Source organism: Talpa occidentalis, unplaced genomic scaffold (genome assembly GCF_014898055.3).
Source record: "Talpa occidentalis isolate TD23 unplaced genomic scaffold, MPIMG_talOcc4v2.1 talOcc4.10, whole genome shotgun sequence".
In the NCBI taxonomy this organism is placed as follows: Eukaryota; Metazoa; Chordata; class Mammalia; order Eulipotyphla; family Talpidae; genus Talpa; species Talpa occidentalis.
In genome coordinates, this window is record NW_023600993.1 from 35,197,401 (window position 1) to 35,265,347 (window position 67,947).

Here is a 67,947-nt window from a genome sequence, read left to right on the forward strand (position 1 = left end):
GAGCCCAGCACCCTGCCTCCCCATATCCCATATATGCATATTATGTAGGGAGCAAGTCCCATACTCTGCTGGGGTCCATCCTTGAACCAGCTTGATACCTGAACATCAAGAAATCCCAAATTGCTCTACCTCAGTGCAATTCCTGGGGTTCTCAGGAATCAGAGCACAGAAGCCTGCCTCCCCAGGGGGCATTTAAAAGAGAAGCTGAGGGCCTCCCCGGTGGCGCAGCGGTTGAGCGCTGGGTTGCGAAGCTGCCCGCGGCCTCTGCGGCGCCGGTTCGATCCCCGGCTGCTCCCCGGCCACAGGAGGAGGGTCCCACATGGCGCGCAGACCTCTCCTGCCGCCCACTGCTCCCCTTAGCAGTGTACCTCGGTCCTTCTGCCTGCTCTGCTCCCCGCTCTGGCTCTGGTGAATTCTCTCACCCTCCCGCGCTTCTGACTGTACCCAACGCATGTATAAACAAAAAACAAAAACAAACAAACGAATAAATAAATAAAACATGCCTCTATTAAAAAAAAATAATAAAAGAGAAGCTGAGAAATGCCAATGACTTTATAGCCTGTAGGACCCAGGAATCATGCTCCTATTCTGCCAGCCACCTGCCAGCCAAGGTATGGGCATCCCTTCTTTAGAACTGGGAGACCCCAGAGGTTCAGAGAGAGTAGGAGACCTATCTGAAATTCCACAGCTCATGATCTGCACAGCCCTGGGGTGGGGATTGGGGGGACATGCTTAGCTCAGGACACTGTGTGTTGTGTGTGGGGGGTGGGGATGGGATCACTTACTCAGATCGCCAGGGCAGAGCTCTTGCCAAGGACAGCGTGGGCAAGCCTGGTCAACAAGAAAGGGTGATCAAATAGACCTCCTGATAGAGGGGTGAAGAGCCCAGTCCCTCCCTGCATGGGGCTAAGGCTGGCGGACTCTGTAGGTTTGGGTGTTGGGGGTGGTTGCTAAGGAGTGGAGGATAGAAATTATCTTGTCAGATGCTTAGGCGGCTCAGTCACAGGCGCAGGGAGCAGATGAGAGCGGGAGTGTGGGGGGCACTGGGTGTTATTTGAGGCTGGTCCCTCCTGCTGGCTGAGCAAACAAGGGATTCTATGCTTAGGAAGCCCTCCCACCCACCTGATGCTCACAGCTCTCCTTGGAGCCCCTGCAAGAGGTCCCCAGGCCCCTCAGACTCAGCCCACCAGGTGTCTGGATGCTCTGACAGCCCATGTCCAGTCTCTCTGGGCTCTCTAGGTCCTAAGTGCACGGCACCCACGTCCTCCGTGCCAAGCCTGTCCTCAAGCGAAATTCTGAGCAGAAAATACATTTGGCTAATGTCCATACTTCTGTGCACCCCCACCTATCCCAGTGCCTGGAAAGAGGGGTGCTTGCAGTTCCATGTTCCAGGCACATGGCCTTAAACCCTGAAAAACTGCCTGTACCTTGTGGCCAATCATTCTAGCCATTGACTGAGCTGCTACTCAGCGCCGCCAGGGCATGGGGACCAAGTGTGACAAGATGTGGCCTCCGTCCTCCAGAGCTCATAGTCCCTTGGCAGGGAGAACAAAGCAGATCCAGAATGGTGGGGGCCGCAGGAGCTGTAAGATACCAAGGAGGAGGGACCAGAGGGCTTCTTTGAGCAGAGGTCCCTGAACTAAGCAGGCCATGCCCAGGGGGCTCTAATCTGCAGCCCAGAGAGAGAACTAAATCTCAAGCGCCCTGAGACTTTCACTGAGAGCAGGTCTTAGGAGACGAGGAAGAAAAGGGATACAGAGCCACTTTACCCACCTGGGTAACTGGGGGACATGGAGCTAGGACAAGGCAGGGCCTCTTGGTCATCAGTGATCAGAAGGACAGACCAGCCCTCATGTTGCTGAAGCTGGCTCCGCTGACCCCACTAGAGACAGAACCCAACCAGGAAATGACCAAGGAACATTCAGGTCAGGAACATGAGGGAGCAGGATACAGGGGGGAATTGTCACCTTGGCCTTATCTGGACTCAGCTGTATTCCTTCCCAGCAGGCCCAGCATAGCTGTTGATAGCAGGCACCCTATTCCCAGGGACTGGTTTATCTCCCCAGGGTCAGTCAGGGTGACCCTCCCAATTCATTAACTAGGCATACACCTGCCCCCTCTCCCAGGGACACAGGGATCGGCTCCCCACATCTGGACAGGTGAAGCACATTTTTCACTAGCTGTCAGGACAGAGTCAGCCTCCTGCCTGGGAAATCATCTGCCCGACTCGGGTTGCCTGAAATGGGCATACCATCTGAACAAATAGTCCTGGAGTCAGGTGGGGCCAGGGTCCTGCGTGGTGTTGGGGGAGGTGGTCCCCACAGCCCTGCTCAAGCTCACGTGGGTTCCCGTAACTGTCCATTGTCCCAGTCCAGCCAATGGGCATACATGGACTCCAACCCTCCCTCCTGGGCCTGGTCTCCGCCTGCCTGTGTTTGCCAGGCTAAGCTCCCTCAGGCTCTCTCCAGACAACCTGTCTTCTCTTCTTGGCAGATGAATGGCCTCTGCTTCTCGCCAGATGACTCCCCCCATGGCCCTCCATTCCCTACCACCACAATAATGGAATCGGGCTGTCCCTCGTGGACTGGCACGAGGCGGGTGCTCGTCGCTGGCGGTGGTCTTGACTGCCTGGGGTGGGTCTCCCAGGGAGGGTGCCTGACACATTTGGACCGGCTGTGCTGCTTGCTCCTCCAACCCGTGTGGGCCTGACCTGGACTCAGAGAGGAGCTGGATCACTGGGTGGGCGCTGCCCATGGGACCCACATTCACTCTAGTTGCAGGGACAGCTCCTGCCCACCTGAGGAAAGAGGGCTGGCCTTCCACTCTGCCTGCCTCCTGGGAATGAGGGGCAGGGGCTGTGTTGACCTTCAGTGCATCTGTGGGTGCTGTCTCTCCTGATGGAGCCGCCAGATAATGCAGAGGTGGGGACTGTGTCCTGTAGAACTGCTAGTGGCTCCCCCAAGGCCCCAAGGGCACACAGAGGGCCCAACCTGCCAGTCTGCACCCTTGCTCCTAGGCTGGGACCAGCGGAGGTGAGAGGTGTGCCACCCCTCCCTCTGGGCACTGCGGAAAGCCCTTTCCGTAAGTGCATGCCCCCATCCCAGGTTCATTTCCCATTTCCTGTAGGTCAGGTCTCAACCTGACAGGCATCCCCTCTCACCTCCCAATCGCCATCCTCCCGCCCCTTCCCCCCACCCTTGCCCCCTCTCCATGCTGCTCTCCCTTCCCCCTACCTAATCAGAATGGGCGCCCCCGCCCCCACAGAGCGGCTTCCTCTCCCGGCTTCTCGTTCCCACCGCGGGGAGGAGAGGCCATCACCAGGCCCCCCGCGTCTCTGCAGCGCGGTGCTCGCCCCTCTGCCCTTCGGGCGCCCCCTCCCCATTCTGAAGCACCCTACCCTCTGGATTCCCCCTCCTCAACCTGGGAGTCTGTATCCCGGGCCCCCACCCCCGGCAAACTTGGCTCGGTTCAGCTCCCCTCCCTCCCGGGCAGAGGCAGGGCGTTCAAGTCCATTTAATCTTGGCAGAATGCAATTTCCTGCTTCAGGGAGCTGGCGGGTTTAGGAGGCTTAATGAGGGGGGAGGGGGGAGACGGGGAAGAAGCGAGGCTGAGCGGGGCTGGGAGATGGAGACAGAGAGTCCCGGAGAGGGCTGGTCCAGGAAGCTCAGGGATGTGTGTGTCTGGGGGCTGCCTGGGGGGTCTCTGGGATCACACAGGGGTCAGCTCTTCAGCTTCGGGATCCCACTGGTAGGTCAGGGGCCTGTCTGCAAACCTTCCACCGGCTATGCTGGGTGGAAATGGGGGAGGGGAGGGTCCTCAAAACAAGCGGAGGGTCAGGGGCCAGAGTGTGTGTGTGTGTGTGTGTGCATTCTGAGGCAGATGTCCGTGTGGCCATGGGGTGTTGGGGGTGCAGGTCCGAGTGTGCCAGTGAGGGAGGTGGTCCAGGGGGAAATGTGCGGCTGGGGGCATCCTAGGTGGACTGCCCGCTCTGGATGGGTCCTGGGGAAAGTGTGCAGCTGGCAGGTCCCAGACCCCCCAGGTGGGGGAATGGGCATCCGGGTTGGTTGGAATTTCAGCCCAGAAAGGGATGCTTATCTGGATACTGCCACCAAAGAGGCAGAGAAGATAAGGGACAAAGGGGCCTCTGAGCAGCTGGAAGCCCCACACCTGGTGGAGGCAGGGCAGTGAGAGCCCTGCCCGCCACCCAGAACACAGACAACTCCTGGGGGAGACTGAGGCTGAGCGTCATCCTGCAGGCCCCTGCCCGACAACCCCACTCAGCCCCCTCACCCCACTGCACTCTGTCTCTCCCAGACCTGGTTCAGCAGATCTGCTTCCAGGAGAGGTACCCTGGAGGCGGCACAGCCTATCAGACAGAGAGGCCCTGGCAGGGTAGGAGAGGGGGCTGTGCAGGACTGGCACGGGACCACTCCTCAGCCCACAGGAAGCAGGCAAAGGGCTGGGGCAGACAGTCCTTACAAGATGCCTGGAGCCCTCTAGGAGCAGGGCCCTGGAGGACAATCCCTGCCAAGCCTGGGCCTCTGGGGAGTGGGGTGGGGTGGGGGGGCCAGCCGAAGAGAGTGGAGGGTGTGTGAGTGAGGGCTCGGGAAGACAGCACTCCGGAAGGTTACAAGCGCCTCAAAACCAGCTGGCAGACTAAGCCCCCTCTGTTGAGAATGCTCGTGGGGCCCGAGAGGAAAGCTGATGGAAACCACAGAGAGCCGAAGCCCTCAGTCCAGCCTTTTGGCACTTTGGACAAGATCCTCTTCCTCTGGGCCTGTTTTACCATCTGTGAACAAGGGGAGTAGGACAGGGTCTCTCAGGAGGCGTCTGAGCCTCACAGGAGGCTGATAGGCTTCATCCCAGCCCAGTAGTTGCCCAAAGCTTGAAGGGTGGCCAGGTGTGTCTAAGGGGACACTAGGAAGCTGGGGAGGGGGGGTGGTTTGAGAGGGGGACATATCCTTGCACCCTCCTGGAAGCCTCAAGGCCCCCAGGTCCCTGACCCCATGAAAGCAGCATGTTCTCCAGAGGGGCATTCTACCCTCAGGGAAGGACAGCTCACAGCCTCCCAACACACTGCTCAGACCTGAGCACGGGGTCTCTAGAAACCCCCACCCCAGTCCCTGGGACAGGTTGGCCTGGTTCCTTACACCCCTGCTCTGCCTTCAGACTAGCTCCCCAGCTGCCCCCTCACTTGGTCCTCTCCCCAAGGACTGTTCCAGCCTCATTTTTACCCTCACTCTGCCTCTAGGCTGAGCTCACCCTGACCTCTCCTGGCCCTTGTGAAGCTCAGCCAAAATGGAGCTCATGTTTGGAGGAGCTGTGGCCTGGGTTTTGGGTGTTAGGTCCAGACTGGGGCAAGCCTGTTAAGGAGGGAGGCAGGTGTGTGGCTGGGGAGTCCCAGGCGGCCCTCTGCTAGCAGTGTTCCCATGACAACCCTCAGGCTCTCCCTCTCCCTGGGAAGACAGTGAGGTCGCCTTTACCTGTGCAGGCTTCAGTGGGGGCGAATGTGTATGTGCCCCATGGGTCCTGGGTGCCTGACAAACAGAGGCAGTGGCAGGAGTTGGGGTCTAGTGTTCCCTATCCTGAGTGGGCTGTTCTGCTGGGGAAGGAGACAGAAGCCCATCTGCTCTCTCCGGGGGCGCCAGCTGAGGCAGAGACTGCAGGCATGCCTCAAATCTCTGCCATCATGGCCTGTGTCTCTGTTACCCGCTGGGGAGCTGGACAGAGTGCGCCCTACATGCCAGTTGCTGTTCCTGGCAAGCAGCTCTGTGACTTGTTTCATCTCCCTACACACTGAGAGGAAAGGACTTGTCCTCGTTTTATAGATGAGGAAACTAGGGCTCAGAGAATGGGCAGACGAGTGCTCACAGGGGGTGAGGGCCTCACCACTAGGTTTGGTACAGAATGGGCCTACACGGGGCTGGCAGGGAGGGCCCATGCCCTTGCGTGAACACCTACGCAGCTACAGTCTCGTGGGTAGGTAGTGAGGCACAGAGGCCCTGCCTGCTTCTGCCCATGTTCCCACTTCCATGGAGGCACCAGTGGCTCCTCAGAGAGCAAGGACATAGCAGCAGGGCTGCTGCCATCACCCAAAATGAACGGGGATCCCATACTTCTGTGGGACTCTGGCTTCTCTAGTTGCTAGGTCCTTCCTTGCCTGGGGTCCATTTCACAACTCTCTCCAAGGTAAGGAGTCTGGCCCTGTAATGACTTGAACCTCCCAGGCCTGTGTCATCAAGTTTCCCAAGTTAGCCCCTACCCCTCAGCCCTAGGCCTATCATCCTAGCCTTACATTCCTTGGAGATAATTTTGTTGACATTTCAGGCCAAAGTGGGGTGAAGAATGAGCGGGGTGAGGGGAACTGGTGCCCTCCTCAGTCAATAAGATCTCAGTGGCCTGTTTTACCATCCTCCCAGAACCAGTTCTGTACTCCTTGCCCAAGGGAGAGTCCACCAGACCGCCTGGAGTTCATGGTCCACAGCGAGGGTGAGATGTGTGGCGATGCAGCCTCTCTGGCCTACCACCTGAGCTGTGCACATATGGTGTCTGTAGCATCAGTGAATGAATGACTGGAATTGACCAAGACACAAGCCAGAATAAGGAGTTCTTCCCACGAAGCTCAAGGACAGAGATTTGATGGGCAATTGGTATAGTTTTTTTTTTAAAAAAAAGATTTTATTTATTTATGTATACAAAAGCTGGGGTGTAGGCCAGAGGTACGGGGGGTGAGAGGATTCACCAGAGACGGAGTGGGGAACAGAATAGGCAGATCGACTGAAATACACTGCTGAGGGGAGCAGCGAGTGAGACAGGAGGGTTCTGCTGCGCCATGTGAGTTGCTCCATGTGGGGCCAGGGATCGAACTCCTGCTGCAGAGGCTGTGGACAGCTTCATAGGTTGTGTCTTTTTTTTTTTTTTTAAAGAGAGAATAGGCTCGGTGGGCTGGACCTGGGCAAGTGCGCCTTTATTTATTTATTTATTTTTTAAAGATTTATTTATACAAGCACCGGGTACAGTCAGAAGCGCCAGAGGATGAGAGAATTCACCAGAGCCAGAGCGGGGAGCAGAGCAGGCAGAAGGACCGAAGTACACTGCTGAGGGGAGCAGCGGGCGGCAGGAGAGGTCTGCGCGCCATGCGGGACCCTCGCCCAGCGGCCAGGGATCGAACTGGTGCTGTAGAGACTGCGGGCAGCTTCGCAGCCCAGCGCTCAACTGCTGCGTCACCGGGGAGGCCCTTCATAGGTTGTGTCTTAACCCCTTATGCCACCAGGGAGGACCCCCCTCTCTTTTATTTTTTTTAACAAGGCTGAAGGGCTCTGGGGACCTACATTCCTGGAAGGAGAAAGCTGGGCAGACTGGAGAGCTACATGGGTGGTACCAGGGTGATGAGGCTGTGGCCCTGCAGGAACCCTGCAGTGAGCCCAGGAGGAAGTGGGGACCTGGCCTCCAGGTGCTGAGGTTCACTGGGGAGCCCCTGCAGAGACCCCTCTGACTGCTTGCCTGGGCCTCTAGTCAGCACACTGGGTTCTGCTGTTCTGGCTCAGACTTTCCAAAGAATGTTTTCTGGGGAGCAGAGGAACCCTCAGACTAACTTAGGGGAGGCTTTTTCCTTGCCACCCTGAAGAATGCACTTGTCAAATGGCATGTTGGCATGAGATCTGGCTGGGCAGAGGAAGAGCAGTTCCTGGCGGGGAGGTGTGGAGCCCTCGCTTGTGCCCACATCGGCAGAGCAGCAGAGTAGAGTGAGTTTCCAGAGCTCAGGCCACTGGCTGGCAGGCCCATCTGCTGGGGGTTGGAAGGGGGAGTGCCCTTGATCAAAGAGTGACAGAGGGAGCAGGGACTGGCACTGCCTAGAAAGCTGGGAGTCTCAAGGTATCCCTTCACAGCAAGCCCCAGCATGAGAGAAACCTGGATCCAAGGGAGCAGATCCATGGAGGGGATGGTGCTTGGGGGGTTCAACAGTCAGAATTTCTCCCAAACTGGGCCTCCCCTGTGGCGCAGCAGGTTGAGCACAGCGCATTGAGCACAGCGCTGTGGGGCTGTCCACAGCCTCTGCAGCGCGGGTTCAATTCCTGGCCAGCCAGAGAGATTCCCACATGGCTCGGCAGACCTCTCCTGTCGTGCCCACTGCTTGCCTCAGCAGTGTGTTTCGGTTATCTGTTCTGCTCCCTGCTCTGTCTCTGGTGAATCCTCTCACCCTCCTGCACATCTGGCCTGTACACCAGCTCTTGTATAAAAATAAACATACCTTTAAAAAAAAAAAAAAGAGGGGCCTCCCTGGTGGCACAGGCAGTTGCGCGCCTCACTGTGAGGCTGTCCACAGCCTCTACAGTGCGTTTTCGACTGGCCGGACACAATCCCACATGGCGAAGCAGACCGCTCCTGTCTTGCCCGCTGCTCCCCTCAGCAGTGTATTTCTTCTGTCTGCCTGTTCTGTTCCCCACTCTGTCTCTGGTGAATCCTCTCACCCTCCTGCGCATCTGACCTGTACCCCGGTTCTTGTATAAAAATAAATAAATCTTTAAAAAAAAAAAAAAAAAAAGAATTTCTCCCAAACTCTGGTTGGGGAGGGGTGCTCTCAAGTCCTGTGCTACACCCCCACTCAGCCCTTAACTCCTCCTCCAGGCCCCCTTCCCCAGCTGAAGTCCCTAGGACAATGGGAGCCCCCCAGAAAGCCTTGTAGCCCATAGCTATAGCCTGAGACCTGAGCAAGCCAATTGTCTGGGATTGGGTCTCCGTTTTTGTTTTGTTGTTTTTAAGATTTCTTTTTTTTTTATAGAGGCATGTTTTTATTTATTTATTTATTATATTTGTTTGTTTGTTTTGTTTATACAAGCACTGGGTACAGTCAGAAGCGCGGGAGGGTGAGAGAATTCACCAGAGCCAGAGCAGGGAGCAGAGCAGGCAGAAGGACTGAAGTACACTGCTGAGGGGAGCAGCGGGTGGCAGGAGAGGTCTGCGCGCCATGTGGGACCCTCCTCCGGTGGCCGGGGAGCAGCCGGGGATCGAACCGGTGCCGCAGAGGCCGCGGGCAGCTTCGCAACCCAGCGCTCAACCGCTGCGCCACCGGGGAGGCCCTAAGATTTCTTTATTGGGCCTCCTTGGTGGTGCAAGGGGTTAAGACACAACCTATGAAGCTGTCTGCAGCCTCTGCAGCATGAGTTCGATCCCCAGCCAGGGAGCTACACACATGACACAGCAGACCTCTCCTGACTCGCCCACTGCTCCCCTCAGCAGTGTACTTTGGTCAATCTGCCTGTTCTGTTCCCCACTCTGTCTCTGGTGAATCCTCTCACCCCCCACACCTCTGGCCTGTGCACCAGCTCTTGTATGCATAAATAAATAAATCTTAAAAAAAAAAAAAAGATTTATTTATTTACGCATACAAGAACTGGGGTGTAGGCCAGAGTTGCGGTGGGGGGGCTGAGATGTTTCACCAGAGACAGAGTGGGGAGCAGAACAGGGGGATTCACTGAAATACACTGCTGGGGGGAGCAGAGGGCGAGGCAGAAGAGGTATGCTGTGCCATGTGGGTAGCTCCCTGGCTGGGGATTGAACTCATGGTGTGCCGCAGTGGCTGGCCATAGCTTGATAGTGCTGAGCCTTCAACCTCTGCACTACAAGGGAGGCCCCTGGGTCCCCTTTTTGGGTGATTAAAACTGCATGAGCGAATGGGCCTCAGTGAGACCTCCTGGTCCTTCCCTGGGGAATGGGCCCTGATATCCTTCCCTGGTTAGGAAAGGTGGGCTTCTAAAGCCCTGAATTGACTAAGGGTGGGGATGCTGCATAAAATCCCACCTTTGGGCCACCCCAAAGGGTTAAGACCCTTTTTAGTCTCGGGTATGACTGTTCATAACTAGGAGGCACTGATTGCTTGGGGTACTAGATGAGGCACAGTTGCAGCTGGAGACTGGGAGGGAGGCTGGAAAGGGAGAGTGTGGTGAGTCCGTTAGGGGCAATAGATGCATGTGAGGTCTGGGCACTAGAGACCTGTCGTCCACACTGACTGGCTTTTTTTTTTTTTTTAAAGATTGATTGATTGATTGATTGATTGATTGATTGATTGATTTATACAAGCACTGGGTACAGTCAGAAGCGCGGGAGGGTGAGAGAATTCACCAGAGCCAGAGCAGGGAGCAGAGCAGGCAGAGGGACCGAGGTACACTGCTGAGGGGAGCAGCGGGCGGCAGGAGAGGCCTGCACGCCATGTGGGACCCTCACCCGGTGGCCGGGGATCGAACCGGCACTGCAGAGGCTGCGGGCAGCTTCGCAACCCAGTGCTCAACCGCTGCGCCACCAGGGAGGCCCCACACTGACCGGCTTCATTCCTAGAATGGGTGTGTTGAGGCGCCATCAGATAGGAATGGGTGCTCCCCTCTGGTTCCAACCAGAGCCCTCCACGTACCACCGGTCCTGCAGGCAGGAGTTGGGGAAATGGCAGCCTGTGCCGAGGGTGTATGAGAGGACCACAGCGAGTGCTAGAGTGGAAAGAAGTCAGGGGCAAGTCAAACTAGAGGACAGGACAGGACAAAGGGCATGGGCATGCCGCAGGCCTCAACACCCTTCAGGGATTGTGAGGAGCCCAGCAATTGGTGGTCAGGAAATGGCAGCTGCCTCTTTTGGGGAAGCAGTACTCTTCTGTGCCCCTGACCATGTTCTGGGGAGTCAGAACCTGTCCAGAGGGCTGCCTGAGTGTGTGGCTGGAGCCCCAGAGATTCTTCCCGTGAGCTGTATGACTGAGGGAGGTGGCACACAGTAGGTGCTCAGGCAGCCTGGGACGACGCATGGATGCATTTCTCTAGGTGTCAAGAACAAGGTCCTCCAAATGTCTGGAGGTGCTGGATTCAAGCAGGGCAGACGGTGGAGTGTGGAATTCTGATCTCTCCCTGTGCAGGCCCTGCCTTCCTCCTTCCTACACAGCCCTCCCCCTTATCCCTCCATCTAGGCCAGTCCCTGCTCCTTCCGGCAGCAAACATGAGCTTTGCAGAAACTTGTCCTCAGATTAAAGCTTAAACCACCATCTCAGGAGAGGGGGCGGGGAGGCCAGCCAGGCCACATGTGGAAGGTGTAGCAGGCCAGGGAGGAGGCCTCTCTCTCTCCACCCCAAAATCTCAGGTCAGATAGGGAAAGACAAGGGAACCCTGGGTGCTATATAGCAGCACCCGAAGTCACCCAGCCAGGTCTCCATCTTCTCTCCCCTGGATATCCATAGTTTCATTTCTGGCCATGCCAAGAGTCAGAGGAATCCTTTAAAACATTAAATCAGGGCCTCCCTGGTGGCACAAGGGTTTAAGATGCAACCTATGAAGCAATCTGCAGCCATTGCAGCACAAGTTCGATCCCCAGCCAGGGAGCAACTCACATGGCACAGCAGACCTCTCCTGACTCTCCCGCTGCTCCCCTCAGCAGTGTATTTCAGTAGATCTGCCTGTTCTGCTCCCTACTCTGTCTCTGGTGAATCCTCTCACCCCCACTCCTCTGGCCTATACCCCAGTTCTTGTATGCCTAAATAAATATTTTTTTAAAAAAAAGTTAAATCAGAACTATGCCATCTTCTTTGCCCTTAAGCCAGTTAGTCAGACTCTACACCCAAGACAAGGCTGCCCAGGTTGCTACTCCTCAAGGTCTCAGTATTTCCTTCTGTTAAGAGGGTACACATGGTATTCTAGCCAACGTAAGCCAGATTCTTCTTGGGTTCCATGATAGCATTGGTGGAACGCCCAAGTCTAATGCAGCGTCAGAGGACAGGTGTGGCCAAGGCATCTACTCTATCCAGTTATATATGGAAATCAAACCCTCCTAGAACAGGAAGGTGCCCTATCCCGGGGTAGGAGCATGAGCTAGCTTCACTGCTCTGACAATCACAGCCAGGGAGCAGAGGCTCGTCATTCGGCATGGAGATGCTTAGCAAACACCAGATTTGCCAGGGCAGGCCCAGCTCCACACTGCCTGGTATCAACTTTGCTGCCCAGCCCTCCCCCAAAGCAAAGGTCATGAGCTGTAAAGGGGAGATTCTCTGGAGGGGGCATTCCTCCTTGGCCAGTTCCAATGCTGCTGTGCCACAGAGGCCTTGCAGCCCAGCATAGGCGTCAATGCTGCCAAGTTCCTCCATGACCTGGTTCAGGAGGATGGAGACTCACTCAGACGGAGGGCTCTGTCCTGATGACTCTGATCTGAGGGCACAAACAGTAACCTCATAGCGCAGCCATTCCATGGGGATGACCTGGCTCTAGACTTGAGGAAGAAAGCCATGGTGGCAGAGTGCTTAAGGTCTGTCCACAAGTTCCTCCCCCTTCCGGGCCCTACTTTCATCTGGGCCCTACTTTCCTGCCAGGAGTGAGGGACCAGGGGAGGCCACGCCAAGGCTGTCACGAAAGGGACATTCCCCAGTCATTTGGAACTAAGTAAGTCCAGATCCCAGCTTGCAGGGCTGACTGTGGGACCCTCCTTGGCCTCCCTTCCCCCAGGACTGTGGCCACATTGACACATGGAGGGAGTGTGTGCAGCAGATGTGGGCGTGGGAGGCAGCCAGAAACCCCATAGGATCAGAGCCCGTCACCATCAGCTTTGTAGGAGAGCTGCCCAGCTCTGTAGCATTGATGTACAACTCTGCCTAAGGCACCATGTCTGGCCCTGGGGGCTCACGGCTGGAGCTTCACTACCTTTTAAGTCAAGGTAGAGTCTACCTTGCATCTTTGCTGCTGCAGCCTGAGCAACTTTCCAAACTCACTGCCAGTCCATCTCTCAAGTAGAGGAAGAAACAGAAAATGAGCATCCCAGGGCCTCCCTGGTGGTGCAAGGGGTTAAGTCTCAGCACTATGAAACTATCCACAGCCACTGCAGCGCTATTTTGATCCCTGGCCAGGGAGCTACCCACATGGCACAACAGACCTCTCCTGACTCACCTGCTGCTCCCCTCAGCAGTGTATTTCAGTGGATCTGCTTGTTCTGCTCCCCACTCTGTCTCTGGTGAATCCTCTCAATCCCCACACTTCTGGCCTACACCCCAGCTCTTGTATGCATAAATAAAATCAATCATTTTTAAAAAATGAGCACCCATCGGACTCCCCGGTGGCGCAGTGGTTGAGCGCTGGGTTGCGAAGCTGCCCGCAGCCTCTGCAGTGCAGGTTCGATCCCCGGCTGCTCCCCAGCCATCGAAGGAGGGTCCCACCTGGCACGCAGACCTCTCCTGCGGCCCGCTGCTCCCCTCAGCAGTGTACTTCAGTCCTTCTGCCTGCTCTGCTCCCCGCTCTGGCTCTGGTGAATCCTCTCACCCTCCCACGCTTCTGACTGTACCCAGTGCTTGTATAAATAAATAAATAAATAAATCTTTAAAAAAAAAAAATGAGCACCCACCCCTGCCCCATCCTTAGTGCCAAGAAAATGTGACCAGGGGCCCCAAGATAAGGGTGGAAAGCAGTTCCCAGATCCCAATACAGAGGGGCCCTGGGCTGAGCTCCCCTCCCATTTAGTCAGTCAGGAATCACCTAGGTGTACCAGTCTCCATTCTTGGTGCTGGGGAAGCAGCGGTAGACAAAACAAACAGTTCCTGTCCTCTTGGAGCGGAGAGTCAAGCATGGTGGGAAAGAGACTACAAACAGCAAACATAAAAAGAAGTAAATGAGGCCTCCCTGGTGGCACAAGGGTTAAAGACACAGCACTATCAAGATATTGCCAGCCAGTGCAGCACGACTTTGATCCCTGTCAGCCAAGGAGCAATGCACATGGTGCAGCAGACCTCTCCTGCCTTGCCCGCTGCTCCCCTCATCAGGGTATTTCAGTCAGTCTGCCTGTTCTGCTCCCCACTCTGTCTCTGGTGAATCCTCTCACCCCTGCACCTCTGGTCTACATCCCAGTTCTTGTATGTATAAATAAATAAATCTTTGGGGGAAAAAAGATCTGAAGGCAGTGAGGAAGAAGCTATGTAGATGCCTCTGGGAAGGGAATCCAGGTAAAGGGAACAGTCATTGCAAAAACCTGGAGGTCTGAATGTGCATTGTTGGGGAGGAAGAATGAGAACGTAGCTAGGACCATGAGGACTTGAGTCAGAGAGTTGGGAAGGAGAATGAGGGGTGATGGCCACTGTAAGGACTTAGCTGTGACTTTCAACAAAATAGGAGCCATTGAGAGCTTTGAGCAAGAGAGAGAGATAACGGGGCTTCCGTTTTAATGAGGTGCCACTAGGTCCAGGTTGACTAGAATGTAGGAGGCCAGGGCAGAAGCTGGGCACTCCTATTCTCGCCAGGGGAGAGAAAAGGTTGCCTGTGGAGGTGGCAGCTGCATATGCAATGGCTGCAGAGATGGTGGGCAGGGGGAGGGTGGAAAATGGTCATTTGTTATTTTGCAGGTTGAGTTCAAAAGTATTTGCTGATAATTTGAATATAGATGTAAGAGAGAGTCTGGTTGATTCTAAGGCTTTTTGACCTGAGCAGCTAGAAGGATGGAGTTGCCCCAACCCAATTGAGCAGGCCCAAGACTGCCTGATTGGGGGTGTGTGTGTGGGTGGGGGGGGTGTGTCCCAGGTTGGATTCTAGATCTGAGTTATTTCCCACAGAGACTCTGTCTCCTAACTGGGCTCCACCTCCCATTCTCCACCCCAGTGCCCAGGCATCTAGAGTCAAGGCATCTTCCAGGGGGACAGAGGAAACCCACAGTTCCTATTCCAACTTTTAGTGAGAGTCCTTTCTGGAACCAGATAAGGACTGACTTCTAGGGTCAAGACCTAGGCTCCCCAGCAGGATCTGGGCAGGCCCAAGTGGCTAAGGGACTGCTGTCTGGCCTCTTGTCTAAACAGGATATGCTCAGGCTGGCTGGCAGTCATGGGTCACTTGGAAGTCAGCCAAGCTTGGGCTCACTAGACCCCTACCTCCCTCACCAGCCCCACCCCCCCACGAATACAGACAGCATGAGGTAACATGTGAGGATCTCAGAACCCTGTGTACCCCTTTCTTGTTCACCCTGAGCCCACATGAAAAGCAGTTCCTGGTACATCTGTTTGGGGACTAGCTGGGAGAATGCAGAAGGGCCTGGGTCCCAGACAGTATGTTTTAGTGCCTCAGAATGGGGTACAGGACCTGTAGGGTCCCAAGGAAACTCCTGACCCAATCATTAGGATTGGCTTCCTGGGAGGTAATATCTTCCCAGAGGCCTGAAGTTTCTAGAAAGAAATAGAAAAGGCATTCCAGGCACAGGGGAACAGTATATGCTAAGACCTAGGGAAGAGAGAATGTGTAGAGCTCCCTGTGGAGGCTTGTGATACCTGTTGGTCTCACATGTGGCAGGATGAGGCACCCTCAAGAAGGGAGGCCAGCCCTTTGCACACAAAAAACTGGACAATGTTTGTGGGTGAAGGAGGTGGCCAAGTATTCTGGTAGAGAGGAAACACAGGATTTACACTGGCACTGGAGTCTAGGAAGAGCATTCCTGGTAGAGGGGACCAACAGCAGAAAGGGCCTGGAGGCAGCTTCGGGGAGCAGCCAGGGAGGTGGGCTGTTCCAGCTTTTGATCGGCTCAGAGCCAGCCCCTGGAGCAGGCTGGGCAGGAGAAGGCTGAGCAGATCTTCATCCTCAGCTTGGGCTGGGAGTAACTCCTCACTGCCATCCCCCTCCTAGTGGTGCCTGAGCAGGTCACCAGGCATCCCCTCCCTGGCCCCCTTTCTAACACTCCCCCTCTCTGAGATCCAGTTCCGGGTGGGTGGGGGCTGGGCCACAGAGCAGGCAGCGCCTGGGGCAGGGGAGATGAGAAAACCAGAAAGTGGGGAAACCTGAGCCAGCAATGCTGGGGCTGGGCGGGCCAGGGCTTGCTTAGCCTGCTAGGCCCGGGAAACAGGTTCCCCAGAGACCCGGCCAGAGAAGGGAGTGCTGGTTTAGTCACCACCTTCATCCAGGGGCACGGCTGGTCTCTGAGGCCCAGGCCTTCAGAGTCCAGTCTTCCAGATGTAGAGGCAGGAAAGGCAGAGTCTCTCAGGTTACCAGTATTGCAGCCTTCCCTTTCTTCACGCCAGGTAGGCCAGACAGAGGTCGATGGGGTGTACAGACAGAGCATAGACAGGCAGCAGCACCCCAGGACCTAGTCTGGAAGAGCCTGAAGGAAGAGAAACATTCATGAGCACTGCCAGAAACAAAGAATGGGCCAGGTCAAAGGGCTGGGGGTGCTGGGGGAGGAGGCTTTCAAAGCTGTCTTGCCTGCTTGTCAGCACCCACCCCTTGGGTGGGGGCTGGGACAAAGAGGGCCAAAGGCCTCCCAATTATGACCCCACTGTTGGGCTTTGTGATGCCTCTGAAGCCCCAGAGCTCAGGGAAACCTGGTTATGAGCCCAAGGCTACAGTCAGGATGTCGCTCTGGGGCTTATCATGTAGGCATTCAACTAGCCTGGGAAGGAAGGAGGTTCTGATCTAGGGGGACCCCAGAAGTATATCAGTGGCTTAACTCCCCACTTGTGTGTCAAAACTGGCACTGGAGTGGCAATAGGAGAGCTGGAGAAGAGGCACTCACTGGGACCTGAGTGTCCCAGGGAGGAGGGGGGAGTCTGGCTCATGGGAAGTCACCCTGGCCTGGCTGTTCCCTTTGGGTTACCCCAAGGGTATCCTGGTGGGTTCTCAGGTGGGGCAGCACAGCTGAGTGGGGAAGACAGGTCTCTGGGTGGCAGGGAGAGCTAGGGGACTAGGGCATTGTTGAGGCACCAGGCAGCAAGGACAGGGAGTTAGCTCTCTGGTCTCTTGGCTCCTGTTCCCTGTTGGATCTGGTGCTGCAGGGATTTTCTCTTTTTCATTCAATAAAGATTTCTTGACTCCATAAGTGCCACGTGGGGCTCCAGCACTCATTGCCAGCCCTTGGTTCCATGCGAACCTCATGGCTCGGCCCTTTCCCTCTGAGCATTCCCACAGGATGTGCTTCTGAGGATTACGAAGGACCTGGGGTAAATAACCAGAAACCCCATTGGCAGGCAGGGCCTCCCAACCTAGTGTCCAGGGCTGGTTTCAAGAGGTCTTTGGACCCCTGAAATTGAAGGCAAAATTGTGGAAGGCTCTCTAACATTCTTCCCAAACAATATGGTATATATACTACTATATATCTAACAACATGTGTAATGATTCAAAATTCCCCGCCCAGCAGGACGCTGGGCAAGGGTGTGGAGTGCATTCACTGTAGCAGTGACACTTGTTTTTATTTACATTGGTTGGTTATTCAGCCTTCCCAGGTTGTTTAGGAGATCGTTGGTATGCCACTGTGTGCAGCCAGGCTCAGCTCCCTCTGTCCCCTTCCCCTGGCTCCCTGCCATGGAAGAAGGCCCTCTCTGTGCTGGGCCTAGTCTGGGTGTCTGAGTGGAGTTCTCTGGACAAGTCAATTGAGTTTCTCTCCTTCCCAGACAGCACTCTGGAGTCTTTGGCAAGTGTTAGCTTTTCTGCTTTAGTGACCATGATGATATCATGCTGGGCTGGTGACAGAGGTGGCCAGGCTTTGAGAAGCCTGGGGCTGGGGTTGGGGTGGGAGAAGGGGTGGTGAGGGTGGCGTAAACTGCTTTGATGGTGGTGGTGCAGTGGTGGTGGCTCAGGGGTGACAGAGCTACAGAAGAGTAGGGACGGGGGACCTGTCCTTGCAAACACAACTTCAGGCTGGGGTTTGCTCTCTGCAAATATCCAGCCCCTGCTAGAGGCATGTGCCCCAAGTGCAGGTGAGGACACCCTCAGCGGACTAATGCCCACCCCACACAGCCATTCAGCCAGCCAGTGGGTCAGAGAGGGAGGCTTTCTCCAGGGGGTCCAGGCAGCCAGGAAGGGGGGTGTGGAAGAGGGGAAGTAGAGTGGGAAGAGGAAGAGAGAAAGGAGTGGGGAGAAACGGAGCCGGAGGAGAAGGAAGGAGGTGAGGAGGTGGGAGAAGGGAGGAGAGGAGAGGAAGGAGAGGGAAGAGGAGAGGGGCAAAGAAGGAGCGACTGGGGAGAGACAGCGGGAGGCGGGAGGGGACAAAGAGGGCCTGTGCCCCTGGGGACCTCAGTAGAGCCTGGTGCAGGGCTGAGCCTGTGGCACCGGCTGGCGAGGCCCCGGCCTTGGAGGTTGGGTGGAGGGCCCCTTCCTGGGGTCAAGGTGGGCACCTTGCTCGGTCACTGGCTCCTGTGGTCATCACAAGGCCATTTGAAAGCAAATGCCCCTTTTAGGACATGCAGTAACTGTGCAGAGAGGCCCAGTCTATCTGACCTCTTTGAGGTGGAGAGCTGTAATGGAGGGGTCTCTGGGGCTGCGGTCTTGAAGTAACGGGGAGAGAGGGCATCATCGGAAGCCCTTGGTCGGCTGGACAAAGCTGTGAAGCTCAGCTGCCGCGGCCTGGCCTGGTTTGGAGGCAGCGGGCAGGTCCAGGGGTGCCAGCCGTCCCAGGGGCTGCACCGCCACCTGCTGAGCGACGAGGGCAGTCCTGGGTCCTGAGCTGCCGGTCTCACGCGCGGGGCCAGGCGCCGCCGGCAGCTGGAGGGAAGGAGGGACACCGCAGGGGGTGCGCAGGTGAGCGCAGGCTCGTTGCTCCCGGGCGCGCCCGCCCTTCCCGCCAGGGAGTTGAGTGCCGGGGTAAACACCCGGCGCGGTGTGCGCGGTGTATCCACGGAGAGACAAAGCCAGGGCGGGGCGGGGGCGCCGCCCGCAAAGCCGGGGCGGGGGCGCGGGGTGCAGACTGGACTCCCCCGGCGCGGGCCGTCGCACGGCCCGGGTCGGAGCCGGGTGCCCAGCCCGCGGACAGGTGGAGCGGGGGCGGGGCGGTGGCCGGGCGGGTCCCGCCCCGGGGGTGGGGCCGGGCGGGGCGGGCGGGGCGGGGCCGTGCTATGCAAATGTCGCCCACGGGCGGCCAATTGCCGGCGCTCCCCGCGCGGCTCCGAGCGCCCCGTCCCGCCGGCGGCCGCGAGAGCAGAGCGAGCGAGGGGGCGAGCGAACCGCCGCGGTCCTGCGAGCCCCGAGCGCAGCGCAGCGCAGGGCCAGGGCGCGCCTCGAGGAGCGGCGCAACCCGGCGCGGCCCCGGCCCCGGCCCGGCAGCCCGGCGAGCACCGCGCCATCGGGCCGAGCCCAGCGCTGCGCCCCGAAGACAAGCGCGCGCCGTCGCCGTCGCCCGCGCCCGGCGCCGGGGAATGCGCCCTCGGCGCGCCGGCCAGGGGGCGCCCGCAGCCCACCCGGGGGGAGGCGGCCCCGAGCGCCCCTGAACCTTCCCATGGCCCGGGCTAGGGCCCGGGGCCTCGACTGCTGACGCGCCCGCAGCCCGCGGAGCCCGTGAAGCCCGGGCCGCGGCGCCGACCCCGACTCAGGCGCAGCGGCGAGAGGGCGCGGGCAGGGCCATGGCCCCGGGGGGCCGCTAGGACGGGCCGGCCCAACCCCGCGCCGCTCCGCCACCGCCGCCGCCGCCCGGGCGCCCAGGCCCCGCCGCCGCGAAGAGGTGAGTGCGGCGGGAACCGGGAGGGAGCGGCGGGCGGCCGGGCCACCCCGCGATCCCTCTGGGACCCGCGGCACTGCAACTCTGCGGAAGTGTCCGGGGCGCGGCGCGGGGGGCGCGGGGCTCCGGGAGCCGGGGGCTGCCCGCGGATGCAGGGGCGACCGGGCTGGAGTGGCTGCTGTACCTGTCCCGGCCGCCCGGACTCTTAGCTCCATGGCGACCAGGGGGGTGTGTGGATGGTGTGGCCTGCGGGATCACCAGTGTGCAAAGCAACTTTTCCCGTAAGCTTCTCAGTAGGTGGGTGCTTCCATGCACCCTCATCCCCACGCTCCTGGAGCAGGAGTCCCTGTGCCCCTTCTCCTAGTTCAGCTCTCTCACTCTAGGGCCTCAGGCGGGGCTCTTCCCTGGGGTAGGTGCGCCCGTGCTGCCTCAGTGTCCCGATCTGAGGGTTGGATGGCTAATCCAAGGAGGCACTATGCTGGTGGTCCCCACGTGGAGGGTCTCCCAGAGCCACAGGGCCAGACCATGGGCAGCCAGAGGCAAGGCTTTTCTCCCAGCACAGTGCCAGCTGCCCTGACCCCCAGTTACCAGCTTGGGTTTGCTTTTCCAGCAGGGAGCTTTGCCTCAACTGACTGTATGTTGGTGTAGGGGGTTCTGAAGAGCCTGCAGTTAAGCCAGCATTTGGGCAGGCTGGGGCCCCAGTGGTGAAGTGGCCAAGGGACACTAGGGGCTTGAAGGGCTCACCTAGAGCAGGAGGGACCAAGAGTGTGTCAAGTGGCTGAGGAATGAGACAGGGCTGACAGGAGGGGTCAGCTGGAGCTCCTAGGACTAGAGGCCTGGCTGGATAAATAACTTCTAATTCTTGAGATGACTGTGTTGCAAATACCAGCCCGGGGACACCTGGGGGAGGAGAGCCAACTGAAAGCACTGGTGTGCCTGTTCACCTGGGAGCGGGGTCAGGCTGGGGATTCCTGTCCTCCTGAATGAACTCAGACTGTTTCTCAGAAGCCCCCTGTCCTAGCTGCAGAGATAGGAAACTGCATCCAAGGGTTGGAGTCTAGTCCCAGTGCAGGAGGTTGGATGGAGCTGGGCCCTTTTCCCAGGTTGCACACGGAGGGTGCTTGGACCAGTGCAGTGTGGTGATCTGGAAGGTTAGGGCAATGGGCATGCCCACCCCTGCTGCTGCCCCTCAGTTCTGAAGGAGCGAGGCCCGGAAATGTGGGGGTTGGAGGGAGAGAAGACCAGCCTCAGGCCCCCTCTGCTCTGGTAGGCTTACCTTGAGGGGGAGGATGGAGCCAACCCCTAGTGACCTTGACTAGGAAACCCCTGACCACGAAAGGGGGGTTTTGAATCCTAGCTGTGCTGGGTGGCTCTGCTTCCTGGTCCGTGGGGTGTTGGGGGAGGGGGACGCCCAGGAGCTAAGAAGGAGCTCTGGCCTGTGTGTGTGGGGGGGTGTTTCTGAGGGGCTGCGAAGGGGGTGGGGTGCTGCTAATAATTTCTTCCCCATGTTCCCCCATGCTCCCGCCCGCCTGCCCCTCCTGCCTCCCTTCTTCTAGGCAGTTCTCAGCTCACAGGAGCCTTCCCCCCTTCCCTGAGGCAGGCTGTTCACCTCCCAGTCCCCCACTCCTAACCTGGAAGGCCTGGATCAGGCTGGACAATTCGACCACCTAGCCCCCCGCCCCACCCCCAGGTGCTTCCAGACCCCCTCGACTGGCCGCCCCTTCCCTGAACCCCTTGCCAGCCCCAGCTCCTCGTTTCTTTGTTCCAGCGTCTCTCCTCCGTCCCTCCCTCTCTCCTCCCTCTCTCTCCTCCCTCCCGCCTGCCTCCCTCCCTTGCTCCCTCCCTGCCAGCCTTTTCCCTTCCTTCTCTGTTCTTCTCCTGGTGGGCTCCCAGGTGGCGGTGGCTGTTTCTCCTCTGTCCACCCACCTGGGCTTCACTGGGGGCTTCCCTGGGGCTGGGGCTGTGTGGATGTATTTAGGGCTGGCGGAGGTGAAGCACTGTAGACATGTCCTCCCTTCCCTCTCTGCCCTCTCCTGCTCCTCTTCCTTCCCTCCTCTTCTCTTCTCCGTCCCCCAGGCTGCCAGAGAGGGTACCTGGACTTGGGCCTGAGGCCCCAACACACTTGAACATCCCCCATCCACCCCTTTAAAGAGTTAAAGCATTGCGGGACACCCCTGCGGGGGCCAGTAAGGCAAGGTCCTCCACTCTCCTGGAAACCTAGGGGGACTCCAGCACTATCCCTGCTGACCCTGACCTTGCCACCAGGAAAATGGTTACAGAGGAAAGGAGGTCACTGGGAGGGAGGTGTGGAGGGAGAAGTAAGTCATCCTGAGACCGCTGATACCTGGGATCAAAACTTTGAGGGACTGTATCTTGGCCTCTCTAAGCTAGGACAGTGTCTCCCAGCTTCCTTGAGCCCCACCCCACTAGCAGGTCAAGTTCTTGAGCAAACATGCTTTTGAGGATGTGTGCAGGCCTGCCAGTGTGGACGTGTGTATAGTCACAACTGTTTAGTGGGGGCCTCCCAGGTGCACCCCAAGGGTGCTGGTGGTTGTACAGCCCTTTCTCCCATCAGCCCCCCTCATCAGAGTCTGCAGTTCAGTCAGCACTAGTTTTGTGCCTCAGCAGACTAGGGGAGGAACTGGTTCTCATTTTCCCCTCCCCCAACCAGTCTCCCCAGGAGGGAAGAGCATCTGTGAGGAGGGATCTTGACTGAACAAGAGGTATGTCAGGCACAGGAGAAGGTGTTTCCACAGAGGGTACCACATGGGGAACCGGCCAGGAAGCAAGAAGCTGCACTTCCTGTCTGAGGAGCTAGGAATGGTTTGCCCTGGAAAGAGGCATGGCCTGTGGGAGGTGGGTCAGGGTGGGCATCAGGGCTGTCTTGTGCAGCCTGGCGGATGTGGAGCCTGGGTCTTCCCTCGGCATGTTAGCCGCTGCAGGGCGTCACTGTCGCCCTCACCTCCACCCCAGCCTTCTGGAAATGGGCTGGGGTCCTGTCTCCTTTGGGAGAAAGGAATAGATAGGCCAGGCCTGGGAGAGGGGACTCATGTAGACATTCTTAGTGGCCCCCCTACCCTGTGCTCTAATGGGGGGGGTAGGGAGTTGGCGCTGTTTTTTGCCGGGAGGGAGCAATATGTTCCAACAACTGGTGCTGAGCTTCGTTTGCCCAACAGCCAGCCTGCCTGGGGAGACAATATTTGAAAAACATAGTATGTAAACTTGGACCTGCTGGGGGTGTGAGAGTTGTGCAGGGGACACTGAGGGGGCATTGAGACCTGCGCAGGCCCACTGGCCTTCCTTGCACCCCTTCTTAGTCCTCTAGAGGCAGAGCTCTGACTTTTCCTGGCAGGAAGTCCTTCAGTATGTCTTACCTGGATCCCTCCTGCTGTGATTTCAGTAAAAGTAGTCTGTGCTATTCTCTGCTGCTCCTTTTCTGGCTGGTGCTGTCTCTTGTCCACTGTGGGCTGGCTAGGTGTATCCCATTCACCCCCCTCACTCTCTCCCCTGCCCTCCATCCCAATAGTCAGGTTTAGATTTCCCTGTTCTGGAAGGAGAGATTTGGCCAAAGCAGGCAGGGTTGGATCACTTCTTCCCCTGTTTTTTTAGGTGGGAGGGAAAGGAATAGTTTGCCTCGCTAGAGGTGGGTTAGAGGTGGGTGCCTGGACGTGAACCTGTGAGGAACTAGAGCGGCCCTGGGACCACCTGCTTCAGCTGGGCCTGTGAATGGAATTCAGGAGCTGTGGGAGCAGTGCATCTCCAGTGACTCCTGACAACTCTGGTGACCCTAGGCTGCACCTGGTTCCTTGTTCTCCAGGCTGTTGGTTACATCTCCCCAGACAAAGGCAGGGCCAAGAAAGTATGTGAGATTTGTCCACTGGGGCATTCACGTCCTGAGGCTGAGGGTGTGAGCAAGGATATACCCATCATTCCTTTAGTCCAGATAGGGAAACTGAGATACCTTGGGCAGAATTATGCAAGGGAAATGTTGGGAAGATGATGCCCCTGCCTTGCCACACACATTCTAATCTTGGTTCCCTCTCCCAGGTGTCCAGACAGCCGAGCCAGTTTCCTGGGCCCTAGGCCCCTCCCACAATGCCTTTCGCTGGTCTTCTCCTCTGGGCTTCCCTACTGACTGGGGCCTGGCCAGCTACCCCCACCCAGGACCACCTCCTGGCTACGCCCCGTGTCCGGCTCTCTTTCAAAGGTAAGAGGTTGCTTTGTTCCCCAGCACCATCCTCTGTTCACTGCACGTCATCCTCTGTTCACCTCACGTCATCCTCTGTTGCACAAGAGAGAGAGAAGATGTCAGGGGGGAAAAGGACAAATTGTATGGCCAAATGAGTCATCCTAGGGGGTGGGAGCAGGGCCATAGAGGAGGTGGGGACTTGCTGAGAAAGGCTGGAGACTGGACCACTTAAACATTCTGGGGAAGGGCCTTGAGTCTGGGCACCTTCTAGACAGAATGTGGGGTCTTAGGTTGGGTGGCCTAAGGTCTGCAGAGTGTCTCTCTGTGTGCGGTAGATAATTGGGGATATGGAGTTGTCAGTCATTCCAAACATATTTGTGGAGCCCCTTCCTTGCCAATGTTTTGCATCTGGTCCTGGATGGTCCGTGGGGAGGTGGGACAATGGGGCAGATGTTGAGACCTCAGGAAATTGGAGGAGCAGGACCTATGTAAGTGCTTAAGGAACCTTCTGGGGTTCCTTAAGGAACGGGGGAAGGCTCTCTTGGCTGTGACTTGAGGGCAGGTCCCCTGAGTTCAGAGAGAGCGTGTGCTATTATAAGAGGTCTGAACTCCTGAGATCCCCAATGAGCTCTCTTTTTTGGAAGTCATTGGAAGGTTTTAATGATGAGTTGGGGTTTGCAGAGTGAGAAGCTGGTCCCCTAGTTCCATCACCTCTGCACCTAACCCACTGGGCAGGTGAACACACACACATTTACTCGAGAATATAGGTGGCTCATTTGCTAGCCACTTCCTTGGAGGTGTTTGTGATCAGAGGAGTCGACTCTCAGCCCAAGGGAAGGAGCAGTGTCCATGCTGGGGCCTGGGACACCTAGGGACATGGCTGAGTTTGCAGCCTTGGCCCTCCTCTGGCCAGATGTCACTTTGTCCAACTCCCTGCCCTGGGTGGGGCCAACTTAGCCCTGACTGGCCAGATTTCCGAATACATATGTGGGGGTGAAAGGCTGGGCTGACCTTTCCTTCCTTAGGCTTGATTACAGCCCAGCCCACAACGAACCATGTTCCCATGTCAATCCAGAAATGGGCAGGAGGGTTGATAGGTTTGAGTTGTAAAAGTACAGCTCCTCTCCTAGGTCTAGGAAGGTGACATATTTATTCTGCAACCTCCACCCTTCCCTGGCGGAATGGCTCAGAGTAGATCAATAGATCTTGAATGGGCCCGATCCCCACTCTCACCCCCTTCTAAGCCCAAGGTGCCAGCAGTGGGAGTAGAGCCTTCCCTTCCCCCACACCCTTGGGACACGGAGCCCAGACATCCACTCTGGGTATTTTTGTCATTACCCTGGAGACCCATGAGGGGAAGCAGGAAGGCCCAGACATAAGAAGGTCCTCTGTTTGATTCTTCTAAACCTTTGCAGAACTCCAGGGGCAAAGGGGCAAAGACTTTCGTTCCTGTTTTCCAGAGAGAGAAACCGAGGCTCAGGCAAGGGCAGAACCAAGGTCAGGTAGGAGGCAGAGCGGCCAGAAATAGAACCCTGGTGTCCTGGCCTTGTCGATGCCGACACCCACATTAGTCAGGTCGATTCCCTCTCAATTAGCTCTGAAGCCGACACCCGCAGTGACGAAAAGCCCAGCTCCTGGCAGCCAGCCTGCAGTGCTGACTGCTGTGGCAGTCTGGGTGGGGCTGCAGGATGCCTGGGGCCACCCCATCCCCTGGCCTCTGTGCCTTTGCGTGAGCAGGTTGCCCTGCCCTGAGTGACCTTTCCTGCTCCTCACTTGATCTCATGTCCTTGTTTAACACTTTGATGTCGCTTCAGTTTAGAAGATACTTGAGAACCTACTATGTGCCAGGTCCCATGCTGAGTACTGGGGACTCTGCGGTGAATAAGATGTGGTACTCATAGTCAACTTGGCTGAAAAGACAATGAGCACCCAACTGGTCAGTGTCCCCCTGGAAGCCTGGCACTTATTTTGCACCAGCCCTGTGTGTCCCCCAAGCTGGGTGGGCTCAGCCAGATCAGGTATATGAAGTGGCCCTCAGTGAGAATGCAGAGCACCACCTGCAGATACTAGAGACCTGCAGGCAGTCCAGAGACTGGGAGAGAGGGCTGCTCCTGGGCACACACGAAGGCCCAGGGGGCGTTACTCCCAGAACTAGTGGTCACTCTGGCTGCATGTTATGGTTTCTTCCTCTGTGCCTGAGGTGGATGTCGCACCTGGCACACCAGCCCTCAGGGCCTCCTGCCCTGGTCCTGCTTTATTTGGGAGGTGCTCATTCCAGCCTGGTTGGGCCAGAGGGACTGGCATGAGGGGCCACACTGCCTAGAACAGATAAGGAACAAAGGCAGGAACTGGGCCAGGCTTGGGCTTATTGCCTGCCCATCCGCCTGGGCACCCCAGCCAGGCCTAAAGCCAACACAGGGTAAGGGAGAAAGTGCCAGAGTTCAGTCAGAGTGGGGGCTCCTGTGCCCCTGCCTTGAGTCTCCATCAGCAGCACAGCCAAGGTCAGGCAGAAGTAAGGAGTCAAGTGAGGAAGATTTCCAGGAACAGGCAAAGTATTCTTTAGTTCCTAGCTCTTGAAAGCTTGTGGGTTCTTGGACTAGAGAGCCTGGGTCCTCTTTCCTCCACCCCTCCTTTCCTGGGCCTGGAGTCCCCTCAACTGTAGTCAAGTCTGGGAGGGAAAGCCTCCCTTCCCCCGGTCTGAGCTGGCCCAAGCCCTGGGGCACCACCTCTGACTATGGTAGGGAGGTGTGGAGGGCCTTGCCAGGTCTTTTGTTCTGAGGGAATGTTTACTTTTTCCCAGGAAGCCACCCCCACAATATACACTGCTGCCTGCACTGGCTCTGACCAGGACTTGGGGCCAAGAGATAGGGTGGGGGAAAGGGGTCCTGTGATGACACGAGGTGGCTGTGCTGCTGGGGAAACTGAGGCAGGGGCAGGGAGATGGAGAGAAGATCACCAAACCAGAAGATGGCAGGAAGAGTGAAAATAATAGACAGTGCCTATGATGATAACTGAATGGTGATAACTCTAGAACCTAGGAGGGGGTCTCCCTGGGTTTGCAGTGAGGCATGAGACCCAGAGGCTTCCCAAATCACTTGGAAGCTGCCTGTCCCAGGACTAAGAGTGAGAGCTGCGTGGAGATGCAGGCATAGCCTTCTCCCAGGAGCTAGGGACAGGCTTCTAGGATCTTGCCATGCCAGCCCCAGCCTTTCCAGCCTCATTTCCCAAGGAAAAGGCTGGGGTTCCCCTGGGGGGGATCTTAAGCTCTCTGCTCACTGAAGCAGCAGCGATGGGGTTTGGTTATTTCCTGTAAATCTAATCTTCCAGCCCCCAGCCCCTCCACTGAGCAAGAGAGGAAAGGTCGCCCATGTCCAGAGTAGCCCTGGGGTTCGGATCCTGTCTGTCAGGGCAAATCTGGAATGCTCGGTGGGGACGAATGTTGTATAGGTAGAAGATGAGTGTGTAGGTGCTGGTCACTGCCCACCACCCTCCTCAGCCCAGCCTCTGAGTCTCTGGGGCTAATGACTCAAAATAGTGCCACCACTTATATGATTTACATTTGGCATCACAAAACCAAAGTCACTGGGTCTCTTAGGAAATGACAAGATTGAGGTTAGGAGGGGTCACGGCCTGTTTACTTCTCCTGAGAGAGGGTGAGTGTGGGTTGGGGTGGAAGTGCTTTAGTGAGCTTTGATGGAGCATTGCCCTACCCCCAGACTTGACTGCACAGGGGTGGAGGTAGGACTGGGGAACTTGAAGACCCACCCTTTCCCCCCACAGACTCGTTGGACAGCCAAGGGAGGCTTGGAGCTTCAGATTGCAGGGGAGGAGGGAAGGCAGGGTGAGGCAGCCAGGCATGACACCAGGGAGCTGGGCAGGGGTCAGGTGGCTGTGACCGCTACGGAGGGATTTGGAGCTAGCAAACTGGAGACGGTGGGTATTTCAGGGTGAGCCAGGATGAAGGAGGAAGGAAGACTCAAACCACGAACTTCAGCCTAGATCCCTGCATTTGGAATCTCAGTTTTCCTGGAAATGAAGCTACCTCATTTCTGAGAGGGGCCTTGGATGTGGCCACTTTGGGAGTTGGGAGGTCCTGGGGGTTGGCTGGCTGTCCATCCCTCAGCTGACCGGGAACTGGCCCTTGAAGAAAGTAGGACAGGTCCTTTTGCTTGCCAAGAACCTGCCTGAGGGCCCAGCCGGAGTCATCGAGGCCAGGGTCTAGGTCCTCAGCTCTGGTTCTAGGTCCAGCCAAGCTTCGGATGGGACCACCACTGACTGGGCCTCCGTTGCACAGGCCTTGTCTCTGGTTCCTTGGCACAATGCCCGCCCCTCCCTCCCTGGCTCCAGCCTCCCTTGGCACTGAGCAGGAGCTGGTGCATGCTCAAGGAGTAAATCATGTTCCTTGGCAGCCCCCGCTGCTTCATAATCGTAAAGAATTTAAAGAGAAACCGCCAAGATAAAAACCTCATCCTGGCCCATAAAGGCATCTTTCACCCTGTGGCTTGGGAGGCAGCAGCCTCAGAGGGGGCTCCTGGCTGCCTGCACCTGTGCGAGCGCTTGCTGGCACTGACCCTCGCTGACCCTTGGGCCCCTAAGGGTGTGGGGGAGAGTGTCGTTAGTGCCAGGGGCTTCTGGCCCCAGAATCCTGAGAGACCTCTAGCTCCTCCCCCAGGGCACTTGGAGTACTTGAACTTGGTAGGAGCAGAGTCAGTAGCGGTGGTTGAGAGGCTCTGCCCCGAGGCAGACAAACCCCTTGTCACTGTGCAGCCCCAGACAAGCGGCATAGCCTTCCAAGCCCCATGCTGTTGGGGATGCCACTGGCCCTGGAAGCGACATCCTGAGGGCTCAGGCAGCTCTGCTTGCATCCTGACCGTGGTAGACCTTCCATCCCTTTATGTTCCTGCTTGCTGCCTTGTCTATGAAACAGTACTGACCTCTTTGTGTTGCCGAGAGGATTGACTTTGTGACTACAGCCCCAGGGAAGGAAGTCTAGTAACTAGGAGCTACACAGACGGGGGGCAGATAGGGGCAGAGAGGTGATTCCATCCCAAGGAAGCCTATCCCTAGGAGTCCCACACAGCCTCACCCCCCACTTCAGTTTTCTTAACTTTTGGTGAGGGAGACAGGGCTTGGCAAGGGCTGCAGGAGGGCCCCTGAGTCTTGGGAAGGAGAGGAGTTAGGAGAATTCCACCCTAGACATCCAGGCACACTTCGTGGAGGAAGCTGCATCTCATACAGGGAAAGGAGGCCTCCCCTGTATGAGGGAGAAGGAAGAGCAGGAGCAGAAGTGACGGTGTGAAGGAAAGAGCAAGATATTAGCCAGAGTCTTGCTCTTGGTGCTCCGATGTAGTTTGCATTTTCTCCTTGTGGTTTTAAGCTTTTTTTCTCATCGCAGAGGTGCCGAATACATACGTGGGGAATATCCAATGACAGAGATGCATTTGGGGAAGAGATGCCTTGGGGTTAGTCCTCCAACCCCAGATGAGCTTCCCAGTCTGGCTGGAGCCCCTGGTCAGCTGCAGTGGCCCTTCCTTGAACATTGTTCCAGCTATGCCCACACCTGGGTTGCTCACTCAGACATCTACATGATGGCTGAGAGTGTGTTTGCTGGGCCTGGCCTGTTCCTGTCCTGGGAATCTGAGCCCTGCCTCCAGGGAGCCCTTGGAGCTTTGGAGAAGCAGAGAATATTGCTGCTGCATTTTTTCTTAGAAATAGCAAGAGGGCCCTTGCCAGAGGCCTGGATGCCAGAAGGCTCCAGTCTGAATCCAAAGCCCGGCTCACGTGGGTGCTTGAGCTTGGCAGACCTACAACACCCCTCCACCCCTCACCCCAGGCTGCTGAGCAGCCTCAGGGAGAGGGTGGAGACCTGCTGGGCTCCAGACCTGACCACTGATCTCGACCCAGCAAAGAATGGGGCTTGGGCTGCTGGCCTAGGATCCAGGAGGCCAGTCTGTGGGGGGAGGGAGGCCTCAAATAGACTAATTGGTGGCCATCTTCCTGAGGCTGCGGCAGGCAGTGGTTGTCTGGTACTTCTTTGCAGGGCAGGGATAGTCCCAAAGCAACAGGACCAGGAAACGTTAGGGGCGTGAGACCTCAGCCCCCCTGCCCCCACTCTCCTTCCTTCCTTCCTCCCCTGGTCTCCCTTTGCCTCCACCCCTCCCCCGTCACCACCTTGACCCCTCCTTGCTTCCTCCTGAGACATGCTCTTTCCTCTGAGGTTTCTTCCTGCGTGTGGCTCGTTGCTGATGTCTTCCAAGGAAGAGTGCACTGCCCATGTTCCAGCTGGTCAGCTGGCACACTTGATCTGTGGGTCATCTACAGCAGTTGGCACAGCAGCAGCCAGAATGTGGGGGCTTCGTGGGCTTTTGCAGCACTCATGCTCAAGTGGGTGGCACTCCAGGGGGCCTCTGCCCAGGGCTACCTGCACCCGTTTTCTTTGGCTCAACACCAGCCTGCGTGGAGTCCTTGCTGCCTTCCTGGGCCGACACTGGCTGAGTCCTGCCCAGGCTCCTGACGAAGCCTCACTGCATCCATCCCCTTAGAGTGACCCTGATAACACATCTTTCTGAGTTGTGCCTCAGTTTCTGCACCCAAATGTTGGGGAAGGGGTTCAGACTGTCTGGGACATCCTGGGAATCTCTGGGAGGGTCATGTGAAGGAGCTGCAGGGACCCCAGGAGTCCTAGAATGACAGAGACGGGGACTGGACCCAGGGCAGGGGGAGGGTCTCGACACCCACCAGACTGTCGGTCCCATCCTGGCCTGGTCCCATCCTGGCCTGTCCGTCTGGGTGATTTATAGGAGTAAATGAGCCGTGGAGAGTTTGTTGTCTTTTGCAGTCACGGGGGAGGAGGAGGTGGTGGAGGAAGGAGTGAGGGGTTTCCGGGCCAGGTCTGGAATGTGGGAGGAGGGGTGGACCCCTGGGCCTGTGGAACTGGAGGCCCTGAATGGCCATTTCACACTCGCCACCTGAGACATAGATCTATGCCACCTCCCCCTCAGGACTAACCTCTCTGCCTACTCCCTTCACACTTCTTGGGGCACTTTCCTATGTGAGCTCCTTGCTGGGTCCAGGCCATCTCCTCCCACCCCATTCACACGGGCCATCCTGCCCCTCCAGGTCAGCTCTCTCCACTGTACTGTGTACTTCCAAGCAGGGGCTGGGCAGGGGTCAGTGGAAACACTGGAAAGTCCCGCACCTGCTAGGACAAAATGGTCAAAAGTCACTGGACATCTTGAGGGTGGAGGTGAGGAGGTACAGAGCTCTGGCTCCGGGCTGGTGTTTATGCCAGGGACTGACCCCACAGCTCCTTCCCTCCTGGCTTTTCCCGGGTCAGGGATGAGCTGTGCCCCCAGCCTGTCTTTTCCTGGGCGGAGCAGGTGGGCACTGGGGCGGAACGGGCGTGGGAACAGCCTGCCTGGGCCTATGGGCCCCAGCCCCCAGCCCCCAGCCCTCAACCCCTGAAATGGGAGGGTAGCCCACTGCAGAGCTTTAGCCCAGCTGGGCGGCTCCAGCTCTGGCTCCAGCTGGGTGTTTACTGAACAGCTGGGATGTTTACAGTAGCCCTTGAGGAGGGGGCCCCTTGTTCTAGAGGATTTCCCATCTTGGGGGTCCCATTGGTGGCCCTTCTGACCTCACAGTCTTCCCACACCCCTGGGATGGGCGTGTCAGGGATGCAGGAATGGCAACCACCCCTGCCCTCCCCACGATGGGGCCAGGGTCTCAGCGCCTGCCCCTCCACCCTCCACTCTGGTCTTGGGACCCTCTCCCCTAGAGGAGCTGACATTCCCAGGAAGTGGCAGCTCTAGGTGGTGAAATACGGTAACTGGGTCCCCAGTTAAGACATTTAAATTAAATTCAATCAGAGCAGTTATTGAATATAAACACTCCGAGTCATTTACATGTTAATTATGTTGAATGGACTACGAGGCCATAATTAGTTGCTAATTGGGTGAGAGCCGGCTGTAATTGGTTTTGTTGGCACGACCTGGCTCACCTGCCTGGGAGGGAAGGGGGGAGAGTGTGGATGGCTCTGGGGGAGGCCTCTGGGTCTTGATCTGGAGAACTTGGCCCAGGGATGTGATTAGAGGGGACAGATATTAAGGGGTTTGAGGCCAAAGAAGCCTGCACCCTACCCCCCAGAGGGTAGGTAGCTTAAGCCAGCCAAGGCAAGCTCTTGGATTTAGCTTCCAGGGTTTCTCATCACAGTGGTGGGGGGATGAACCAGGAGAGCCAACCCCTGCATTAGCAGTGTCAGCTCAGCTGTGTGTGGGACCTGAACCTGAACAATGTCAGATGTTCCAGAGAGGGTCCCTGAGAACTCTGGGCAGGTGTCACCCTGGTATATCCCTGGCAGAGGCTGGGGCTCTGGTTTGACCTGGCCAGTGTTGTGGTCCGGGCATTGGGGTATGAAGTGGGTATGCTGAACAGAGGGAAAGGTGCTTGCAAAGCCATTGGGGCTGCCCTGCCCCCAGCTCAGCCTGGCTGGGACTCCCAGGGTTGCAGGGCTGTGGCCAGGGACGGAGGCCTTCCGGCTGGCCGCTCATTAAAAGAGGATTAGGCCAACAGCCAAGGGGCCAGCCCAGCCCCTGGACCTTCCTCTGGGGCTCTGCAGCTTTGGGGGAGTAATAAAGAGGTTAGGACCCCTCCCTTGAGCCCATGGGGGTGTCCAGTAGGGATTGTCTGCACCCTGCCACTCCTACCACATCCTTGTCTGCCTTAGCTTCCCTCAGAAGGGCAGAAACTCTGTCTTTCTGACAAAGAGCCTGGCCAGCACCCCCACCTCACTCCCAGTCTCATTTCTCTTTAGCTCAGGGATTAGGGCCGCACCAGCCCACTTGAGGTCAGAGGTCAGGGCTGGGCTGTAGGGACCTGTCTATCATGGCTCCACACCCACGCATGGCTAGGGGAGGTGACGCTGTCAGTCAGAGCCTGCTGCTTTGTGGGGTTGTAACCAAGGGGGCGGGTACTCACCTCTACTCCAAGACCCCCCACTTTTTGTAGCAGCCCCTGCCTTGCTGACAACAGACTTGGTGTCCTAGAGACAGGCAGCAGGGGCACGCCTCCTCAGGGCTGTCCTTGACTACCAACTCCTTTAAAGTACGGCATCACTGCTTCTTCCCAGGGAGCAGGAGAAGGAGGCCCCCAAGACTACGCCCCTCTGCACTGAGAGTGCCTCTGCACTGAGAGTGCTCCTGCCTCTGGACCTTAGCCAGGTCATTCTGAGCCAGGACCCTGAGTGTCTAACGGCCTTGGGGGAGTGCGAGAGGCTAGGAACGACTGCGGAAATGAGGTGTCTGATGCCAGAAAAGGCTCTTCCTTCCCAATGACGGGAAAAGCCTTCCCGGATGTCGCCACACCCAACCTGTGCCCAGCCTGGGTGAGGGTATGGGGTGGGGAGCCCTTCCCAGGAGCCATCACCCTGTCATACCACAAGGTCAAAGCTTCTGAGTCCTGACACCCACAGAACCCTAGATTGAATCCCAGCCTCGCCCTCAGTATTGTCATGGAGAGGGGTCAGGCTCCTGCTGTTAGAGCTGGACAAGGGAGGCAGGTGGCACCTGGTCTGAGGATATGGTCAGGCTGGATCCATGGCACCCTCCTCCCACTAATGGCTCCTCAGGCCCCAGCCCCCCTTGCCATAGTCCCTGCTCCCCAGGGGTCTGTGGGCCAATAGTATCTAGCCCTGCTGCCACTGCAGGTGTCAGCGGGAGACCCAGTGCTGCTTAACTGCCCTCTGCCCTGGCCCAGGCTTCTTGGAGGAATGCAGGCCCCCAGTTCCTTTGCCCTGTGACAGGTTAGGGAGGGGGGCCAGGACACCGGTTTCAATCGTCAACTTATGACCTGTGGTGTACTGTTTCTCCCTGGGCCTCAGTCTTTCTGTCTGGAGCTGGGGAGCAAGGCTTTTGTGGGGACCCTTGTTTGAATCCTTTCCTGCAATTTGGTGCCGTGAGACAAACGCTCCAGCTGGATGTCAACAAGGCCGGAATCCCGCTCCCAGCCCGCTCCGGGACCTGGGAAAATTCCTTCCCTTCTCCACCTATTTCCCCTTATGCAGGTCCGGTTTGAATGGGTGATTCTGGGTTTAGCTCTGCTCCTGTGGGCTGGTAGAGGGGGCAGACAGGATGGAGTTAGGGGACGGTTGTATTGAGTCATACAGGAAGCCCCTTCCTGCCCCCTTGCCCTCTCTGCTCCCCATCCCAGCACTAGGAAGCAGGGCAGCAGGGATGGGACCGAGGGGTGGATGTCTCTCGGAGATGGTGAACCTGCTCCCCTGGACAGAGGGCTTGAGACCCTTCCTCACTCTCCCCCCTACTCCCAAGTCACAGGCAGCCCATGAGGGAGGGGTGAGTGAGGGCCGAGGAGGTCAGAGCAGAGCTGGGACCACTTCGAATGTTAGTACTAGGAGCCCCACGAGGTGGGAAAATAAGGCTCAGAGAGCCAGAATGCCCCAGCTGGGGTCACAGAGCCAGGCCAGAGCCAGACTGCTGATCGGTGGTCTCACCCCGCCATGCCCCGCACAGCCTCATGGGGACTCTCCTCCCACACCACGGTTCCCACAGGGACAGAAACATCATGTCCTGTGACAACAGAGCCATTGACGCCATTTCCCGTGGCCACTGGGGTAGTCCCGAGGGTCCTGAGTCACATGCCCTGTCGCTGGAGGGCGAGTCACCTTCCAGCCCTGGGCCTCCCCTTCCATCGGCTCAGAAAACCAAGGACCTGGGCGGGAATCCTTCCCACCTTCCTGCACTCTAGCACATCACTTCCCTTCTCTGTGCTTCATCTGTGAATCGATGTTTGGGGTGCAAGGCTTTGTATATAATATGTGCTTAAAGACTGAATGGGAAGCTCCTTCCAGTCCCACCTCTACCCAGGGGCAGACCGGCTGGGGACTCAGAGAGCTGAGGGGCAGGATGTGAGATCAGCTCATCTGCTCCATGTGGAGGTGTCAGTTTCCTCATGTGCTGAATGGGCTCTCCCTGCCTTTCTCACAGAGGGGGCTGGAGCCCGCAGTGTTGGGGCTTTGACCCCAGGGCGGGGACTTGGAGGGCCACGGCAGAGCAAGAGAGTTCAGATTATAGAGGCCAAGGCTGGGTAGGAATGGTGGGGGTGGGGGGGTGAGGGGCAAGTAGAGATTATGCCTGGTTGGGTTTCTGGGAGTTAGGTGTTTGCAGCTTCCCCCCTCCCCTCCAGTGTCCCCTAAATGCCCCTTACCCTGGGCCAGCAGGACGGATAAAGGCACAACCAAGGCCATGCCCCCATACCCCCAGCCAGGGTATAAATAACCGCTGGCGGGCTGTCCCAGTCTGGGGGGGCTCGGCTGGCAGCCCCACTTCCTCTCTGGCTGCTTCCTGGCCCTGGGGGGTGGGTGAGTGTTTACTTTCCTGTTGTCACTAGGGCTGGGTGGCCAGGCGGGGGACTCCGAGTGGCCCAACAACAGGTGCAGGACAGGTGTCCAGGCTGCCCTGCCCAGGACTTCAGAAGCGCCGCCGGACAGGCGGGAGAGGCCGTAGCCTGGCAGGAATCGGCCCTTTGATCCCTCGGCGTCCCTCCGTCCCAGTGGTTGGACAAGGTCATCACCTGCATTCTCTTGTTGCCACATAGTGAAGACTGGGCAAGCAAGGCATTTGCTTACCTCCTAGGTCTTTAGCAAGGTCTCTGGGTCTGCTGTAGGAGTCCCTCAGCTCCCAGCCTACCTTGGACAGCACATCTGGACACACCTATCCAGCACCACCCCAGGTTCCCCAGTTCATAACAGGGCTCAGGGTTGACCAGGATAGCCACCTAGTGCAGGGTGACCCTGACTGGTGGGACATGACCATCTGCTGGTCCCACCAGTGTCTGGAGCCTCACACCCCAGCTGTTCTCCAGGCCTTCTTCTTGATTGCCCCACCTGTGAAATGGGTGCCCAGCTGCAGCGTGGGGAGACAGGGTGTGCTTGCCCCCCGCCCACCGTGGTGAATACCTTGTCTGATGGGGGACACGTGTGGGCTTGTGTGCATACCTGGGCCATGTGTGAACACGCATGTGCTCGTCTATGTGCTGCCATCTCAAGCCTCCCATGAATATTTGCTACCCTCATTACAGTCTTCCCTCCTGCTGAGCTAAGAATAGCTGGGGTGGGTGGAGGAGGGGCTTGCCAAAGGGACCCCTTGGCTCTCCCCTTCCCAGACAAAGGTTTCCAAGTTTCCTGGAGTCCTGTGTCTGTCTTTGGCCTGTCATTTGCCCATTCCCACCTGCGCTTCAGTCCCAGGAAAGAGGACTTGGGGATGGGAGGGCTGGGGCTGCCAGACTCACACAGAAGAGAGACTGAGGACTGAGCTGGACCCAGCCCAGCCCCGGATGCTGCCGTACTAGGGGGAGGGCCTCCTTCCTGGGGAAAATGTGCCTGGTGGGTGCAAAGTGGCCTGAATATTCCACTAGTTACAGCCCTGTGAGCCTGTGGGAGCCCAGGGTCTATTGGGTAACAGGACTTTCTGGTGTGCTGGCTAACCCACTTCAGATGAGGTGGGACCCTGCTGTGTGCCAGCTCTGGTCTGTCTGGTGGGTAACTGGGGTGAGGAAAGGGCATCTGGGCTCTGTGCCAGCGTCTCCAGGCTGTCCTGGATGCACCTGCCTCCACACCCCCCTGCTCATTAACCCTTTTAGGTCCTTGTGGGAAGCCAGCCCCACCCTGAGCGTGGGAGTATTTACCCCCATATGAGCAAAGACTCTTTGATGCCATCCCTCAGCCTGGCTCGCACCCACTGGCCTTTCATTGGGACCCAGAGACTGGCTGGGGCTGCTGGTGAATCAGAGGTTTGGGTGTGGCCCCCTTTCCTGGCTTGCCCACCTGTCCCACTTTCTCCTCCCAACAATTCAGGAACTGGAGAGGAAACTAAGAAAGTCTGGGTGGGGACCTGGGGGGCTTGAGATGACATGTATGAGGGCACGTATGAGAGTGATTTGGGCCCGTGAGACGTGTGGTAGGCTGTGGCTGGATATTCTCCAGGGTCCTGATTGCTGCCCTGCTCCCCACCCACAGAGCTCAAGGCCACAGGCACGGCCCACTTCTTCAACTTCATGCTCAACACAACCGACTACCGAATCCTGCTCAAGGACGAGGACCACGACCGCATGTACGTGGGCAGCAAGGACTATGTGCTGTCCCTGGACCTGCATGACATCAACCGCGAGCCCCTCATTGTAAGGGCCTGTCTACATGTAGGGATGTAGGGGGGGGGGCTGCGGGGCACGGGACCCCAGAGCTGGGGGCCTTTCCAGCCCATGGCACCCTCCGACTCTCATCTCTGGCAGATCCACTGGGCAGCCTCCCCGCAGCGCATTGAAGAGTGCGTGCTCTCAGGCAAGGATGGCAATGTGAGTGCAGTGCGGGCCACAGGTGGGGTTGAGGGGAGTAGGTGACCCCAGGGAGGCAATGGGGAGAGGAGGGCATCTAGGCACCTCCACAGCTTTCCCTCTGGCCCCAGGGTGAATGTGGGAACTTCGTCAGACTCATCCAGCCCTGGAACCGAACACACCTGTACGTGTGTGGGACCGGCGCCTACAACCCCGTGTGCACCTATGTAAACCGCGGCCGCCGTGCCCAGGTGAGTCCCCAGTCCTGGCCCCGTGCTGCCCCCAGCCCCCTCAGTAGCCGCATTGCAGGGTTCTGATGGGAACGTGGGCTTGAGCCCCAGCCCTGTGGCCATGGGTGAGTAACTTCTTTCACCCCTCAGAGCCTCGGCTTTCTCCCCCCCCCGAAAATGGGGCTAATGGCTGCCTTTCTCACAGGTCGGTGTAAGGAGGAGGCAGTGAGCTAATGCTCCCCAAGCTCTTAGCACTGTGCCAGGCACGTAGTAAGTGCTCACTCCACATTGTAGCAACCATCCTGGCCATGCCTGTGGCCCACGCCCCCGCAGCCGAGCTAGAGGGCCCGAGGGGCCTAAGCATCAGGAGGTTGAATGCTGGGTCAGCTTCCGCCACGCGGCCTGGGGGAGAGCTGCTCCTTCCCCAGCTCTGCCCTGCCTTGTTCGCTTCTGCCCTTTTCCATCTCCATGTAGGCATGTGTGTGAGCTGGTGTGACGTTGTAGGGCATGTATGAGAGTGATTTGGGCCTATGGGACATGTGTGTGCAGACGTGTGCCAAGCTGTGGATGTGTGCACACGCACGTGCATCTGTGCGCTCGAGTGTGTTCCTGGCATGTGTGGTGTAAGAAGCTGGCAGCCCGAGCCCGCTCCCCCAGCCCCTGCCACCCCTGGCTCTAATCCCTGTTCCTCATCTTCTCAGGCCACACCCTGGACCCAGATGCAAGTGGTCAGAGGCCGAGGCAGCAGAGCCACGGATGGTGCCCTCCGCCCGACGCCCACAGTCCCACTGCAGGTGGGCCTCATCCCTCCAGGCCCATGCCAGCAGTACCACCTGTGAACTAAATTCACCCTGGGCCTGGCCTTCCAGCCAGGACCTGCACCCCAGGCCAAGCTCCCCAGGGTCTCTCCTCTATCTCTGTGCCCCCATCCCACCCCTTCCTCTGCAGTGCCCTCAGGCTCTGAAGGTATTCTCAGCTGAAGCCAAGTCAGCCTCAGTGTGACCCCTGAAGGCAAGAAATCATGAAGCCACCAGGTGGGGAAGACAGAGCCCTGGGGCCAGCTGTGCCTCACCCTCAGAACCCATTTGTATAGACACATCTGAGCACAGCTGGTACACATGGGCACCCATTATGCACTCACACCCACATCTTGCTTCTCACCCAGGGTGGGAGCATGGCATGTATGTACAGTCTGACACATACTCTTGGGTGCCCATGCCCTGGGCCTGCCCTGGACCTTCAGTGAACAATGTCCTTCACACTCACGCATGTGGAACTGTCTTCCCCTGGGGTGGAAGGGCACAGCTGTCTGTCCACTAACCATGACCTGGGGTCTGGTCTGGGGGTGCTGGGGCTGGGCAGGGGCGGGCCCAGGGGCAGGGGCTGCCGGTGAATGACAGAGAAAGTGGTTACTTGAGCTTGTGTGTCTGGCAGGCAGTGCTGAGAAGCGGGACTGCCCAGGCTCTGCGTGTGTGTGCCCAGGGTGAGCAGTGGGTTCCGTGTGCTGCAGCGATGTGTGCGGTACTGTGTGTGCAGGGAGTCGTGTGCAGAGTGTTACTGAAAGCGGGCCTGTGTATATCTTTCCATCACCATCCCTGCCACCTGCTGCCACCTCCTTCCTACCTCTTTGCCTCTCTCCTTTACCCCCCTTCCCGTGAGCTCATCCTGGTCCCAGAACCTTCAGCTTCCTTCCTCCTAGCATCTCCTGGGCTGGATTGGGAGGCAGAGGGGGCTTTGTGAATACCATGTGGTCTAAAGTGGACCTCTCAACTCCTGCCACCCTGGGGAGACATGTGGAGCTGGGGGCTCTGCTGAGGGACAGGGAGAAGGCCACGGACTATTAGGCCTAAGGACCACAGGTAGGGCATAAAGCCTGGGGACACATTGACCTCAGAACCCTCTGGCCTGGTGGGTTGGAGCTCAGGCCCTTGGCCACTGTCCTCTGGTTGGCAGCCCCTTTTTGGCCCAGGACAGGCAGAAACAGCTCAGTGAGTTGTGTCTCTGTGGCCCAAGGGGACCCTGACCAGAGTCTTTCTGAGGTGGTTGGCATGGAGGACTGTAGCACCTGAACCTGCCCATCCCCCTCTCGTGACTCCCAAAGCAGAGCCCTCCAAGACCTGGGACCAGGAAGCACCTCCCTTGGAGCCCACGGCATGGCCCTGTCCTGGGTGACCTCGCTACAGTTAAAACCCAAGGAGCCCTGGGGAATGGTGGAGTGGCTTCGGGGTTTCCCCAGGGGCTCGCTCTCACCCTGGGAGCCTGACGCCTGCCCTTCCTGGCTGTGGGACCAGCTTGGATGGTGCTGAGTCCCCCTCTGCCCTACAGGACTACATCTTCTACCTGGAGCCTGAGAGACTGGAGTCAGGGAAGGGCAAGTGTCCGTATGACCCCAAGCTGGACACAGCCTCGGCCCTCATCAGTGAGTGCCCCCCCCTGCCCCATGTGGCCTCTGCCTCGAGGATGGGAAGGGGTGGCAACAACACTTACCCCGGGCACACACTGTGGACACGTCGTCCCTAAACCCCCAGTGGGGCCCCACCTTGTAGGGGAGACAAACTGGCACCATGTGAGTCCAGGCATAGAGACAGGGTAGTGTGAGCCTCCATTCAACCCCTGGGCTGGGGGTGCTCAGGGGACTAAATCCTACCCTGTAATCTGGGGTGGACCCTGCAAAGGCAGAACTGTCCCAGCCACAGATTGTCTGGAGGAGAAGATAAGCTGAAACTATTGGGGGCAGTCTAAGATGGGGGTTGGGGGTGTCCCATGGCGTGTCCTTGGCTTGTCTGAGAGGCTGGAGAGACTCCACAAAGAAACATCAGAGGGGGTTTGTTTCTGACCTAGCCTAGTGTCAGAGGGAGTTGGGGGAATCTTCTCTGAGAAGGGGTACTGCCTGGGGCCCCGGGAGCAGCTGCTGCTCCTACCGGCAAGTCGTGTGGGCCCACCACTATCCCTGGCCCCTGCCTGTTTTCTGGCTGCCCAACCTTGTCTACTCGTGGCAGCTGCTGTGCCACCTCCCAGCCTGGGAAAGGCCCCCAGGGTAGAGTCCTGGCATTATCCTTCCCCTCCTGGCCAGCAAGAAGATCCTAGCCTGATGGCAGAGCCCAGACTGGGGCCCTGGTGGGGGAAGCAGGGCCTGCCCTGGGGAACCTAAGAGGAAAGAAATGGAGTGGCCTGCAGCCAGCGTAATTATTCAACTTTCTGTTAAAATGTTCAGGTGTTTTGTGATCCAGCTGTTAAACACAGCTATTATTAAAAAGTAAACTACATGCACTTTCAATTAAGTAAATTACTTTAAAAATAAACGTAATAAATACTCAAAACTCATTAGTTCCTAGTTATTTTATTATATTTTCTTATCATCTGTGCTCTTGAGGTGACTTGCCTCTTGGAGTGGAAATGCTGCACGCTGGTGTGGCAGCTCCTCCCCACGCCACCTGTGCCTGAGGTTAGTGACTGCCATCAGCCGTGGTGGGAGCGTCCCCACCACAGAGATTGGCCCTTGCTGCTCATCAGAGCTACCATGCTGCTCATCTCAATCCTGCAGCCAGGCCGTCAACACCAGCACCCACTGGTGATGGACTCATGCCCTGGGAGGCTAGGGAGCAATACGACCTTGCTCTGGAGGTCACTGGGTACCCTGGTGCCCTGACCTACCCGCCGGCTCCCCACAGACGAGGAGCTCTATGCCGGAGTATACATCGACTTCATGGGCACCGACGCCGCCATCTTCCGCACCCTGGGGAAACAGACAGCCATGCGCACAGACCAGTACAACTCCCGGTGGCTCAATGGTGAGCGCAGCCCAAGCCCGCTGGTGGGCAGCATGTCTGGGACAAGGCGAGGAGATAAAGAAGCACTCGCGGGGCACTCCCGCCTGCAGCTGGCTGGGTGGGGGAGGGTGCCTGTCTGGGGCAGAGTTGGTGTTTCTGTGCATGGCCAGTGATGCTGTCCAGAAAAGAGGCATTGTGGGAGGAGGGCGCGCCAGCTGACCTCTGCCCCTGCAGACCCTTCCTTCATCCACGCGGAGCTCATTCCTGACAGCGCTGAGCGCAATGACGACAAGCTCTACTTCTTCTTTCGCGAGCGATCGGCAGAGGCGCAGCAGAGCCCCGCCGTGTACGCCCGCATCGGGCGCATCTGCCTGGTACGCGCTGGGCTGGTGGCTGTGCCCTCCTCTCCACACCTGTCAGCCCTGCTCTGGCAGGGCCTCGGGGGTCAGCTGGCCTCTCTGACCCAGTCCCTGCTCCCTGCCCCTCAGAACGATGACGGCGGCCACTGCTGCCTGGTCAACAAGTGGAGCACATTCTTGAAGGCAAGGTTGGTCTGCTCGGTGCCCGGCGAGGATGGCATTGAGACCCACTTCGATGAGCTCCGTGAGTGCCCAGCAGACAGAGGGGGTACTGGGGCTACCTTGGAAGGGACAGAAGCTGTCTGGGTGGGCAGGACCCTGGGCTCCTGGCTAAGATACCCTCCCAGCACCTTTTCCCTCTATTCCCAGAGGATGTGTTTGTCCAGCAGACCCAGGATGTGAGGAACCCAGTCATTTATGCTGTCTTTACCTCCTCGGGGTAAGACTGGAGCTGGGCCAGCAATGGCAGCATATTTCTGGGTTGGGGGTCTCTGCCTTGTAGAGGAGCCCAGCCTGGTGGCAAGTTGCCGGGTGAGGGCAGTCTGGGAAGGGGGCCTGGGAATTTGCGCTACCCACCACACATCCGCCCTGCTTGTAGCTCCGTGTTCCGAGGCTCTGCCGTGTGTGTCTACTCCATGGCTGATATTCGCATGGTCTTCAATGGGCCCTTCGCCCACAAGGAGGGCCCCAACTACCAGTGGATGCCCTTCTCAGGAAAGATGCCCTACCCAAGGCCAGGCACGGTGAGAACCCACTCATTGGCCTATCCACTTCCTCTCTATGTCAGCTCTTTGCATCTGTGGGCCCCACCATCATGGAGTCAGGTGGGGGAGGTGGACCAGATGCATATATAAACCCCCCATATCTCCTTAATAAAGCTGAGTTGTTATTTGTTGGGAGCACATCTGTGGGTAGGCTTGAAATAAAGCGGAATTAAAAAAAAGTTTAAAGAAAAATACAGCCCACTATTTACACGCAAGGTCAGGCTGTGAAGGAACTCAGCCAGGATCCTGAAGCAAGGGTGGTGGACTGGGGATGGCGGGCTGCTCCATGGGATGCCTTCTGGGGGTGTTTGGAAACTTAAAGTTTGAGGAAAGAATTTTTGAAGCAAAAGCAGAGAGGCAGCTAGAGGTCAGCAAAGCTGGCGAACAGTAGTCAGGAGGCAGGGGTGGGCCAGGGCCCAGTCTGTGGTGGTAGGAGATGATTCACACTCATCTTGGTCTGATGTGGGCTGTAACTGCTGGGTCTAAACAAGAGGGCGATGTGAGCTGATCCCATGCATGGGATGTTACAACTCTGTGAGGCCAGGCCTGGGATGGAGAAGCCAGACTCAGCAGAGGAAAGGCATCCCCCCAGAGGTGAACTTGGAGGCTGGAAGGATGGGCTGGAGTTAAGCTGCCAGGGCTAGGAAGGTAACTCCCAGTCAGAGACCAGCACCAGGGATGAGAGAGAGCACGCCTCATGTGTTAGAGGAATTCAGGGCTTGCTGGCCAGCCGGGCAGGGAAACAGCCAGAGAGAAAGGAGACAATGGTGGGATGAGGACAGGAAAGGGATTGGTCAGCTCTGCTGAGTGCTGCCACCCATCATGGCACGTGAGGCCAGAGAGGTGGCTGTGGAGTTTGACCTTGTGGGGCCTTGGGGCCTTGGCTGGAACAGAAGGTTGGGTGTAGGCAGAAGCCTGCATAGAGAGAAGCAGGTAGAGGTGATGGGGACAGACAGAACAGAGGCCTCGCCAGTGAACCCCGTTTGGGTGGCCTGACTCTGATGTTTATCACCTGCCTGCAGTGCCCTGGCGGAACCTTCACACCATCCATGAAGTCCACCAAGGACTATCCTGACGAAGTGATCAACTTCATGCGCAGCCACCCACTTATGTACCAGGCTGTGTACCCTCTGCAGCGACGGCCCCTTGTGGTCCGCACTGGCGCTCCCTACCGCCTCACCACTGTCGCCGTGGACCAGGTGGATGCAGCCGATGGGCGCTATGAGGTGCTTTTCCTGGGCACAGGTACCCACTGCTGCTCCCAGCCCCTCCCACGCTGGGCCCACTGGGTGGAGGGTACAGATCCATGGGGCTGGGACCTACCCTGCTAGGGGTTGCTACAGGCTTGTCAAGGCCCACTCTGCCACCCTCATCCTTGGGAGCCTTCTCCCTATTGCTAAGATAACTGAGGTGGGAAACCCCATTCTGATCCCCACCCCAGGGGGGCAGTAAAAGCGGGAACACTTGGGCTCCTGAGGAGTGGTGTATGGGCAGGGAAGGGAGACAGATTGCAGGTACCTCCATGGAGCTTCTGTGTGCACACAGTGAGCACCACCCAGGGGAACACCTCCAGCACTGTGGGTCTGGGGTGGGACAGGCAGACCCTGACCACCACCCCTTATTCTCGGCCAGTGCTCCCCTTCCGGAGAAACTCTTCAGCCTTGGCACAGAGCTCCTGCTCTACTGCCCTTAGGGGTTTGGGCCTGGTGGGGGAAGGGGCTGAGGCCAGTGCCCCTTCCCCAGCAGCCTCAGCCCCACTGAGGCCCTGCCCGGCCCGTTCCAGACCGCGGGACAGTGCAGAAGGTCATCGTGTTGCCCAAGAATGACCAGGAGATGGAGGAGCTCATGCTGGAGGAGGTGGAGGTCTTCAAGGTGGGTGTGTCCCAGCCAGTCCTGTCCTCTTCACCTTGGCCCTCCCTAGTACCAGCTCCTGAACTCAGCTCAGGTCAGCCTGGGAAGGAGGTCCGAGGGTCCCAGACTGATCCCTGTCTTCTTCCAGGACCCAGCACCTGTTAAGACGATGACCATATCTTCCAAGAGGGTGAGTCTTGGCAAGGCGGGCTGGGTGTCAGGCTGGAGCCTGCATCTCCTTGGAGTCATGCCCTTGGTGCCGGGGTGGGAAAACTGAGACATGGAACAAGGAAGGGAAGGGAGGGGAACCCCACCCAACTGACTCCTGATGGGGACTGGCTGTGGGGAAGGAACTGACAAGCCCCTACTCCTGTCCCTAGCAACAACTGTACGTGGCCTCGGCAGTAGGTGTCACGCACCTCAGCCTGCACCGCTGCCAGGCCTACGGGGCCGCCTGCGCCGACTGCTGCCTCGCCCGGGATCCGTACTGTGCTTGGGACGGCCAGGCCTGTTCCCGCTACACAGCGTCCTCTAAGAGGTATGAGCCCCAGGCCCATGGAATTAGAGCCCCAGACCAGGGCCCAGTCTGGGAAGGTTGGAGGTAGATGGGATTTTACCCTGGGCGGGGGGGTCTATGGGTGATCATCCTTGCCCTCGAGTCTTGGGCATTCAGGGATGTGGGCGGGGGGCAAGATTCCTTGGGAATACTCCTTCAGGAGCTGTCCTCCCCCAGGCGGAGCCGCCGGCAAGACGTCCGACACGGGAACCCCATCAGGCAGTGCCGTGGGTTCAACTCCAATGGTGAGTGTCTGTCTCACCTCTGGGTGTTGGCCATACATTGGAGCCCTGTGCAGCCCACAGAGCTGCATACCCGGCCCCCACTGCACGGATTCATTCTCACATGACTGTAGGGATGAGGGGTCTGGGGTTATGGGGATGGGATGTCCCTAACCACCCCCTCAAGCACTAGATGCCCAGTGACACCCCCGCCTCCGCTTTTATGGGTGTGTGTCTGTATGCGCTCCTGCCACCCAACCCCACCCGCACCCCCTACAGTCAGCCCAGAAGCCATGTTGCTTTCACACAGCGCTCTCCTGTCCCCTAGCCAACAAGAATGCTGTGGAGTCCGTGCAGTATGGCGTGGCAGGCAGCGCGGCCTTCCTTGAGTGCCAGCCCCGCTCACCCCAGGCCACTGTTAAATGGTTGTTCCAGCGAGATCCCAGTGACCGGCGCCGCGAGGTAGGTGCCTCCCAGTCCTCACCACGGTTATGGGAGTCCCTGGGTAATGGGAATGCCACTTGGCTGAGATGTGGTCTAGGAGCCAAAATGGGGCAGCCCTCATTTTAAGAAACCTTTCCACGCTCCCTTCCCTATGTGAAATCATTTGAATGAATCTAGTTGTAGAAGGAAACTCCGTGGAATTTCATATTATATGGAAACTGTGCCTTTTTACATGCAAATTGCATACGCATACTCCACTGGAGGCATGTATACTAAATTGGAAGCATAATGTGGACGAGCTCCAGTATATGGGAATTCTGTGAGTAGCCTTCATTTTATGGAAATATCCTTACATGGAAATTCTGGGTGCTCCAGCTGAGCATTCTCATGAAGTAGAAATTCTGTAGGTATGCTCCAAAGTTCTCTGCTTGTGTGGAATCCCCTTATAATCTTGTGTGGCTGCTTTATTGAGATGCTATGTAGCAATTTCATGTGGGTTTTTCTCGGTATATGGAAGTTCCACATGGGAATGAATGTCCACAGGGAGTGACCCCAGATGGTCCAATCAGGAAGCTGGCTTGGCCAGCAGTGGTCATGCTGCCCCTGAGCCCCATGTCTGCCCCTGCAGATTCGTGCCGAGGACCGCTTCCTGCGTACAGAGCAGGGCTTGCTACTTCGAGCCCTGCAGCTCGGGGATCGAGGCCTCTACTCCTGCACAGCCACAGAGAACAACTTCAAGCACGTCGTCACACGAGTGCAGCTACATGTACTGGGCCGGGATGCTGTCCATGCTGCCCTCTTCCCGCCGCCAGCTGTGAGCGCCCCACCGCCTCCTGGCGCAGGCCCCCCCACACCCCCTTACCAGGAGCTGGCCCAGCTGCTGGCCCAACCAGAAGTGGGCCTCATCCACCAGTACTGCCAGGGTTACTGGCGCCATGTGCCCCCTAGTCCCAAGGAGGCACCAGGGGCACCCAGGCCTCCTGAACCCCAGGACCAGAAAAAGCCCCGGAACCGCCGCCACCACCCACCAGACACATGAGGCCAGCTGTCAGCCCTGCAGTGGGCCAGCCTAGCCCTTGTCCCTTTTAATATAAAAGATATATATATATATAAATATAAAAATATCTATATTCTATACACACCCTGCCCCTGCAAAGACAGTATTTATTGGTGGGTTGTATATAGCCTGCCTCAGCGGCAGCATCTTCCAAAACTTAGACCCATGCTGGTCAGAGATGGCAGAAAACAGAGCCAACCTACCAGGCCCAGTCAGTTGGCAGGGCCAGGCCAGGACCACACAGTCTTCAGACTCAGCTGGGAGTTTGCCTGCTGGACGACAGCCACCTCCAGGATCTACAGGACACGGGGAGCGATCAAGCTCTACCTGGACAGGGCACGGACTGTACACCTTTGCCAGTGCGTGCCGTCAGCTTGTGCCCCTGGCACAGACCTGGCCGCGAGGACTGCTTTGGAGACTGAGGGTGGTGGGCGGGTGGGGCTCAGATGCACTCAGAGAAGGGAAGAATGGGCTGTTACAGGATGCCAGCCCCTGCCTGGGAGGGGGCACTCAGTCAAGGGCAGCCCCTCCCCAGGTATTTAATCTCTATTTATTGGGCACAGGAGAAGAGGAGCCCTGCCTGCTTAGGGCCGCACTCTAGCCCCCCCGCCCCGCTCCCTGCTGCCCAGGGCAGGGCTGCCTCACTCTACCTCCTCTTCTTTTGTTCTGTGTCACTTGGACTTAGGGGCTGGGAGAATAACAGGGGCCAGGTGCAGGCAGGACTGAGGGAAGAGTGGGCCATGGTGGAGGCCCACAGAGGCTCCCCAGGGCTCCTTTCTGCCCACCACTTCAGATGGGTGTAAATAGCTCTGGGTGGGGGCACGGCCAGGTGGGTAGGGGCTCCTGGTGGCCCTCTACTCCCCAGGCCACAGCCGCCCTTGGGTTCCATCTTGCTAATAAACACTGGCTCTGGGACTGGACTTTGGCTTTTCTCGTTGGTAGGGGAGGAGGGTGGGAGTTCAGCTCAAACCCAGAGTCTAGCCTTCCTGCTCCCCATGTGACCTGGCCACCAGTTCCCACAATTCTCTTTTGCAAACCTAGCTTCCGTTCACTCATTTGATTGCTCAGTTGTTTGACACTGCTTTCTCACCTGGCTTTGTGTCTGGCCTGGTCTGAGGTACTGAGGACGCAGAATCGGCAAGACAAAGCCACAGTTCTTCCAGTCCAATTGTCCTTTTCTTGAAAGTTAACAAAATCCCCTTCCTCCATGTCTCCTTCCTGCTGGCCCTCAACAGAGCACCCAACATGAGCAAATGTCCAGAGGTGGGGAGGAACAGGATAGGTAGGCAGCTGCTGGACAGGACAAAGCAGGGGTGGGAGCCCTGAGCCAAATGCACTGAGTCCAGCCCGGATAGGGGAGCTAAAGGCTGGGAAGGAGCATTCACCCAGCGGGGCTTAGGGCCATGCCTGTTGGCCAAGGGGAGATGGGTAGGAGGTTGGATTGGCCCTACTTTAAATCCAAAACACAGAAACCAGGTTTTCATTGGCTTTACACCCAGGCTCCTGCTCTACCCTATGGGCAGTGTGTAAGGGGCTGCAGAGACACCCCCTCTCCCGTTCCACCTAATAATGCGGTGGGTAGAGGAGGATAGACGGAACACAGATGAAACTGGCACAAATGAAGGCTGAAAATGGTACAAAGGACACTTTGCCCTGAAGACCCCCCCCACCACACACACACACACACACACACACACACACACACACACACACACACACACACTCAACAGGGTATGGGTTACAGCCCACAGCCCATGGTGGGAATCAGTACCACTTCTCTGTCCTATTTCGGGACAGGTTTCTGTGCTCAGTGCCTGGGGTCCTGGCACCCCCTTGTGGCCTCTTGGGTATGCAACAGAGTTGAGTACTAAAAGGTAGGTTTCCAAATGACAGTCCAGCCAGGAATATCAGACCCCCTGGAAGGCACACTGAGAGGTGGGAAATCTCCAGAAACTTGGCACTCAACATTACAAGCTTAATCGAGCCATTTCTTCACAGAGGCGTGCCCTGTACCACCTGAATACACAGACACCAGATCCCTAGGCAGTGCCCAGATCATCCACAGGGCACAGTATAGTAGAATAAATGAGTCCCACCTCCCCATGCTCCTGGGAGTGTCAGACCTGCTCTGGGACTCAGTTTCCCCATATGACAACCGGTCTGTAAAACATTCTTTGGGAGCCTCCCTGGTGGCCTAGGGATTAAGTCAGAGCTATCACCACTACAGCCTGAGTTTGAGCCCCGGTCAGGGAGCTGACCCACATGTAGCACAGCAGACCTCTCCTATCTTGCCTACTGCTCCCTTTAGCAGAGTATTTCAGTAAATCCACCTGTTGCTCCCCACTCTCTCTGGTGAATCCTCTCACCACCCCCAGCACCTCTGGCTTGCACCCCAGTTCTTCTATGCAAAAATAAATCTTTTTTAAAAAAAGATTTATTTTTTTAAAGATTTATTTATTTATGCATACAAGAGCTGGGCTACAGGCCAGAGATGAGGGGGTGAGAGGATCTACCAGAGACAGAGTGGGAAACAGAACAGGCAAGACTGACTGAAATACACTACTGAGGGGAGCAGTGGGCGAGTCAGGAGAGGTCTGTTGTGCCATGTGGGTAGCTCCCTGGCCAGCCAAGGGGATTGAACTTGTGCTGCAATGGCTGCAGATAGCTTCATAGGTTGTATCTTAACCCCTTGCACCACCATGGAGGCCCAAAATCTTTAAAAAAAAAAAACCAAACATTCTTTAGAAGAGGCTTGCCCCTTGCAAGACTGTAGCATCCAAGTGCACAAATACACATAGTGTGTGCACACAAATAGGCACATAGATGCATGAATGTATACACACAGGCACACACTCATGCATAGGCACACAGACACTAACAGGCAAGTACACACTAGCACATATTCCACATGTGCACACATTCATACGTTCGCACATTCACGTGCACGTTGGACCACACAAGCCCTGCAAAGCACACACATGAGCACATGCACATGAAGAGTCATGCACAGTAGCACATGGAGGCAGTGTGTGAACACGTGCACAGGCATTTACTAAGGCGTGAACACAGCACATACTCGCACAGACACGTTATCATGTGATTCCTGGCATGGGACAAGCAACACAGAGGAGACTGGCATGCCCACTGAGTTGCAGTTAGGCACATGGAGAGACTCCACCCAGATCAGACCCAACTCTCCAGATGGGGCAAATGCAAAATATATCTTTTAACCCTTTTGATTCCCCAGAACATGAAACCCTGGTTCAGAGTCACCCAGTCCTTTTCTACTACCCCCTGCTGTGTTGCTGTGTGACCGGCTGATCTCCACTTCCTCAGCAGTAAAATGAGGTTGATGATGTGGGCACTCACCCTTCAGGGCTGCTGCATGCTTACAGGATAAGGAGGGGTGCTGAGCCCAGTGCTGCTTCGGGAGCAGGTGCTCCATGCATACTTCTCTCTCTGCTCCCTGATGCCAGCCCCACCCCTCATTGTCCCCATCTCCCAGGCTCTAGGCCCTCCCCTCCCCTTTCTTAGCCCAAGCCCTTCTGAACATATTTCCCAGCTCTGGGGCAAGGGTTGGATTGTTTCCAGAGCCTCTCCTGGAGGGGTGGGGTGGGGATAGAGGGAGTGCCAGGTCAGCAGTTGAGGGATTGGGGCCACACCAGCCAGATTAGAAGAGCAGGGGGCTGAGCTGTACTCACCTGTCCTTGTTTCTGATTGGCTCTCGGGTACCCTCAGCCCCCAAATCCCACTGAGTAACCTCATCAGGGCCTGCATAGGTCTGTGGAGAGCCAGTTGATTGCCAGTTCTGGGGTCAGAGGGTATCTGGGAGGCCAGAACTGGCCTCAGCCTGGCTCTGGAGATCCTGACCATCCAGAAGAGCCAACTGACCACCCTGTTCCTTCACCGGCTGCTGGGATCATGGGGGCTGGGGCCAGCGCTGAGGAGAAGCATTCAAGAGAGCTGGAAAAGAAGCTGAAAGAAGATGCTGAGAAGGATGCTCGAACCGTGAAATTGCTGCTTCTGGGTAGGGGTGTGGGTCCAGGTGGGGCCACTGCCTCCAGGTCAGGGCTCTTGTGTGACACAGAGATGTTTGGGAATGAAACTGTGTCAGGGCAGGGAACAGAATGGGAGCCAGGCCAGGCTTGACTGGTGATACCTTAATCCCCCAAGCCTGGGTATCCCACAAAGCCCCTCTCTAGAGGGCCTCAATAGCCCCCCTTTCCAAGAAGTGTGTGCCAACCACCCTTTTGTGTAAGTATGTGTACAGGCACACTTTTGTCCTGGTTAGGCTCCCCAAAGCACCAGCCTTTGGGCCGTGGGCTTGCTAGGTAGGGCAAAGAAACCAGGCACCCCTTCAATAAGGCTGTTCCCTCAGGAAGCAGAAGGCCAAGCTGTCCTGGGAGGGGTCAGCCTCTAGGACCACCCAGATGCACACACAGTGACCCTCAGTTTCCAGAGATTCATTATTGGCAAACCTGTAAAGCCACGAAATGTGGTGGGAGGGCACTGAGACCAGTGGAAAATAGAGAAAGCTGTGTTCAGGGCCCCTTGGGTAGTGAGCGGAGATGGGGCTGATCCAGTGCCTTCCCGCCAAGGGGAGGCAGGAGCCACGTTAAAAGGCAGTGCAGGTTCTACCCAGGTTCTCCGGAATCCATTCAGGCAGTGGAAATGGACAGGGAGACCAAACCAGAGTACCCCGGGGAAGGCAGAGGTCTCATTAACTGCTCCCAACACCCTCCTGAAGTCAGGCTCAGACGGGCTGTCCTCTGGCCTCTCCCCCACCCAAAGGGTTAATTCCCTCTGACCCCCACACTCTCTTTTCCCCCACCCCCACACTCTCCTCCCCACCCAAGTGAAAAGCAGGGGTTGAACCAACTCCAATAGTCCTGCACAGGCAGTACCAGAACTCTCCACAAGGTGACACTCTGGGTTTTATTTATTTTGTCTCCGAATAATTGACTGCATGTATCAAGGTCTCAGCAGGTCCCCAGAACTGTTAAGGGTGTTGATTCCTCTTTTCATTCCTCTTTGTCATTCTGACATTTTTTTAAAAAGATTTATTTATGCATACAAGAGCTTGGGTACAGGCCAGAGATGCTGCGCGGCAGGGGGGGGGGAGGAAGGAAGGAAGGGGGGAGCTGAGAGGATCCACCAGAGACAGAGCGGGGAGCAGAACAGGCAGACTGACTGAAATACACTGTTGAGGGGAGCAGCAGGTGAGACAGGAGAGGTCTGCTGTGCCATGTGTGCTGCTCCCTGGCGGCCGGGGATTGCACTCACGCTACAGAGGCTGTGGATTGCTTCATAGTGTGATGCTTAACGCCTTGCACCACCACGGAGGCCACATTCTGACATTCAGGAGCATTTTCCGACCAGGGCATCATCCTTTCCTTCTGGGGGGTGGGGGAGGGGAGCAGGGGTCATGGGGTTGGGCTGGTGCCCGGGGTCCACCTAGCCATCTTGCTAAGGGTAGGGGTTGGGTGGGACTAGGAGGGTTGTTGCGGTTATCCTGGTTATCCAGCCGGGCTTCCTTTCTAGGTGCTGGTGAGTCGGGGAAGAGCACCATTGTCAAGCAGATGAAGTGAGTGCCCCTGTCTTCTGGAGGGGTGTGTGTGTGTGTGTGTGTGTGTGTGTGTGTGTGTGTGTAGATGGTCCTTCCCCACCGGTTCAGGAGGTGCTAACCCTGCTTGCCCTGGCTATAGGATCATACACCAGGATGGGTACTCCCTGGAAGAGTGCCTCGAATTCATTGCCATCATTTATGGTAACACCCTTCAATCCATCCTGGCCATCGTGCGTGCCATGACCACGCTGAACATCCAGTACGGAGACTCTGCACGTCAGGTGTGCCAGGAGATGGGTTGAGGTGGACCTCTGGGGACTGAGACTCAGGGCGGTATCCAGTCCAGTGCCACCACCAACCACTCCCACCCCAACCCCAGGATGACGCCCGGAAGCTGATGCATATGGCGGATACCATCGAAGAGGGCACGATGCCCAAGGAGATGTCGGACATCATCCAGCGGCTGTGGAAGGACTCGGGAATTCAGGCCTGTTTTGAACGTGCCTCGGAATACCAGCTCAATGACTCCGCGGGCTAGTGAGTGAGCAGTATGGGCGCCGGGCAGGTTGGGGTGGGGAAGGGGGTCATGGGCAGGGCTCTGCCACGCCCTACCACCACCTCTGCCCACACACACTGCGGCGTTCCCTGCAGCTACCTTTCTGACCTGGAGCGCCTGGTAGCCCCTGGCTATGTGCCCACTGAGCAGGATGTGCTGCGCTCACGTGTCAAGACCACGGGCATCATCGAGACACAGTTCTCCTTCAAGGATCTCCACTTCAGGTACAGCCCTGCGCTGGCAGGCGCCGCACCCTGGCTCCTGGCTCTGCCCGCGAGTTCACCTTCCGAGGCCCATTCCCATCCCTAGGAGAGCCTGCCCCTCCCCAGACAGACCTGGCCCCTCCACATGCCAGTCCCCTCCCTCCCCTTCCCCCCTCAGACAGCATTAAGAGGCTAGGGCATCCCTCTGGGGCATCTGGAGGGCTCGATGCGTGGGTTCAGGCCCCCGTGGCCCCGCAGGATGTTCGATGTGGGCGGACAGCGCTCGGAGCGCAAGAAGTGGATCCACTGCTTCGAAGGGGTGACCTGCATCATCTTCATCGCGGCGCTCAGCGCCTACGACATGGTGCTGGTGGAGGACGACGAAGTGGTGCGTGTCAAGCAGGCCCTGACCATTGGGGGAGGCGCAGAGCTGCCACCCCGGGGAATGGGGGAGACAGTGCCCAAGGAAGGGGAAGCAGCTGAGTGGGGAGATTCGTTCCAGAGAGGTCTGAGGAGGAGAGGAGGCAGCCAGCAACCCCGCTGGAGGGGCGCCTTGGGGGCATCTGTCTGAGGGGGGAGGCCCTGAGAGGAGGGGTCCTCGGGTTGGACACGGACATGGTGCCTGCCCCGTCCCCCGATGTCCGACAGCCGCTGCCCTCCTCAGAACCGCATGCACGAGAGCCTGCACCTCTTCAACAGCATCTGCAACCACCGCTACTTTGCCACCACGTCCATCGTGCTCTTCCTCAACAAGAAGGACGTTTTCTCCGAGAAGATAAAAAAGGCGCATCTCAGCATCTGCTTCCCGGACTACGACGGTGAGGCGCCAGGCGGCGCTCCAGCCCCACGAGCCCGCCTGCGCCCCTCGCGCGGCGAGGGTTTGGGGCGCCAAGTGAGCGCCGGTCTCCCTCGCCAGGGTCCAACACGTACGAGGACGCGGGCAACTACATCAAGGTGCAGTTTCTCGAACTCAACATGAGGCGGGACGTGAAGGAGATCTACTCCCACATGACTTGCGCCACAGACACGCAGAACGTCAAGTTTGTCTTCGACGCTGTCACCGATATCATCATCAAGGAGAACCTCAAAGACTGCGGCCTCTTCTGAGGTGGGGGCCTTACCCAGCAGGATCGCTCCTGTCGTGCCCTTTGAACTTAGAACCCTAAGCCGTATCCCCAGTTGTGCACCCCACATCGCTACTCCGACTGCTCAGGATCATCTTGTCCCGCCCCAGTTCTCAATCCCAATTCCCCTCCCCCCACATCCAGACCCCACTGTTTCCAGGCCCCACCCCGGCTCCTCAGGCTCCACCCAACTGCCAATGGTCACGCCCCTCACTAGCGAGCCCCACCCACTTTATCTCGTGTGGGAGACCCAGGTGTCACTATTTCTAGGTCCTCCCCATAGTGCCTCTCAGTCCTGAACCCCAATTATTTTGAGGTTCAGAATGTTGACTAGGTTCCTTTCTTCACAGATGCCTGGACTCATTCTCCTCCCTCATCCTGAGACCCTGTAGTTCCAAAGAGCTTGTAGTCCCAACCCTCAGGACCCTTTCATTCCCCCCCGAACTCCTGGGCTCCAGCCTGTGGCCGCATTAGCCACAAACCCAAAACCCAGAACCTTGCTAGCCTTGAGGCTTTGACCCTCCTCTGGGCCTCCCAGGTCTCCCAGAGCCCAGTGCCCCTAAGCAGCACTGCCCTTCACGGCCTGGCTGCACTGGTGTCCGGACCCACCACAGCCAGCCCCAGCTAGGAGCAGACAGGACCGGGGGCAGCTGAGCACAGTGACTCAGCAGTGCTGACTGACCAATCTCCTGAGGCTTTCCTGCCCCAGGGGGCCTGTGACTCACCTGGTGGGTCTGGGTTCAGCAAACAGCCTCTCCTCCCAGAATTTCATGAAGGGCAGAGGGGCAGGCCTGCTGCTTCCCATCAGACCATTCCAGCCTTGTCACCTCCATGTGACAAATCCGACATCTATCTGCCCAGTGGCCAGTGACTGTCCCTCCCAGCAGCTTCAGGCGTCCAAAGTCCAAGCCAGCCAAGCCTGTGCAGCTCCTACACAGAATTAGTAAGTGTGGGCAGGCCTGAGAGCTGCTGGGTGCCAATGAGAGACTCCAGCTGGACCTTCTCCATACACCAGACTCAGAGTAACCCTCCAGCCCCTTCCCCCTAGGCTCTGCCCCTCTGTCCTTGGATCCATGCCCTACTTCACCCACCTACCCACAGTACTCCAGGCTGGCAGGCCAAGAGAATGGTCCATTGAGGGAGGGTACTGTTGACACCAACCGTGGCCAATGATCTAACTGTCCTGAGGGGTGGCTGGGGGCAGAGTCCGGCTTCCATCGATCAGCTCCAGGCAGAGGATTTGGGACAGGATGGAAGACCAGGGTGTGCCCAGAGTGGTCTGTTTCAGGGGGGGTCACAAGCATAAACCCAGGTCACCCTCTGATCCCTGGTAGCAACCAGTCTCACCTTTCCCATTCAGGACCCACTCCCTGGCAGGAAAAACTGAGGGCTATACCTGAACTGTCTGGGAGAAAGGTCCACACGGCCACATCCCTGCTTCTTCCTTCCTCATCAGGCACAGAGTCCTAGTTGATGCCCCTGGGCCAGAGCCTATATTGCAGCTGAGACAAGGAACTTCCATGTGGCAAGGCCAGGCCATGGTTCACACTCCCCTCAGCTAGATGCACAGACTCAGCAATAAACCTTTGCATCAAGCCCAGCTGTCCTTTCTTCCTGGGAGAGGGAGAGCACTAATTTTCATAGTCATGGGCATTAAATGCCCACTGCTGGGCTGAACATGAGTGGGAAGATGGGAGAAGCATTTGGCCTGACATGGTGGGGGGTGGGGAATGTCACTGATAGGACATTATTAGGGCCATGGGCCAACTTGGATCTCTCAAGGAAGAGTTGAGGGAGAGCCATGAGATGCGGTCAACAGAGACTATCTTGGGTTAAGAAGGAGTTTTGAGATAGAAGCTCATTTGGGCAGGGGCAGTGGGTTATATGAGGTCTAGCCATGGGCTGTGGGCCCCAGGAATCAGTGGGGCCAAAGCAGGGAAGGGGACTACAGTATGGGAGAGAGTGGGCAGGTGCCAAATGCCAGTGTGAGCAACTGAGCTTCCTTCTGAAGACGATGGCTCTCCCAAGGCCTTGAAGCTGGTACACGCAAGGCTAAGGTTAGGATAAGGCAAACTCATCTCAGGTGCAAAAAATTCAGTAATTGAGATAAGTAACATATTAATGTACTACTTTGAAAAATCCAAATGACTGCAAGAATATCCATAATGGGACCTCCCTGGTGGCACAGGGGTTAAAATCTCAGTGCTATCAAGCCATCATCAGCCACTGTGGCATGAGTTTGATCACCAGCTAGGGAGCTACCCACATGGTGCAGCAGACCTCTTCTGTCTCACCCGCTGCTCCTCTCAGCAGTGTACTTCAGTCAGTCTACCTGTTCTGCTCTGTCTCTGGTGAATCCTCTCAACCCCCACACCTCTGGCCTACACCCCAGTTCTTGTATGCATAAATAAAAATAAATCTTAAAATATATATATGCATATATCCATAATACACAAAATATCAAAAAAATTTTAAAGATTTATTTATTTATACATACAAGAATTGGGGTACAGGTCAGAGGCACGGGAGGGTGAGAGGATTCACCAAAGACAGAGTGGGGAACAGAACAGGCGGATTGACTGAAATACACTGCTAAGGGGGAGCAGCCGGCAAGTCAGGAGAGGTCTGCTGCGCCATGTGGGTATCTCCCTGGCCGGGGGCTCAAACTTGTGCTGTAGTGGCTGCGGACCGCTTCATAGGTTTCATCTTAACCCCTTGAGCCACTAGGGAAGCCCAAAATTTTAAATAAATACAGGATCCAAGAAAGCCCTGCCAAGTCATATTGGAACCTGAAACAAACGGAAAATGTTCACTCCTTTAATGTCTTTTTTTTTTTTTGAAGATTTATTTATTTATTTATTTATATAAGCACTGGGTCAGAAGCGCGGGAGGGTGAGAGAATTCACCAGAGCCAGAGCAGGGAACAGAACAGGCAGAAATACACTGCTGAGGGGAGCAGTGGGCGGCAGGAGAGGTCTGCGTGCCATGCGGGACCCCCCTCTGGTGGCCGGGGAGCAGCCGGGGATCGAACCGGCGCTGCAGAGGCTGCGGGCAGCTTCAAAACCCAGCGCTCAACCACTGCACCACCGGGGAGGCCCTTTAATGTCTTTTTTTTTTAAAGATTTTTTAATTTATGCATACAAGAGCTGGGGGGTACAGGCCAGAGATGCGGGGGGTGAGAGGATTCACCAGAGACAGTGGGGAACAGAACAGGCGGATCGACTGAAGTACACTGCTGAGAGGAACAGCAGGCAAGGCAGGAGAGGTCTGCTGTGCCATGTGCGTAGCTGGCCGGCTGGGGATCAAACTTGTGCTGCAGAGGCTGCGGATCACCTCATAGTGCGGTGCTTAACCCCTTGCGCCACCAGGGAGGCCCTAATGTCTTATTTTTTACAGAACATTAGGTATTTTTTTAAAAATTGAAAGTAGCTATTAAAACACAACATTATCTCAAGCGTAACTGTTTTATTTATACCTAAATGTAATTTATTATCCTTTTATTTTCCTGGCTTTAATGGAAACAAAATCAATACTTTTTTTAAATACACTTCTGGAAAAAAATGATCATTAAAAAAATCCATCAAAACATGTCTACAGGTGTGAGAGGGCACGGGGTGGGGGGGCTGGGGGTTTACGAATAAGGGGTTTATGTCTTCATCACCCCATGGGGCAAGGAGCTGCGAGGAAGGGGGCTCAGTGACAGGAGCCTGGGTTGGATCTGCACAGCTGATCTCATGCTTGGGGTGCCCCCACCAAGCTGGGGCTGCAGAGGGCTGCTGAAGGGACTGAATTTTCCGGACCTGTCACCATTCGAGGGAGATGTCCAGGAGGCAGACAGATACTTGGGCTGGGCGGAGGCAGCGGGAGGGCAGCATCCTCAATATCCAGGTGGGGGGTAGAGCTCTGAGCCTGTTGCGGGGTGGCTAGAGGGCAAGGGAACCCAGGCCTGACAGGGGGCCCTGGGTGGGTTCGGGAGCCCACAATACACGTGGGCAGACAGCGCTGATGCTGCTGAGAGCCTGCGCAGAAGCCAGGGCTCAGGGCTCCTGCTGAATGGTCTTGGGTCTGACTGAGCTGAGGTTGCTCAGGGAGGTACTCAGGACCCTCCGCTGAGCAGGTTACTGGAGTGAGGTGGGACAGGACAGAGTGACAAAGGGATTTAATGGGATGAGGCAAGGTAGAAGACACCTCATCTTGGGAAAAAGGTAATGAGCTCCCCAGCTTTCCTGGGCAAGGGACAGAGACAAACCCAAACACCAGGTCATTCCCCGCCGCCTTTCCCTACCCATGGTTCTGACTCCAGGGTCTGGGATTCAGGACCAGTATTCCTGGACTTCATGGGCTGAGGTCACTGCCTGGCCTTGAGCTGCCCTGACCATGGCCAACAAGTGTGGGGTCCCTGAGTCTCCAGCCTGAAGCTTCCTCAGTCCCACTCTGTACACCCTAAGTGCAGTGAGTGTAATTATACCCCAAGAGCAGGATCAGTGGATGCCATATGTTTGATTCACAGGCCAGGGCAGAGGATCAGAGACAGCTGACCCAGGGCTGGCCGAGTCCCCAAACTCTGGTCTTATAGGTGGGGGGAGCTTTTGCTGTGGGAACTTCCAGCCCCCACCATCCCTGCCTGACCTGCAACCTCAAGGTGTCCCTGAGGGCCTTCATGGCCTTCAGCTCTGGCTCTGGCGGGACAAACCTGGCCCGGCCACTGACCAGAGATTAGACAAGCTTGACGGACGGTTAATGCTGCTGACGTCAGGGCCTGGCCGGGTGGCCACCAGGAGCTTGGACCCTCCCCCCACGAGGTAGCATAGACCATGTGACCTGGGCTCATTAAGCCGCTTCACTGGCCAGAGAAGCTGGGAGCCAGATCTCAGGGATAGAGGGGGCCAGTCCTCAGCCAAGAGGTCACCAGTTCCAGGAGCCAGAGCCAGGGAAAGGGTACAGGACGCTCACTCTGTTGGTCCCCTCTATACTTCCATACCTCGTTTTGTGCCAACCTTAACCCTAGCCCTTGCTTGTGCCATAAAAGGGGCAAACCTTGCAGACTCCAAAGCAGGAGTGAGAGTTCAGAAGCTGTGGGTAGGGGTCCTCAACCCTGGGGTGTGGAGGTTAGGTCAGCTCTCTCCCATGAGGCCTGCACACAGCCTTGCATACTCACAGTCAAGTTTCCTTTGACCAGTTCTTCTTTCCTCCACCCAAAGTGCCTTTCTCTTCACCCTGGCACGTGCCTTTCTTCCCCTTGGCAAAGCCAAATCCACAGGTTGCCTTTCCATCAGGCTTTTCCTGATTTATGTCTTCCAACTTGGCAGGAGCTTTTCTATCTAGGCAACCCATAGAAAGCTTTAGAGGCACCAAGGCTGGAGCTGTGCTATAAGGCGGCAGGAGCAGCCACCGGGGACTATATGAAGAATCAGCTCTCCCCGTGGCCCAGGCAGCATTCTCAGGGTGATTTTCCATTTGAGTATTGAAGGACAAGTAAGAGTTTATCAGGAAGGTGGGACAGAGTTGGGAACCAGGAGGGCAAAGCCACAGGGAGATGAAGGCTGGCAATTTCTGTGAGCAGCACGAATATGTGTGGCCAACTGGGCATTGGGGGAGGTGTCAAGGCCAACTGGGAGGAGAAACAGGTTGGAGGGTGTTGAGGAGGCAACTGGTGTGAGGCAGGCACCTGCGGGGTGTCTGAGGAGTTAGTAGTTACAGATATTGGACTCTGGAGAAGACCAAGTTGGAGGGGAAGATGGGGCACCTCTGCTAGAGGGGGCCTTGGGCCCTGCCTGGATTGTCATCACAGGGTGAGAGGGGCTTCCTAGCTGGAGGCAGAGTGGATACGACTAAGAGGGAGGAGGAGGGCAGGGTTGTGTTTCTGGGACCCTAAATTCTGCCTCGTGGGTCTGGCAGTCTGTTGGGCCTGTATCTCGGTTTCAGGAGATGGGGATTTGGGGGTGGAGTCTGGGCTAGAAGCTGAGATATAGCTCCCCTTCCCTCCACTCCAGGTGGCTGCCCCCCAACACTGAGGCAGCATGGATGGACATTCCCTCGGGCCACTGGGAAAAGGCACCAGGCTGCTCTCAAAGCCCCATACTGGCTGCCAGCTGTCCGGCCACCACTGGCTGGGCTGGGAATTTCGGCAGGTGGCGGGAAAGGCCTCTGAGCTGTGTTTGCCCTGGCCGGGGCCCAGGCCTAGCATCAACAAACAGTCAGCCCCTCCCCCAGCCTGGCCACAACTGGCCTAGCCTAGGGACCCCACATTATTCTGCCTCTGGGCCTGTAAGAGCAGCCCAACCCAGCCAACCCCTGCTCCCTCCAGTCTGAATTGAGGACCCCAGTACCCACATGTTGGGTGACCTTGAAGCCAGGCCTTATGACTTGGTAACTACCATTGGAAGCACCCAGCCCTTTGTATATAAGATGTCTGGGGGAGGGGGGAGAGGGGACAGAGCTGAGACCTTGGTCATCAGCACCTGTTCGATCTGACTCTGCCCACAGGTAGTCCTCAAGCCCCTTTGGAGAGAGCAATCTTGGGGGCCCTCATGACCAAGATAAGCTCTGATCTGCGGATGACACCAGTCCCAGATGAGAAGGGGAGGCCAGTCCCTTCCTAGTGTCCAGCTAGGAGCAAGGGCAGCAAGTGTAGGTGGTTTGAGGGTTCCTGGGATTGCCACCATCCTAATGTTTTTCTGTTTAGCCCTCCAAACCCCCTGGCACTCCCAGTCATAGCTGAGTGCCCTGCTCTTGGCTCACAGCTTCCCCTTCACCTATACCCCCTAGTTCAGGGGGAAAGACAGAGCTACTTCCTTGTAATGCAAAGGGAAACTGAGGTACCCTTGGGCTTGGTTGTGGTGGAGCTCTGAGTCAGTAGGAAGAGAATCCAGGAGTCCTGACTCCCGGCCCAGGGCAGGGGAGGGGTTAGACCTGTCCTGTGAAGGCATTTGTTTCAGCACCTGGAGGGAAGGAGAGACATGACACAGAGACATCCAATTTGGCGAGGTGGACCAGCAAGCCATGGGATTACTTGATCAGAGCCAGTGGCGGAGAAGCAAGGGACACAGGTGTTCTGGGAAGTCCCCCATTCACCCCCAAGGTCAAGTTCTCCCCAAGCTCCCCACAGGCTAAGACTGGGGTGCCTTAACAGCCACCACCCACCTTTCAGCACCAAGGCCTTGAATGGGGAGCAGGCAGGGGTGGGACAAGAACTCCCAGTCAAGAACAGGGCCACCCTAAAACCTTTTCCCCCAGAACACCAAGTCCCAGGCCCCACTTGCCATGGCCAGACTGCCAGCTGCCTCCCACTCCTTGGAGATAAGGAAGTGGGGGTCTGACCAGGAAAATCCCAGGCAAGGTTCCCGTCCTGTCCTCAGTGTCCCTACCTGCCAGAACATCTTCTGTCTTGGAAGACTTGCTGCAGGACTCCCCTTTCTCATCCCTGTTCCCCCTCTGGACTGGGAAGAGAGAGGCAGGCAGGAAAGACATTTCGTGCCTGAGTGATATCTGAAAGTCCCCCATTGAGAGCACCCTTCACTGAGGTTAAACATTGCCCTCTTGACTGAAAGAGCTCCTTCTGGCTCCAGGAGAGTGAGTGCAGAGCTCTTGGGGATCAAGGGGGTACCCTGAGAACTCAAGAGAGAATCTGCTTTGGACCGAAGCTTTCCTCCCTCAAGACCCCACTGAAGCGCTCCCGGAGCTCCGCAGCCGTGCCTAGTAGCTTCTTAGCGCTCCCGCAGCCCCTTTGCTCCAAGCCCGCGGGGGTGGGTGGGGGCTCCCTGTCTCTCCCCAGACCAGCCCCTCCTCCCGCGGGCCGCCGGGGATTGGCGGGCCGGGGGCGGGCCGGGGGCGGGGCCGGGCGCCCTTCATCCCCAGCCGCGGCGCTCAGTCTGGAGCTCAGAGCAGACTGCACCGGCGGAGCGGAGCTGCACCCCGAGTCCCCTCCGGTGAGGCCAGGTACCGCTGGGAGCGCGATTCCCCAGTCCGGGGGTACTGGGCAAGCCGAGCTCTATCATCCACTGTCCTGGAATCTAGGCAGCGCCCCTTGGCTCCGGACGGGCGAGCCAGGGGCCCGAGCGCTTCGGGTGCAAGTGTGGGTGCCCTCCAGTCAGGACTCGGCTCCGAGCTTTAGCCGGCGTCCGGGGAGAGGCGCCTAGTGGCCCCGGGGCCCTAGGAAGGGGGTGGCGAGACAGTAGGATGTTGATGGCACCCAAGACGAGAGCCACAAAAAGCCTTGTTGGGGGCTCTGGCGGCCCCCGATGGTCTTTCTAAGGCAGGGCCTACAGGAACGGGCCGGAGAGGGTCCCACGGCTGGCGTGAGAGGGGCCCGGAGCAAGCCCTGGAGCGCTGCCCCGACGGGGACCCGACAGGCAGATCAGCCTAGCCGGCACGCCCGGAATCCGGGTATATTTATCCCAGTTGCATTGGGCAGGGGCTTGAGAGCAGATCAGGCTGGGATGCCTGAGGGGCCGCGGGGCACGTATTGGTCCCCGAGCCCGTGTCATTTGCAGCCGGGCCAGAGGGCACAGCCCGCACCGGACTCAAGCAGATGCCCGGCCGGAGGGCGGGGCTCCGTGCGCACTCTCCTCTGCCTCTCACCCGGGCCGGGTGTGAGAGCTGGCACCGGGCACCGGCCGAGGGAAAGGACCCAGACTTGGTTTGCAGGAACCCGCCCCCGCCCGGTTGGCCCCTTCTATTGGCCACAGCGGATGCGTGCGTTTGTTTACACCCGGGGAGGGGGAGGCCAGGGGCGGGGCCTGTGCGAATCCACCCTCTCCCCCGCTGTGACCTGGTTCCTAAGCCCAGGTGTGGCCCTAGGACTGGTCTTTGGGAGACTAAGTCAGAGTTTCTCGTATGGTGGGGGTTGCCTGCAACCAAAGCCATCTTTCCCTTTAACCTGCCAGTCGTGTCTTTTCTTTGTGACAGCTTTGGGTCACTGCATTGCCCCTGGAAGAGTCCCCTGGACCTTCTACCCTCCCCTCTTTAGGTCTGGAGGGGGCTCTGGGGTGGGGGCTCAGCTCATTCTGGAAAGGAAACAAATCCCTCAAGAGTTTCTCAGTCTGGGCTTGTATAGCTGGAGAGATCCAGGGACAGTTCAATTTTGAGGTCCTGTGCTATGGTGGAAGGCTTCCTGCAGGAAGCAGCCAAGGTGAGAGGGATGGGAGTGGAGGGTGCCAGGCCTGGCACATCCCCAAGAGGGCTGGAATGACTGGAATCAGTAATGAGAATTTCTGACTGGGGGAGGGGGCCATGGGGCTGTGTCTCTGGACACAGGGAGCATGTGTCTCAGAACTTCCTTCTAACTGAGCCCACAGAGTCCATGTCTTCACTGGCTTCTCAGGTCACCCTTTATTGAGTTCTGGTTCTTCTGGCCTGTGTCACGAACCCTCTCACCCCCGCCAGTTCAGGGCTCCAGGTGGCCAGCCCATGAGAGTTGGTTGCTCCTGTCTTGTTCCCTCCTTCCCTAGGCAAGCACCCTTGGAGCCTTTGGCAAATGGGGAAATAGGTGATGCAGGACAGCTTGCGTGGTATACACTCTCTGGTAGGGTCAGGAAGGTTTTTGAGCTGAATTGAGTGTACCCGAGAAGTCTGGACTGGGTGTGGGGACAAGCAGCTTGAAGGAAAAACACATTTTGGGGGAGTGGTACAGAGTGCAAGAGAGAACAGCTTTGGTATCTGTATGCACAGGAAGCTGGGATGAGCAGTGCAGCCTATGCCTTAGTAGGATAAGGGCCCCGTGGGATGTTCTAGTGCAGACACAGCCAGGGGCCAGGTCCCACTTGGAGCAGGTAAGATGGGCTGGGGGCTTATCAAGGTCCTTTAATCCATTCCATTTATTTAAGATTCACCAAGTAATTACTTTGTGTCCTTGGCACACTCAGTCTGATGGGTAGAGGTTAGGCCTTTGACTCTGGATGAGAGGATACATGGGCGGGGGGCCGTAGAGGACCAGATGGGGCTTCTGGGGGCCAAAGGGAAGGACCAGCTGCTGGGGCAGGAGGGGCTTTCCGGCCAGCGACCTGGGGTGGCTTGGTTTTGAATTTCCGCTCTGCAGGGCCACGTCCTGTACACAGCCTCTCAGCCGGCACGTCTGCACACGTGCATGGCCGCTGAGGATGGGGGTCATTTCAGCTGACTGTTGCCTCTACTTATCTTTCTCGCTGTGCAGGTAGCAAACCAAGGGTGCGGGATTGGGAGGGCGTGGCTCTGAGTTTTCCAGATAGGCATGGCCTTGTGGTCTCCGTGGATTCCACTCTACCCTTTGGATGTCCCTGCACCAGGCTAAAGGGGTCATAACCTGGAATGCTGTGGCAACCTTCTTGTGGGACCCCTTGCATAGCCATCTCTGCAGAGCCCACTGGGTTTCCTCTCCCTTTCTTGCGCCTCCTGGGACTCTCTGTCTTTCGTTGGCTGTCTCTTGTCTTGCTTTCTTTCTGTCTCTTTATCTGGGAATCTCTGACTTCTTGGCTATCTCTCTCACTATTTCTCTGCTTATTGGCCTCTCTCTCCCCATCTAAAAAGCTACCCCCTTTCTTTCTTTTTTTTTATGATTTGTTTCCTTTATTTATTTTTTTTAAGATTTATTTATTTTTATACAAGAACCGGGGTACAGGTCAGAGGCACGGGAGGGTGAGAGGATTCACCAGAGACAGAGTGGGGAGCAGAACAGGCAGACGGACCGAAATACACTGCTGAGGGGAGCAGCGGGCACGACAGGAGAGGTCTGCCGCGCCATGTGGGGTTCTCCCTGGCTGACCGGGGATCGAACCCACACTGCAGAGGGGACAGCTTCACAGCGCTGCGCTCAACCCGCTGCACCACCGGGGAGGCCCTACCCCCTTTCTTCCTGTGTATTCTCCTCCATGTCTCCGTCTCCATCTGCATTCTCAGTTGCCCATGCCCTGTCTGTCCCTGGATTAGCATGCGCCAACACATGTGCGGTTGTTTTCTCTCCCCATCTTCCCTCCTGCTTCGCCCTGACGTTGGATGGTGCCTCTCCTCCAGGCTGACCTCTTTAGCCCCCCTACCCCATCAAGGTCTCCAGTGAGTCCTGAGCTGCCCCAGGCCCCTGCTCCAGCTTTCTTTGGGGCCAGAAGTCCGGCTGTCCAAATATTTGGCCGCCTCCAGGGGATTCCGGGTCAGCAGGGAGGAGGATGGGCTGGCTGGCTCGGGGTCTCCCCTGCCCCTGGGGGGCCATGGGCACGTGATGTCCTGTCCTTTGCCTCAGCTGGGGCTTGGGCTGCACGTCCATCTCAGCAGGCTGGCAAAGGAGGGAGGGGGCTGCTGCTGGCTCTGGCCCAGTCTTGAGTCAAGAGGTTCCAGCTGCAGCCTCCACTGGGGCAGCCTGAGCAAGGAGGGTCCGGGACTGGATGGGAAAGTCTAGCTGGCTGGGTGGGCTCAGGCCCAACTCTAAGCATCTGTGAGGTGTCTAGAAAATGTACCCTGTCACAGGAAAGTCTACCTTCCGGCCCCAGCTGGGCCCCTCAGATCCTCCTAGACACTTCCTGATGCCCAGAACACAGAAACACAGACCCCAGGCCCCAGGGCCAGGGAGCTAGGGCATGAGAGACTGTTGTGTCCAATGCATCAACACTCTGAGCCATTGTTTTTCTCTGGATGTGCCCCTCCTGGATGCCATCCTCTCAGTACCATTCAGGGGGTGGCCATACACTGGCCACTTAGCCAGTGCTGTTTATGTCAAGGGAGCAGTGGATGGGAGACTGGGTCTCCCGGAGTCAAAGTCAGGAGTTGTGGGTCTGGGGGAGGGACAAGGGGTATATTTTAGAACCCTCTTCTATTCCAAACACCTGCCCACATATCCTATCCCTAGACCCTTGACGTCAGCAGTCAGGTCCCTAGCAATTCCTGTGACTGTGTCTTGAGAACATACAATACAGATGTGGCAATTGAATCCAGTTCCCCATTGACAGATAGCTTGTCCTAGGAGGGTTTTTTTCCCCCTCTAAAGCCTGGAGACTCAAGTAGGCAGGGGGCTGCCAGACTGGGAGGAATACTCTGCCTCAGCTTAGGAGGGAGCGATAAGGTGGGAGAGCCGGAATCGGGGGCAGTCCATACCCCTGAGACACTAGGGGTAGTCACAGTGGACCCTCAGTTCAGGACAGCTGCTTTCCCCCTGAGATCTGGGCTTAGTTGAGGACTTCCCAGGCAAAAGAAGCCAGGGGGGCATAGCAGCAAGGTCTGGGGGAATCTGTGCCTCCACAGGTGCTTGTGGCCACAGGACTGAGGAAAGGACAGTGTGGATGGGTGCCTGTAGCCAGCCTGCTACTACAGGCCCATTTATGTCCCTGAGCATTGGGGAGGAAATCAGGGTTCAGAGATCCAAAGGCCTCCATCCTGGGACAGAGCAGTGTGCTTCCCACAGCGGCTGATGTAAGCGGTGGCCCCACGGTGGCCTGGATTCCTGGGCCTTGAAATCTTTAATTAGCCAAACTCAACACCTGCTGAGGTGTGCCTGATGAATTCTCAGTCTGTGATGCCTGCGTGGGCGGGCGTTACATGCGGCACTATCCCTGGCTCCTGGCCCTTATCTCTCAGCAAAGCAAACAGGCCCCAGGGCAGTGGCCTGGGTCATCGATTTACTGCCCAAGCCTAGCTGCACCCTTGACAGATGCCATTCAGATGACCTGTCCAAGGTCACAGTGCTCTCTCCTCTCCTGTGCCTGACTCCTCTCTAGAAGTCCATGGCCTGCTCTGGGGGCAAAGGCCTCAGGAGTCTCCTTGCTTCATCCCCAGCTTTGACCCAACTTCTCAGGACCCCTGGAGAACAGGAAGAACCTAAGGTCATCAGAGGGGAATACTCTGCCCACGGTCACACAGTAAGGCAGGGCTGGGCCAGTCCTCAGACTCCGAATATTCAGTCTGGGCTTTCCGCACAGTGGGCCCGAGACTGCTGGCAGCTTTCCTGAGACAGTACTATCCTAGAGTCTCTCCTGACTCCTCGAGGCAAAGGAGTCTGAGGTGGCAGGCCTGAGGTGGGGAAAAGTCAAAAATGGGCTTCTAGCTGCAAGGAATAATAGGGTCCACATGCCAGGCCAGGGCTCATATCTCCTCTGGGTTCCTAGTCCTTAGCCATGCCGTAAACCAGAATACAGACTCTTTGACTGAGTCTTCAAGGCTCTATGCTTATCTCTGACCATGGAACCTTCACTTTACCCTCACCACCAGCCTGCTTCATACCATACCTCAGGGCCTTTGCTCATGCTAAGCTGTCTGCTTGTGGCATGCTTTCTTATTTTTATTTATTTTTATTTATTTATTTGTTTGTTTATTTATTTATTTTTATTTTTTCAAATTTCTTTTTTTTATTATTTAAATTTTATTTTTATATTCCCCATACAATTACAACCCCCTTATTTTGACCCCAAGCCCTCCTTTCCCCACCCCCCACCCCTCATAGAGTGTCTCTGGTTCATAGTTGTTTGTTGATTTTGATATTTTCTTTCTTATAGTTATTCATTTTCCTGGTCCCTTATTTAGGTTTTCTAGATTCCTGCTATGAGTGAGACCATCCGGTATTTTTCTTTTTCTTTCTGGCTTATTTCGCTGAGCATGATCCCTTCCAGAGCCATCCATGTTGCTGCAAATTGCATGTGTTTATCTCTTTTGATTGCTGAGTAATATTCCATGGTGTATATGTACCACAGCTTCTTGATCCAGTCATCTAGTTTTGGGCATTTGGGCTGTTTCCAAAGCTTAGCTATTGTAAATAGTGCTGCTATAAACATAGGGGTGCAGGTGCTCTTTGGAATTGATGTTTCTGTGTCCTTTGGATAAATACCTAGGAGTGGAATTGCTGGATCATATGGAAGCTCTATGTTTATTTTATTTTATTTATTTTTTTTGTGGGACCCTCGCTGGCGGCCAGGGAACGAACCAGTGCTGCAGAGGTTGAGGGCAGCCTCGCAGCCCAGCGCTCAACCGCTGCGCCACCAGGGGAGGATCCGCTTTCTTATTTTTACAGCCTGGGGATTCCCACTGGAATTTCATGACTGACTCCATCACCCCCTCCTCTGGGAAGACTTCCTAGAGGCTCTCTCTCTCTTTTCCCTTCTTTTGAGTCCCAGCACTATGTACTTCATATTCAGTTACCACAGAAGCTATGAGGGGTAGGGGGTGGGTGTTTGGGGTTTTGTCCCTTCCAGACTGGAAGTCTTTTAAAAGAGAGTATTCCACATCATCTGGGATCTCAGGTCATCCTGAGACCCAGCAATGGCTGGTCCTGCTCGGGGGATGGGGGAACCTGGAACCAGGACCTCAGGCACCTTGGCCATGACCATGCCATGGACTGTGGTCTCCCTAGAGGC

General features: G+C 57.0%; 3 protein-coding genes and 1 long non-coding RNA gene across 5 annotated transcripts in view; 3 read left to right on the forward strand and 1 right to left on the reverse strand.

The window, feature by feature from the left end:
• Nucleotides 1-13,455: 13,455 nt before the first annotated feature.
• Nucleotides 13,456-18,273, reverse strand: LOC129145601 (uncharacterized). Its single transcript, XR_008551386.1, has 3 exons — nt 18,198-18,273; nt 15,880-16,086; nt 13,456-13,594 (listed from the first exon to the last, which is right to left on the reverse strand). It is a non-coding gene; the product is annotated as an uncharacterized LOC129145601 (long non-coding RNA).
• Nucleotides 18,274-19,171: 898 nt separating this feature from the next.
• On the forward strand, nt 19,172-47,109 carry SEMA3F (semaphorin 3F). Of its 2 annotated transcripts, XM_037529415.1 has the most exons (19): nt 19,172-19,413; nt 23,458-23,617; nt 36,627-36,787; nt 36,899-36,961; nt 37,072-37,191; nt 37,872-37,964; nt 39,496-39,589; nt 40,842-40,961; nt 41,175-41,314; nt 41,429-41,543; nt 41,669-41,738; nt 41,898-42,042; nt 43,086-43,308; nt 43,847-43,935; nt 44,063-44,104; nt 44,295-44,452; nt 44,648-44,715; nt 45,020-45,153; nt 45,764-47,109. In XM_037529415.1, exons 2-19 carry the CDS (start codon nt 23,506-23,508, stop codon nt 46,172-46,174), a joined length of 2,358 nt encoding a protein of 785 aa, XP_037385312.1. In that variant the 5' UTR covers nt 19,172-19,413; nt 23,458-23,505; the 3' UTR covers nt 46,175-47,109. The 2 variants fall into 2 exon arrangements, with proteins under 2 accessions (XP_037385312.1, XP_054550071.1); XM_054694096.1 differs by lacking the exons at nt 19,172-19,413; nt 37,872-37,964 and having other exon boundaries at nt 22,284-23,617.
• Nucleotides 47,110-50,090: 2,981 nt separating this feature from the next.
• On the forward strand, nt 50,091-55,122 carry GNAT1 (G protein subunit alpha transducin 1). Its single transcript, XM_037520442.2, has 9 exons — nt 50,091-50,219; nt 51,734-51,776; nt 51,898-52,039; nt 52,138-52,295; nt 52,410-52,538; nt 52,776-52,905; nt 53,182-53,335; nt 53,434-53,625; nt 55,098-55,122. The coding sequence occupies exons 1-8, from the start codon at nt 50,114-50,116 to the stop codon at nt 53,622-53,624; spliced, it is 1,053 nt and encodes a 350-aa protein (XP_037376339.1). The 5' UTR covers nt 50,091-50,113; the 3' UTR covers nt 53,625; nt 55,098-55,122.
• A 6,419-nt stretch (nt 55,123-61,541) lies between these two features.
• Nucleotides 61,542-67,947, forward strand: part of SLC38A3 (solute carrier family 38 member 3) — a 14,502-nt gene continuing 8,096 nt past the window's right edge. The window contains exon 1 of the mRNA XM_037520455.2: nt 61,542-61,579. The gene's annotated coding sequence lies outside the window, so the exon portion shown is untranslated. The remainder of the gene's footprint in view (nt 61,580-67,947) is intronic.

Excerpts from the sequence above, each read along its gene's own strand:
- SEMA3F (XM_037529415.1), top strand. The coding sequence starts at position 23,506 with ATGCCTTTCGCTGGTCTTCTCCTCTGGGCTTCCCTACTGACTGGGGCC. Across the intron at positions 37,965-39,495 it reads CGCCCACAGTCCCACTGCAG|GACTACATCTTCTACCTGGA; the intron begins GTGGGCCTCATC and ends TCTGCCCTACAG. Across the intron at positions 44,105-44,294 it reads TGACCATATCTTCCAAGAGG|CAACAACTGTACGTGGCCTC; the intron begins GTGAGTCTTGGC and ends TCCTGTCCCTAG.
- GNAT1 (XM_037520442.2), top strand. The coding sequence starts at position 50,114 with ATGGGGGCTGGGGCCAGCGCTGAGGAGAAGCATTCAAGAGAGCTGGAA. Across the intron at positions 51,777-51,897 it reads ACCATTGTCAAGCAGATGAA|GATCATACACCAGGATGGGT; the intron begins GTGAGTGCCCCT and ends CCCTGGCTATAG. Across the intron at positions 52,906-53,181 it reads TGGTGGAGGACGACGAAGTG|AACCGCATGCACGAGAGCCT; the intron begins GTGCGTGTCAAG and ends TGCCCTCCTCAG.